Raw genomic sequence first — 72,089 nt, 5'->3', positions numbered from 1 at the left:
GTGCTGTTTTCCATTTGATTGTGAATTTTCTTCCCTGCCTAGTCAAATGTTGATTTCTTGTGATACACATTGCCATATCCTTTGGGAAATTCTCATACCATATTGTATGATCATGAAATTTCATATGTGATAACTAGACATCTTGAGCTTTGCATTGGTGTTAATCTCATTCATTTCTCATCTGTTTTCAATTTGTTATGATTTTTTGAAGTTGACTCATGATTGTTGACCTTCATTGTGCACATTTGAAATTGTGTTGACTTCATGATTTTCATTGACTGCCTTCCTCTCATCTAAATGCCATGAAATTTGACATGCTTACCATGTTAGATTTTAGGATTGAATGTGATTTATTTGATGATTTTTGAGATTTTTTGAGTTTGCTTTTAATTCAAGTCTTGCTGTTGACTTCTATGAGCTTCTGTTTGCTATACCTTGACCTAAATTGTTCATGAAATAATGATGATGATTGATATGAATGTGAAACCAATTGGGTTTGTTTCTTAAATGTTTGAACTTGATTTTGATTGGGCATTGCTTTCTGTTTTGACTTTTTCATTCATGTTTGACCCTAGGCTTGCCCTAGTGGTCCTGTTACTCACCTTTGAGCTTGTGTTTTCAGGTTGACCATCAAATGGCCATTGAGACCAATTCTTTTGATTGAGCTTGCTTAAATATCATTGTCTAACTTGTTTGTTTTGTAGGTGGCGTGGCTCACATGCCTTAAGCCTTGTGCCTTGCACATCCATGTGCCTCTAATTGACTGTTGGTGTCTGTTTCTGTTTGTTTTGTTTGAAGTTGCATACTAACATCTGCTTGACTGTTTCAGGTGCTTTTAGTTGCTTAGTTCCTTGTGAACTTTTTGCTTTGCTTTGCTTGTATAAGCAACTTGCTTGAGGTATAATCTCTTTTACTTCATGTAGTCTGGAGACCCGGTCTGTTACTTGGCCGGGCAAACTGTCTGAAGTCCTCCTTAAGAGGCAATGTTTGTGTATGTTTAATTTGTCCTTGTACAGAGTCGAAGACCTCCTAAGTGAAGAGGCAATTGGCAGAACCCAAGGGATAAGCAACCTATCCCCTGCTATTCAGTGTGTCTTCTGTTTTGCTCACACCACTGTGTTGATGCATTGCAGATAAAAACCCAAGATCTTGTACAATTGTACAGTTGAGTCAGTATCAAATGTGTAGAAGGGTTCCCACTTTCTGAACCCACACATTCTTGTCAAGTGCTCTCCCAGGCCAGGGATAGAAGCAATGAGGCACACCCCTCATCTCCTTTCATCTGCTTCACCTTAGCCCCTCAATGGCAAGGTTAAGAGCACATTCACCCAGTTCCAGAGGTTTGTTTGTTGAGGTTGATATGACCCCTCGACTAAAACCTAACCCTTGTTTGAGCCACTTGCTTGTGTATAGTGTGTGCTATCTGTGCTTGTAGGATTGTTTGACTTGCTTCCTGTGCAAGTTAGGATTGTTTGACTTGCTTCCTGTGCAAGTTAGGATTGTTTGACTTGCTTCCTATGCAAGTTAGGATTGTTTGACTTGCTTCCTGTGCAAGATAGGATTGTTTGACTTGCTTCCTGTGCAAGTTAGGTTTAGTTTAGACTTGCTTCCTGTGCAAGTTAAGTGTGTGCGTGGCTTGCTTCCTGTGTGAGCCATGCTTAGGATAGTCTGGCTCCCTGTGCCAGTTAGCTAGAAACCTTAACTTAGGGATGATTTGCATGATAACATCTAGGCTCGAGTCGTAGTCTCCCTAGTTGTGTCTCCCTCTGTTATCTGGTTAGGCTAGTCCTTCTTCCCTCTGTAGGGGAACTACATCGCCCTGATCTTCATACCAGATGAAGTATGTAGGCAGGAGATTGAGCTGATCTCTCCGGGCGCCCTTTTTCTTTTTTGTGTGTGTTGTCTGACAGTTGCTAGGCTCGAGTGCCTGACTCCTTAGCAACTTGTTGTCTGTTTGTTTGAGTGCGTGTTTGACAGTTATAGGCTCGAGTCCCCGACTCCCTATTAACTTGTTGTGTTGTTGTGTGCTTGGAAGCTGATGTAAGACCATCGAGTGGCATTTGGGTTCCAGTGTGCGTGTGCTTGGTTCGGATGCTGATGTAAGCCCAGTGATTGGCATTCAAGCTCCACGTTTGCCTGTGTGTGTCTTGTTTGTTTGTGTGCGTGTCAGCCGAGCTACGAATGCTCTGATTCTTCTTTCGTCCGAGAAGATACGTATGCATAAGGTGCGATACCTTAGCGAGCATGTGTCGTTTCCCCAGTCCGAACTACTTCGACTCTGATGTCTATGCCTGATAGACTAAGTAGGCCCAGGATGCGACATCCTGCCGAGTCAGTTTCGGTCAGTCTCTTTTGTCTCTTTCAGCCAGTGTGTGTGTTTGAGCAGTGTTTAGCAACCAATTTATCCTTCCTTTTGTGCGTGGATCCCGTAGAGTACTACGGATGCGTAGGGGTGCTAATACCTTCCCTTCGCATAACCGACTCCCGAACCCATTCTCTTTGGTCGCGAGACCATGTTCTTTCCTAGGTTTACTCTGAGCGTTTCCTTTCCCTCTTTTGGGATAAATAACGCACGGTGGCGGCTCTGTTGTTCTTTCTTTCCCGCCGGTTTTTCACGTGATGCGACACCTTCTACACTCAAGACTCTGACACAACTGTACAAAGTACAAGATCTTGGGTTTGTGTCCCAATGCATCAACACAGTGGTGTGAGCAGAGGGACGACTCAACAGAGTAGTGGGAGATAGATTGCATATCTCTATGATCCACCAATTGCCTTAATCAAGGTCTTTTACCTGCTTAGCACAAAAAATAAACAAGCACAAACATCGCCTCTTAAGGAGGACTTCAGACAGTTGCCTGGCCAAGTAACAGGCCAGGTCTTCCAGACTACATGGAGAATAGAAATTCTACCTCAATTGGTTTAAAAACCAAGCAACAGCAAGCAAGTTCTCAAGGAACTGTAAGCAACTTAATGTACATGAAATCAATCAAGTATCATTAGTACTCAGACAAATCAACAGTAAACAGCAAATGGTTAATCAGTTAATCTGTACAAGCAACACAAGTTAGTGCACACAAGTGCAAGCCATGAGCTCAAACTCAAGCTTCTAACCCTACAAAAGAAAATAATGTTAGTGGACAACATCAACCAAACTCAATTCAAATTGCCTTGAAGCAATCTCCTTAAGCATTGTGCATTTCATCCTGAAAATCCAAACCAAATGTGAGAAACAAGACCACTAGGCCAAGCCTAGGGTCCAAAGGGATAACAAAATTCTAAACAGCAAGTGAAATCTATCCCAAAATCACATTCAACCAAATTAAAAGCAAATGCAATTGATCCCATGCTCATATCAATCACCATTATCATTTCATGACCAAAACACCACAAACTAGGTCAAATACAACACCAAATGACCAAACAGAACTATCTCACTCAAAAGCATATCAAATCAATTCAATTAATTCCACAAATATTCACACCTAAACAGGACACATTCAATGTATAGCATGTCAATTTTCAGCTCAATTGGGCAAGAGAAAGTAGGTCAATGAAAATCAAGAAATCCAGACACAATTATACAAGCCAATTCAAGGCATTGATACAATCATTCACTTCAATAAATCATAAAACAGTGACAACATTTAAGAAATGAATGGGATCAAAACCATGATGTCCTACAATGTGTCTAGAATGCTCATGTCAAATTTCATCTTCATCCAATACAATATGAGAATTTCACAAGCAAAATGCCAACATGTGTCACACAAGGTTACAAAATGAGCATACAGGGAAGAAAATTATCAATCAAATAGAAAACTCCATCAAAAATTCCAGAAACATTCACATGTTATCTTGACATATCAATGATCATTCATGCAAAAAATTGGAGCAATTCAACATTTCTAGGCCAGGCAAATAAAATCAGAAAGTTGACCTAGCTTGGTGTGACACAAATTGTCACACCTCTATTCAAAAAATCATATCTAATCAACCAAGTATCCAAAAATCACAAACTCTACATGAAAATCACCATCCATATGTCCAGAATAAGCACAAAAATTTTCATCCATTTCTTTAAAGGTATGAGTATTTCATGAAGGTTTTGGCAAAACATGTACAAAATGCATACATGAACAAAATCAATAGGCCAATTAAATTTCCACACGTGCAAAAATTCCACAAAAATCACCATAAAATTCTACACATCCTCATGAGCATGGCACAAAAAATTTCACAAAAATTGGATGAAAAATGAAGCCTCTAGGAATTTTTGAAGTTCTTGTAACAAAATGAAAATGAAAAGAAAAAGAAATAAGAAATAATACATAATTAAATGATGCAATGGCATTTTTGTAAATTTTAAAGCGTCGGCCAAAACGACGTCGTATCAGCTAGCGGCCAGGAAATGTTTTCATTGGCTGAAACTGGCGCTAAACAACATTCAAACGAGGCAAAGGCATTTTAAAGATCTAACACGCGATTCATCATCGTTTTCTTCACAAAAAAATGCAGAAAATCTCCAGAAATCAAGAACAACAAATCTTCACTAAAATCAACAAATGGATAACCATTGGAACCGTCTTCTAACCAGGATCAAAGATATGTAACCTATTTAACCTAACTCCTACTGTGGCGAAGGGATCGAATGAAAATAGGAATGAACATCAAACTTAAAATCAATATATCTCTCTCCACAGTCAATCATTTCACAAACCAAGAGTTGCATCGTGATCTAGGATGAGTGAACTACCAAAAGCATATCACAATTCAAGAAATGGTTAGATTCGAGTTTTGGTACCTTGAATGAAGCAGTGCTCGAATTTGATGCTTTTTACTCCAATTGTCCAAAACAGATGAAGTTTGAGGTTGAGGAAGTTGAATAGAAATGCTATCCTAGCTCGAACACGATCCAGATACAAGAACTCTCAAATCACCATTGATATGCACACTTTGAGCAGTTGAGATTCAGCAAGGTTATGGCACCAATTCAATGAAACAGATGTAGATGATGATTTATGGAAGATGAATCAAAAAGAATCAAGCCAATTGATGGAGAATTCGTGGAGAAATCTTGAAAAGTAGTGATGAAGTTCTTGATGAATTTTGGAGAAAATGGAGGGAAAATTGGTTAGGTTCTTGAGAATTGTGATTGTGATTTGCAATTCAGTTATAATTAGGACTTTATACTCCAGCCTAATCACTTTCTTAATCACCAATTATCAATAAGAAATGTGATTAGCATAATGTCAAATTTTAATGAAAGCTCCAAAATGCCCTTGCCAAATATTGAACCATGACAGCTCATGACAGCTCAAACATCTTCTAAATGGCATTTGTGATGTGTTGCAAAAGACCTCATTCCAAAATTCCATGTATTTCTCTACTTGGACCATTTTGCCCTTGGATTTTAATTAGTACACTTGAAAATTGACCTTTTGCACTGACCATTTTTGATGAATTTTGATTATGCACCATGAAAGTACATGTGAAATGGAGTTTGCTCATAAAAAGATCACTCATTTTGGACACTCCATGTGAAAGTTATGCCACTTTAATTATAGGTCTTTTTGGAAATTGAATGGACCATAACTTGTCAACCATACATGGGAATTTCAAGTTCTTGGACTTTTTGGAAAGGTGAGACCAAGATCTACAACTTTCATGTTGAACAAATTTTCATTTGAAGCTTTTTTGGACATGTAATTTTATGGTGAAAAACTTTCCATTTTTGGAAACTTCCATTACAAGTCACTTTCTATTTTTGGCAATTTTTGTCCTGACTTTATTTTCTTCATTCTTGAGCTTTGACATGTCAAATGAAACTTGTTTCAACATGAATGAAGTGTATCCAACTCTCTCCCACCTCCAAATCCATAAAATCAAGCACAGTTGACCACAGTTGACTTTTTCAGCTGATAGATGAATTTGGCAATGCACTGATCAATCTGAGCCCCAATCCTCTGATGAAATGGCTCAAGGATGAAACCCTAGCTTCAATAAGCTCAATAAAATCATGGAATGATCCTCATATCCATCATAGACCCCATCTCCTAGCCATGCCCTGATTGGCCCAATGCAACTGATTAGGGTTGACCAGTGGTCAAAACCCTAATCTCAAGGAATGTGCTTCAACACTTGATGATGACAAACCATGATGATGATGATGAATCATTCCCACCAAGATGAAGACCAATCTCCTTTGAGAATCACAAAACCCTAATTTGGACCTCCACATCCTCAGATGATTAATGACCAGTCCAATGAAACCCTAGCTTGCACATGACCTCCTATCTTCTGATCAAGACTTGGGAGAATGGCTTGCACAATGTAACCACATGATATGCAATATGCAATGCCTAATGACCTAAAAATGATATGTAATATGTTATGCTAGTCCCAAGAGAGGAGGGCAAATTTTGAGGTGTTACACATTTCTGATAACATTAGTAATTTGTCAAGTGGTGCTGGAAGATAGAATATCAATTGGGATATTTTATATTACTACTTGATATCATATATATTATATATATATTTTATGTGGTGGGGGTTGAAAGAAGAAGAAAAGGATAAGAAGAAGTAGGTAAGAGAGAGTGAGAGATATCCAAAAGGAATAAGAAAAGAAAGAGAAGAAAGAAGAAGAGAAAAAGAGGAAAGAAGAGCTTGGAGGAAAAGAAGAAAAAAAACCATGGAGAATCATCATCTTCACCACCATCATCATTTCATCTTCCCTCTCACCTTCACCAAACTTCATCTTCTTCTTCTACAAGGTGAGTTCTTAGATAGATTTAGAATTTGGGGGGAAATGGCCTATATTTGGGGGGTTAGGAAGATCTTGGTCATCTCCTTTTCCTCTAAAGGAGGGGTAATCTGAGCAGCGAGATCTCTCCATCTCTGCGTATACTCCTTGAATATCTCCTTGTCCTTCTGAGACAACGATCTCAATTGATCCCTATCTAGATCCATATCAACATTATATTTATATTGCTTCACAAATGCTTCGCCCAAATCGTTGAACGTGCGGATGCTCGCACTATCCAACCCCACGTACCACCTCAGAGCGACACCAGTCATACTGTCTTGAAAATAATGGATCAACAATTGATCATTATCGGTTTGAGTAGACATCTTTCTAGCATACATCACCAAATGGCTGAGTGGACATGTATTCCCTTTGTATTTTTCAAATTCATGCACTTTAAATTTCACCAGAATCTTTACATTTGGAACCAAACACAGTTCTGCAGCACTCTTCCCAAATAAGTCCTTACCCCTCAAAGTTTTCAATTCCTTACGCAACTCAAGAAATTGTTCCTTCATCTCATCCATCTTCTCATACACATTCGGGCCCTCAGACGGCCCGGAATGATAGATGGTGTCTTCTACACGAGGCAGGGTATGCACGACAGGCGGCGGCACAGACATGATCGGGCAAGATGTCGGCATAGAAGAAAATGTAGGCGCAAAACCTTCGGGCACAAATTTTGGCGGCATTCCCCATGGGAATCTAGCTGGCATGTTGGGTGCAAAGTGAGCAGCAGTTGCAGGAATGGTAGAGATAGCCACCTCTGAAATAGTGGTCCTCTGAGGAGGAGGAGGAGTTGCAAGCGTTGGAGAAGATTGTCTCTGAGCAGCTAATACTGACTCCATCATGGCAGTCAGGAAGGCGATCTCCTCTTTCAAGTCTTTATTCTCTTGCTCAAGATGTTCCATGATTCTGGAGTGATTTGCGTGAGTATTGTATCGATGAGTCAGCTTGGCTGAAGCACAGAAGAAATACCAATAAGACATCTGGCGAAAGAGAGGCCTGCTTATGCAAATGATGTATGAAATGCAATGTTTGATTATTTTTATTTTCAAGGAACTTACTATATTATTTGCAAATATATACATTTTAACAATAATTGCAATAATTTGATATGACCATAAAAATCTCTTTTATTTATATAATTGGAAGGATTACACTGAGTACAACTTCAGAAACCAAATGAAAAATACAAGAGAAAAGGAGATTAGTCATCCTAAGGATCCCTAACAACAACGTCAGAAGATCTGGCTGAAGGCGCGTACTTCCTTCGGATGTGTCGGATCTCTGTCTTGAAAGAAGCCCTCATCTGAGTCTTCTCGAGGACAAGCTGATCAACAATCTTCCTCCAAGCAACAGAAGGCTGAGGCACACTAGAGGAAGATGAAACCTCCGGCTCTCTCTGTCTCTTTGTCACTCGGTCTTCAAGTAGCTCAATAAGTGTATCTTTGTCCTTAGACTCAAGTTAAAACTCCTCATGCTTTTGGCTCAAAGCATGGAAATGCTCTTCCCACATATCCTTCTCTTGTTTCATCTTGGCGAGCGCGTCTTGATCTGGAAAATAGCAAGTGTACTATTTTGCCTTTTATAGTAATAATGAGGAAATTCCCCGAATGTCGATCTCAAGGACTGCAAGTTAACATTGAGTTTAAATTACCATCCAATTAAACAAAAAGTATTAATTTGGTTTTTAGGTGTAAAAATATAATAATAAAAGTAAAGGTAAAGAAGGATGAAAATAAGGGTTTATAGAGAAAAAGGAATAATGCCAGGGAAGGTGTATGATTTATCCCTGTAACAACTCTGAGTCACTATTGCATCAATAAATATCAATTACTACCAGTTCTTAAGGGTATTTTCTCCCAAGTCCTTGGTGAGAAAACCTTTAATCAATCTACCCTAATTTCCATGTCCATAGCCAATTAGGGTGAAGTTAAGCTGTATAATATCAAGAATACTCTGGTTCATACAGGGTATCCCTAGTCGTAGGTGATATCTACTATAGAGTAACCTTATGAAAACCTTATCAATGGCGGTCCAGCCTAATTGATAACCACAAATCAATCTCGATTGGTCCGAAAGAGAAAGCAATAAACACATCAAAAGGTTACTTTGATCTTCAATCGCTCCCGCTCATGAAAACCTTCAGCTCTCTGAATGCCTTGATCTCTGTAATACTTGATTGCTTCACAATACTGTATTTTGCCGTATTCCAAGATGATTTTTCCTTTGGTAGAAGACCCTCTTTTATAGTGAAGATTCCAAGCAGCAGTTGGACAGGTCCAAAAACATCTCTAAAAAGCCCGACGAACAAAAGCCCGAGAAAAACTGAATTTTTTGGGCTTGGGCTGACACGGCTCGTGTCAGCTAACACGGCCCATGTCAGCTGACACGGGTGGCCGTGTCAGCCTACTGTTCTAGCTGACACGCCCCTGGCAGGGGGTGACACGGTTGCTTGAGGTGCCTGACACGGCCCGTGTCAGCTGACACGGGTGGCCGTGGCAGGCTACTGCTTTCTTCAACATGTCCTCCCTTGCCTGACACGGGTGGCCATGTCAGGCCTCCTATACCGGGGTTTTCTGCTCCTCTGCTTGCCGGAATCTCGCAATGTCTCGTTCTGAGTTCCCTAGTTCTTCTACCTGGACCTGTCGGACAAAAACACAGCTATCCCACGCATATATCATTAGAATATAAGTAAAACATAACAATGATTAAAATTATTTAATTAAAATGACGGAAGTAAAAGTAACTCGAAACGTATCATAAATGCTTGCACAGTGTGTCAAAAGCCTCTGTTTCGTGTCGGATCAGTAACGAAAACTCAATGCAAATGGTGACTGATCACGTCTTCCAACTCCTCTATATCTTTGTTAGGGAGAGTTAATGGCTCAACCACAACCATAGACATAGGTCTCTCACAAGGATAAGGCATCTTTAACTCCAAAGCTCTCTTCTTCACCCAAAGAGTGTAAGCTTCCAAAGCTACACAATTGCGCGAACCAAGCTCGAATCTTCCTTTCCTTTGCACATTATGCCAAGCATGCATAATCTTCTGCTTCAAATGTTGAGGGTCTTTACCCTCTTGATAGAAAAGACCTTCTAACAAAGTGTTATTAGGTTTGTCTCTCAAGGGGAACCCAAGTTGACGTCGAGTCAAAGCAGGGTTGTAGTTAATTCCTTCTTGTGTACCAATGAGACGCACATTAGAGAATTCACCACAACAGTCAATAATCTCCAAACTGCTTAATAAAGGATCATACCAAACTATATCATCATTAGTGAGAGACATAAGTCTTTGAGACCACCGTAGACATTGTTTGTTCTCCATAAAAGTATGTGCCTGAGGCAAGTGCGAAATAAACCACTTATACAAAAGAGGAATGCAACAGACAATCGTTCCACCACCTTTAAAATTCCTTAGATACAAAGAGAAGTAAATATCACCTAACAGAGTAGGCATAGGATTCCCAATCAAAAAAATTCTAATGGCGTTAACATCAACAAAATTATCAATATTAGGGAACAAAGTTAATCCATAGATGAGAAACACAGAGATAGCTTCAAAAGCGTCCATACTACCGACTTGAGCAAAGGCAGTACCTTCCTTGATGAGGAAATCAGAAGGCAACCTGTAGCGGTAAATTCATGATCATCAAGCTATGGATAAGCTAGAGATCAAATAACAAGAAAGGGGAAAAAGTATGAACAAAACCCAAAATTAAGAAGTTTTCAAATCAAAACTAATAAAAAGTCAAAGATTACAGGTAAGGGGGTTGGTTACACAGAGGGAAGGTGTTAGCACCCAAAGTGTCCTAGGTACTCCTAGAGAGCCCTTTTTGTGTGCATATGTATTTGGTACAAAATGATGTTTACAAACAAATAGAATAGGGGGATGAGAAAAGAATTCATTAATTATATTTTTGTGTTTGGCAAGACCTTCAGTCTTGTGCCTACGTACCAACATAAAAATGAGAGATCAAAACCTCGTAGTTCGTGATACAAATTTCAAAGTGGATGCACTGCTTTTAACAAAAATTAAGTTTGAAATGCACAAAGGCCTAAAAATGGTTTGAATGAGTTAGTTCTTTTTTCGCTTTTTGAAAGTTTAAGTCAAGTATGGTTAAGTTTATTTACAAGTTTGATTTAAGAAAAGAAGTTTGAAAATACAATGGCATAAGGCCAAAGTTTCTATCTTTTTGCAAAGTGGTCAAAGTTTAGAACAAAATAAGTTCAATCAAAAAAGATTTTGAAAAGAGAGGGATAGATTTTGAAATTAAAGAAATGGGGAGAAGATGAAGGGACTAATCCTATGCACAAAATGAAAAGTTAAGAGTTGAAAAGATCTGACCAAATGGGTAGCAATCCAATAGACAAGAATGTCAATAGAAACCCAGAATTCCCTTGGACTTTTAAAATCAAGCAACACACAAATGAATAATTTTATTATCTTGAAGAGCAAAGGCATCAAATAAATATAGCCACATCCAAACTTTAGCCATTCCATGATCTTCTTCAATATTAGCCCATGTAACAAATGGATTCCACAAGTCACAGGTTCAGAATAATAGCTTCACAATGATCATGTTGCAGATGAACTCAGAGGGATCTTGAATGATGTATCAGATGAAGTTTCAAATTGCAAGCACTTGGTTTCTCAATAAGTTGGCATTGGCCAAGTCCTTTAGCATAGGAATGTTGCCTAAGTTCTAAGTCCATTTGTCCAAGATCAAGCCAACAGTCCACTCAAAAGTTTTTTAGGGTTTTTGTTGTTATTATGTACATTAATGGTCAAAGACCACACAAACAAGCAAAGTGTACACAAACAAGATATATCACACAATATGGTCCAAGTGGACAAAATGAAAATTGCATTAACATAAACAATTAGAATGATATGAATAATGGCAAATGAATAAGGCTAAGATTAAATGACATTAAAGTAAATGGCTTGAAATTAAAAGTTAGTTGTTAGTGAATTAGAAGTTAGTACTGTTTTGCTTTTGCTTTTGATATTAAGACATTCTTTGGAGAACACTCAACCCACTTATCACAAGCATGGATCCTTGAGCCAAGACATCTTTCAAAGGAAGGAAAAAAGGCCAAGTTTCCACACAATACCAGGAAAGAGGGGAGACTTACAATCTCACTAACTAGAATGTTATGCCTTTTGTGTCACAAATTTAGCGTTATGTTAAGTAATCGTAATTGGACTTATGTAGAAGTCACAACTATCTGAGATCGGGCAATAGAATTTTGGTGTTAATGCATGTTAGAGACATAGTATAATGGATTATGCTCATGAAACATACGACACACAAAAAGAATATGCAAAAGAGGTGGCCTAATCTCATCCATACTTATGTTGATTTTTCAATCAACTAGCCTTAGGACTTTGAGATATCATAGGCCAAATGAGATGGATGCATAAAGAAGGGGAATGAGATGAAGAGGGAGGGGAATGGATCAAAACTCAAATTGATCAAAGGAGGACTTTTACCAAATTAATATCATCCATTCATTTTGAGAGATGGAATGTACATTCCATCAATCCCCTAAATCCAATGATATTAACTTGACAAAGTCAAATCAACCTTGACCAAGGCCTAACAACAAGAGTCAAACTCAAACAAGTCATCACAATTGGTCAACAAAATTATTTGGCATTTATTGAAATTAAAAATATTAAAATAAGGCATTTAATTTAAATATGGTTTATCAAATTCCTAAAACCTCATCAAAACAAATGCAAAATCAATTAAATCATGAAAAATATTAATAATGATCCAAAAAATAATTTTAATTCAGAATATGAAAGAGGAAATTATTTGAAAACTTTTGGTGAAACTCTCATATTTTTTGGATCAATATTAAAATTAATATGAATTAATGAAAATAAAAGGAATAAAAGAAAATCAGAAAAATAACAAACAACGTGGACCACTTGATCTCCCTTATTAATTGAGGTGGCAGATCAAGTGGCCAGAAGCGTGCGTTCCATGGTGCATTGCAGTCAACGCGGCATAGGCTTGGTATTTAAAAGCAACGCACGAGATTAAAACAATTTGAACCAAATCAATGGCTATGAACACTTCCAGCGCATCGCCGACGTCCAAAGGTCGGTCATCTTCTCCGGTGACCCTGGCCGGACTGGTTCACGCATCACCATCAAGAAAATGAAAAAGGAGGACATGATCTAAAAGAAAAAATGGCGTAGAGCAAGAATCTGACCTCATCTTTAACTAACTCCACATATATAGAAAGATATGAGGAGTTGAATTTTGAGGTGTGTCAACTGAGTTGCTTCGATTTGACCTCCAAGCAACTCAATTTTCTTGCCTACATTGGTAGGACTTCAGACAACCAAAGATCCAAGAGAATTGAGTGGAATTGAGAGAGAATCGAAGAGATGAAACTTTCTGGAAAATACCTTCAATGTAGGTCTGGATTCACTTGTTCTTGCTTTGGCTCGTGCTTGATCTTGCTCAGTATGCTTGCAGAAGTAGATTAGAATGCACAAAAGGTCTTGGATCCCTGGAGTTTTGAATCTCAAAACAGTGAGATTCCAACTCAATTTCCAAAGGAAATTCTCAGGATTATCCTCTCAAATGGAAGGGTTTGATGTTTGGGATCAAAGTTGGCGCGAAGGGGTCCTTAATTCTGAGCATATGGAGCTCTATTTATAGCTGAATCATGTGATATTTGCACCTTCCAAATGAGTTTCCAAAATTGGCAATGAGTGATGCATGTGTGCATAGGCGTGTACAGGCCCATGAGATCATTCCATATCATCCAAAATTGAGTGTGAACAAGTTTGTATTCAAATTGAAGTGCTAGGCAATTGTACATGAAAGCTTGAAGTTTGATTTTTGCCAAATGATGATGCAATGTTCAAGCCATGTGCAGCCCAATCAAATGTTGTCCAAAATGGATGAAATTGGACATTTTAGAAGGTTTAGGTCAAGAGGGACAACTTTCATGTTCAACACTTTTCCATTTAAAGCTTGTATCATGATGAATTTTGAGGTGGAAGTTTGGAAATTTCAACATATCAAAACGTTTTCTAAGTGTCAAGCCATATATCTCAATATTCCACCTTGCTTAACTTTCTATGTGAGCTTCAAATGAGAAACGTGTTTTCATAAAACTTGTAAATATTTAAAATACCTTCAAAATGGTCACCAATTTCATGTCATTTGGATTTTGGATGATAGAGTTATGCATTTTTGAAGTTTGGAAAAATCATTTGTTCAATGGTATAGGTCAAAAGTGACCTATAATGTAACCTCATATCACATGTTCATAAAAGTTGAATTAGCTATCACTCCAAACATAAAATTTGAAGTAGACATCTTTAATTTGATTGTGAAACTTGGAAATCTTTCATATTATAAAAATTGAGCAAGTTATGGCCTTGGGAAGTTGACTTTCAAACTAGGGTTTAGACAAAATAACCTATAATGTTTCAACATAGAAAATGATTTTCCAAGAAAAACTAGCTCTAGGTCTCAACATGAAAGTTGTTTGGAATGTCATTTAGAGTAACTTTTCGTTTGGAATCATTTTCATATGGTGAAAAGTGTAGGAGATAGGGTCTAGGGAAACCCAGTTTTGATCAGATGAATTCATCTGACCAACCACCATCACCAACTTGCTAACCTTCAATTATCTTGACTTACTTGGCTCATGGTAGATCATATATGCATAAGATGATGAATTTTGGAGTGTCCCTTGAGAAATTTGATCAAATAGCAAGATAGATTGTTGGAGAAGTTACTCAAGATACCTAGTCAAACTAGGGTTTCCAAGGCAAACCGCCCTCAAACTCTTGAAGAAAACTTGATCAATATAACATTTAGGAATCAATGGAACTCATATATGATGCTCATAACCATTCTTGTGTCAATTCATGTTTGTGCTCTTTGTCATGAGAGTCCTAAACCCTAGATATGAACTTGATAGATCAATGGTGATCATGCCCTACCTACAAAAGAGTTAGGAAAATGCAAAGACATATTTTTGTATTTTGGTTAGTAAAATGATAATATACAAGTATGATATAATCACATAGTGCTTGGTGATCTCTCCCGAAAAAAACCCAGTGAAAGAGGGGTAAGGAGGATGCCAAGGTATGATCCCGATGCTAATGCTTATGATGAAATTGCATGAGAGATCTTAGGGTCAAAATTAGGGTCTTACAGCTGCCCCTATTTAAGGACATTCTAACAGAGGAGGTGAAGGTTAAAATCTCCATGTCGACTCAGTAGAATGGGCTTAAATAACAACACAAAAACAAATTTTGGTCCCTAAGAGACATCATGATGCAAATGATATGAATGCAAAAGTTAATGCTCTATGGGGAAAGATGGCCACAAAGGAAAAGAAATCAGAGAGACCGAAAGTCCGCAGGAGTATAATGCATTCCATAAGGAAAACTCACTAGGGAGACAGAGACTCTAGGGGATAAAGGAGTTACGCGCAGGCCAAGCTACGGCTTAAAACTACTAGGGGACTCGAGGAATTCCATACAAACATGGAAAGACTCAGTGGGGAAACAACAACATCTGCAGGGGATACGAGTAAGTCAGGATAAGATTGAAGTACTTGAATCATGCAGGGAAAAGCGATTTCACTAAGGAAATGTGCACTCAACTCAACTGGGGAAGCAATAAACTTCAACACAGGAGGAGAAAAAATCTATTATTTACCACCTGTTACTAGGTGAGGAGATAATAAAGATCTGACAGAGAGAACATCCGTCATCGATTAGGATAAACATATCAAGGATGACTCGCTGGGAAATGCCAGGAGGGAGTATTCATTATCGGTTACTGGATAAGAATAACCTTGTTGGGGAAAATAGGATTTACAACTACCAGTTATTGGGAAGAAGACCAAGGGTGAGAATATTCGTCATCGGTTAGGATGAACATATCAAGGATAAACTCAACAGGGAAGAAAATCTGTCATCGGTTAAGATGAAAATATCAAGGATAGACATTCCTGGGAAATGTCAAGAGGGAGTATTCATTACCAGTTACTGGGTAAGAATAACCTTGCTGGGGAAAACTGCAGAAAAATAGGATTTACAACCACCAGCTACTGGGCAGAAGACCAAGGGTGAGAATATCTGTCATCGGTTAGGATGAACATATCAAGGATAAACTCGACAAGGAAGAAAATCTATCATCAGTTAAGATGCACATATCAAGGATAAACTTTCCTGGGAATGTCGAGGAGGATACCCGTCATCGATTAAGATGAACATATCAAGGATAAACCAACTGAACAAAAAGTAGGAATTACATCTATTGAATGCTGGATAGAAGACCATCGAAGAGAAAATTTGTCACCGGTTAAGATGAACATATCAAGGATAGACTCTGAGAGGGGAGAAAATAGGAATTACATCTATCAGTTACTAGATAGAATACCATGAGAGAGAATCCGTCACTGGTTAAAGTGAACATATCAAGGATAAACTCTACGGAGGGAACAAAAGTAGGATTTACAACTACCGGTTACTGGGTAGAAGACCGCAAAGAGAAGGAAACCAGTCATCGGTTAGGATGAACATATCAAGGATTAACTCTCTGGGAAACAAGAATAGGGATTACAACTATCTTTTTACTGGGTACAATACCAAAGGTGAGAATATTCGTTATCGGTTAGGATGAACATATCAAGGATAAAACTCAGGCAGGGGAGAGAAAGATATTTGTCACCGGTTATGGTGAATATATCAAGGATATACTTCCTGGGGAATAGATCCACTGGGGACTCTACCGAGAAGAAAGACAGGGGTACTTTTGCTATTGGGCAAGAAGTAACAAACTGTAAACTAAGAAGAATATTACCAGTTACTGGGCAATAGGCTCTTAGGAGACTCAAAGCATCTATCTAGGTAAGGGCTAGAAAGAAACAGCCAATTAAGACTCAACCCAATGAGGATATAACTCAAGGGGAGTTATTCCATCCAGATAAACAACTGGAAAGGAAACTGAAGTAATAATCATCCACAAGGAACAACTCAATGGGGAAGAGGAGAAAGGTTAAAGTCTTTCTGCTTAAGGGGCTGACGCTCTACAACTGAGGGAGGACAGACACCGAAATTTGTATGGGGATAAAGTACCGCCATACAGAGAATGAGAATCTCAAATCGACATATCAAACAAATATGATGGTGCCAATATGCAATTATGAAATTATATGAATGTATATGTATATGATGATTATGCTGACAAAACGATCACAAAGGATACAAAGGTGTCGCAAAGAATTTGAATCATCGGTATAATCCCCGGTCAATCCATAAAAAGAGGGAGACAATTACTGGAGAACAGATAAATCACAAACCAAAGGCTCAAATCTAGCTGAGGGAGGAGATCTGCTGAGGAGAGGCGAAGTCATCGAGCTTGCAGGGAATTTTAGGTCAACACCATATTAAATAGGACACAACCATGCAAAAGATAAACATGAATAGCTGCTCAGAAACCAGGAGGAAACTCTGATTGAGAGCGAGTCGGATGGCGACTGGTGGGGAAACCAATGTGATCTACTGGGGAAAATATCTTACTCTACTGGAGATCCACCCTGTTGGGGAATACATAAACACTGTCAGGGAAATAGCACGCCGCAAGGTACTAAATCAACCAACTTAGTCGAGAAAAAGGATCAGAACTCCGCTAGGGAACTAACACTCCGCAGGGGGACCGGAACAACACAAGCAACTAGGGATACCCGAGGGATTAACTGCTTGGGGAACCTCAGATGTTTCGCACTTGAGGACTCGTTGCTCTTGAAGTGTTGTTGATACTTCCTTTTAATTTGCTTTGAAAATTTCTTGCTTTTATATGTTTTTAGAAAAAAAATGATTTTGATTAAAAAAAAAAAATTTCAAAATGATCATAATAAAATTTAAACTATTGCCTGAAGTAAATAAGAGTATTAACAATTGGATAAAAGCTCAACTTTATTTAATGGGATGGTAGTCTGTAAATGACAAGACTCCATGGATTTTTACAAAGTTGAAAATGGTAATTTACATGGAAAAGGGTTACATTGAATACAAATGACCACTAATCCTTCTACCAATCCTTTGATATCCACTGTACTCTTGACCGTTGTTGGGATGATGAATTGACGTCAACCCTTGTGCTCAAAGTTCTCCAAAATTTGAAGATCAGCAGATTGTAGTTACTTGCCATAATCCCTAATTTTTGTATAGGTTACCCCAAGGTGGGGTACTCAACTTATCGGGAAATTTTTCTGTTTTTATGTCTGTAATTTTTGCCTGGATTGACCTTTCGGGTTTTCAATCCACCGAGACGCTCCTTTTTTGCCTAAGTCGCCCTTTTGGGTTTTCAACTTAGCGAGTTGTTCTTTTCTTTTAGGCTAAGTATTTCTTGACTGCATCTGCGTTTACAGGACGAGTGAACTCTTCACCATCCATATTTGTAAGAATCAAAGCACCGCCTGAAAAGGCTCTCTTAACAACATATGGGCTTTCATAATTAGAAGTCCATTTTCCCCTAGAATCTGGTTTGAACGATAAAATATTCTTGAGCACAAGGTCACCTTCTCTGAACACACGAGGTTTGACCTTCTTATCAAAAGCTTTGTTCATCCTCTGCTGATATAATTGACCATGACACATGGTAGTCAATCTCTTCTCTTCAATCAAATTCAACTGGTCAAACCTGGTCTGAAACCATTCATCCTCAGTCAACTTGGCTTCCATGAGCACACGCAATGAAGGAATCTCAACCTCTGCGGGGAGTACTGCTTCCATACCATACACAAGAGAAAAAGGGGTTGCCCTTGTTGAAGTGCGGATGGATGTACGATACCTGTGCAAATAAAATGGGAGCATCCCATGCCAATTTTAATATGTTACAACCATCTTCTGAATAATCTTCTTGATGCTCTTATTCGCATCTTCAACAGCTCCATTCATCTTGGGTCTGTAGGGAGAAGAATTATGATGTGCAATCTTGAAGTCTTTGCAAAGAGTTTCCATCATGTTATTATTCAAGTTCGATCCATTATCAGTAATGATCTTACTTGGCACACCATAACAGCATATAATTTGATTCTTGATAAACCTTACAATAACTTGCTTGGTTACATTCGCATATGATGCCGCTTCAACCCATTTTGTGAAGTAATCAATTGCCACTAAAATGAAATGATGTCCATTCGACGCTTTGGGCTCAATCATGCCAATCATATCGATTCCCCACATGGAGAAGGGCCATGGGGAAGAAATATCATTCAATAGTGTCGGGGGAACATGAATCTTATCAGCATAAATTTGACACTTGTGGTATTTCTTCACAAATTTGCAACTGTCAGATTCCATTGTCAGCCAATAGTAACCTGCTCGCAACATCTTCTTTTCCATTGCATGTCCATTGGAATGAGTACCAAAGGGACCTTCATGCACTTCAGTCATCAACAAGTCTGCTTCGTGTCTATCCACGCATCTAAGCAAAACCATGTCGAAGTTTCTCTTGTACAGTATATCACCATTCAAGTAGAAATTACTAGCTAATCTTCTCAAAGTCTTCTTATCTCTCAAAGATGCCCCAAGCGGGTAAATCTGACTTTGGAGAAAACACTTGATGTCGTAATACCACGACTTCTCGTCTTTGATCTCTTCAACAGCAAACACATAAGCTGGCCTATCAAGACGCATCACAGACAAATTGGGAACTTCATTCCAATACTTCACTACAATCATAGACGCCAACATTGCAAGGGCATCTGCCATCCGGTTTTCATCTCGAGGGATATGATGAAACTCAACCTTTGTAAAGAAAGTTGAAATCCTCCTTGCATAATCTCTATATGGTATTAAACCGGGTTGATTTGTCTCCCATTCCCCTTTGATCTAATTCACAACCAAAGTTGGACCTCCAAAGACATCCAAATACTTGATTCTGAGATTCATGGCCTCTTCAAGCCCCATAATGCAAGTTTCATATTCTGTCATGTTGTTCGTGCACTTGAAAGTCAATCTAGCTGTAAATGGTAGATGCGTGTCTTGAGGAGTAATGATCACTGCCCCAATGTCGTTACCATACTGATTAACAGCTCCATCAAATACCATGCCCCAACGGGAACCAGGTTCTGGCCCTTCTTCAAGCAATGGTTCATCATAATCTTTCATTTTCAAGTACAAAATCTCTTCATCAGGAAAATCATACTGCACTGACTGATAATCTTCAATTGGTTGGTGAGCCAAATGGTCAGCCAAGATACTACCTTTGATCGCTTTCTGAGATCGGTATTCAATATTATACTCTGATAACAACATGTGCCAACATGCAATCCTCCCAGTTAAAGCAGGCTTCTCAAATATATACTTGATCGGATCCATTTTGGATATCAACCAAGTGGTATGATTCAACATATATTGACGCAAACGCTTAGCAGCCCAAGCCAATGCGCAACAAGTTTTCTCAAGCATAGAATACCGAGTCTCACAGTCGGTGAACTTCTTACTGAGGTAGTAGATTGCAAATTCTTTCTTTCTAGACTCATCTTGCTGACCAAGAACACAACCCATACTATCTTCAAGCACAGCCAAATACATGATCAACGGTCTTCCTTCAACAGGTGGAGACAAAATCGGAGGGTCAAGCAAATATTCCTTGATACTATCAAAAGCTTTGTGGCAGTCTTCGGTCCAATTACAAGACTGATCTTTCCGAAGAAGCTTGAATATAGGCGCACATGTGGCAGTCATATGGGAAATGAATCTGGAAATATAATTCAAGCGGCCGAGAAAACCTCTGACTTGCTTCTCAGTTTTGGGCGCATGCATCTCTTGTATTACTTTGACCTTGGCAGGATCAACTTCAATACCCTTCTCGCTGACAATATAGCCCAACAACTTACCAGAACGAACACCAAAAGTACACTTATTGGGATTCAAGCGGAGTTTATATTTCCTCAAATGTTGGAATAGCTTCAAAAAATGCTCAACATGTTCTTCTTTATCAATTGATTTAGCAATCATATCATCGACATATACTTCAATCTCTTTATGCATCATATCATGAAAAAGAGTAGTCATTGCTCTCTAGTAAGTTGCACCAACATTCTTTAGACCGAAAGGCATCACTCTATAACAGAATGTTCCCCAAGGTGTAATGAATGTGGTCTTCTCCATATCTTCGGGTGCCATCTTGATCTGATTATATCCAGAAAATCCATCCATAAATGAAAAGACTTTGAATTTAGCAATATTGTCTACCAACATATCAATGTGTAGTAGAGGGAAATCATCTTTTGGATTGGCTTTATTCAAATCTCTATAGTCAACACGCATGCGGACTTTTCCATCTTTCTTCGGCACAGGCACAATATTGGCCACCCATTGCGGATACTCAGCGGTTACAAGGAAACCGACATCAATCTGCTTCTGCACTTCCTCTTTGATCTTTACAGCCATATCAGGATGTGTTCTTCTCAACTTCTTCTTGACTGGTGGGCATTCTGGCTTCAACGGTAATCTCTGCTCCACAATCTCATAATTCAAACCAGGCATGTCTTGATAGGACCAAGAAAACACATCTGAATACTCTCGAAGAAGATCAATCAACCCCTTCTTGATATCTGGACACAGTCGAGACCCAATCTTGACTTCCTTTACATCATCCTCGGAACCCAAGTTAACTAACTCAATATGCTCTTCGAACGGATGAATAGTCTTTTCATCTTGCTCAAGAAGAGGAGATAATTCATCACTCACTTCTTCATCACTTTCCTCCTCGGCCACAAACACAGGGAATTCAAATTTTGGAGAAGGAGAAGGATCATTGTATTCAATGGGGTTAGAAATCAACCTGCATAATGATTTGATATTTTGATTTTAGAGAAGTGAATTTTTGACCAAATATTATGCAGATGGACAATTATATTGTTTATTTATGTTTTTTGTGATTACCATTTTCAGAATAAAGAAAAAAGTAAAAACAAAACATCATAGATGTCGATGAATAGAATTAATTTTATTAATGATCAATTTGGAAATGCCCAAACAATGTTCACTTCTCCCTTAGGCATAGGAGAAGGATTTTAAAAACATATAAAAGCAATTACTTAGATCGATGCAAAATAACCGGAATATCAACAGCAGTCCAATTGTCGCAAGCCTTTCCATGCGTCACAAAATTGGTGCAGTCTTCCTCTTCGTCATCCTCTAGCACATCAGCTAAGTGTTATTCATTGCCATGAATGAACCCTCCGCTATGGAAGCTAAGTTGCATATCTTCAGACCTTGTAGTTGATGAACCTTTCTAGAACCCCAAGCCGGTTCTGCCTTTTTTGTCGGAGACCTCTACCATGCGCCCCCACTGATCAACATTGCCTTCTTCCACAATCTTCTTGGCATCTTTCAATTAGGACATAGGTGCCCCAACTCTCTTTTCAGCAGCAACAGATAAGGCTTAGAACGAATTTCAAACCTCATCCTCAGCTTCAACGTAAGAGAAAGATGACAAATGGCTAACCAACAGCTCTTTCTCTCCACCGTCAATCACAAGTTTTCCATTCTTCACATATTTAAGTTTCTGGTGCAAAGTGGAGGTAACAGCTCCTGCGCCATGGATCCATGGCCTTCCTAACAAGAAACTGTAGGCCGGGTGGATATCCATTACTTGGAAAGTAATTTGTAAATCACTCGGACCTATCTTAACTGGAAGGTCCACTTCACCAATAACTGTTTTGCGCGAACCATCAAAAGCTTTGACGATTACACCTCTATACCTCATATGCGCTCCTTGGTATGATATATTTGACAGAGTTGACTTCGGAAGCAAATTCAGTGACGACCCGGTGTCAACAAGCACATTTGACAAAGCATCCTCTTTGCAATTCATAGAAATGTGCAAAGCCAGATTATGATTTCTTCCCTCCTCAAGGAGTTCTTCATCACAGAAGCTAAGATTATTTCAAGAAGTGATATTAGCCACGATATGATCGAATTGATCCACTGTAACATCATGTTCTACAAAAACTTGTTCCAGAACTCTCTGCAGTGCTTCTCTGTGCGCTTCAGAATTCATGAGCAGAGACAACACTGAGATTTTTGAGGGGGTTTGGAGCAGCTGCTCTACCATATTGAACTCACTCCTTTTAATTAACCGAAGTACCTCATCATCATCATTGGCCTTCACATCGCTGGATTCACCAGACTTACCCTTTGAAGCACCAACTGGATCTACAATAGCCACTTCCACCTTCTTTCCAATAACTGATTCCTCCTTATCTTTTGGGAACACCGGCCCAAACACACGACCACTGCGGGTCACTTTGGTAACATCAACAATGCTCACCACTGAACTAGTTGTAGGTAACGGGACCTCTTGACCACCTTTTATCATTGTAGCATTATACTGATACGGTACAGCTTTATCATATGAATACGGAATGGGACCCGCTAACCATATTACCAACGGTGATACTGATCTATTGCTAACACTGTTACTATTGCTGTTGTCATACTGGATTACCAATCTCTCTGGCTGCTTAAAAATGGGCACTATGACATTCACATCGTCATCTACATGACGGGATTGAACAATCTGAATCATGCTTTCATCCATCAGTAGTTGGATGTCCCTTTTCACAACTTCACAACCCCTTGGGTTAACACTACAAACAGCACAACCATCATGGTCGTGCTCACAATCACTTACCAAATAAAAATCCTTATGCATTTGCACCAAGGATCTTCGGATAAACCGCACATCAAAAACTTTAAACTCTCCAGGACAACCACCCACCATATTCACAAAAGAGTTCCCATGAGCGGGAAAAGGATTTGCTTTCACATTCGGCGAACGGTCCTTGAAGGACACCATTCCACTCTTCATCAACTTCTGAACCTCATACTTGAGCGGATAACAATTCTCAATATCATGTCCGGGTGCTCCTTGATGAAAAGCACAAGGAGCTCAGGCTTGTACCACCATGGAAGTGGTTCTGGAATCTGTGGCGGGTTTCTTGGTTGGATCAGGTTCTTAAGAACCAAGGACGGATATAATTCTGCATAAGACATGGGAATTAGGTCGAAAGAGACTTTTTCCTCTCAAAGTTTTGTTGATGATGGTTGTTGTTGGTATTTTTGTTGTTGTAGGTGTTTGTTCGTTGTTGCGGATGTTGTTGTTGACTTTGTGGTTGTTGAACTGGTGTTGACTGTTGATTAGAAAATACCGGGATAATGGAAGATACTTGATGATAATGATGTCAGGATGATTGATTCCTTCTGGTCTGAGGCCTTCTCTGCCTCCCATTTCTTATTGCATTCGCTTCATTGTCCTTCTTCTTGCTGAAATTGCAGCCATATCTCTTGCTCGTCGATGCCTCATCCTTCGACAAACGTCCCTCTCGAACTCCTTCCTCAAGCCTAATCCCCATGTTTACCATTTCGGTAAAGTCACTAGGGGCACTAGCAATCATTCGTTCATAATAAAATGAACTCAGAGTTTTCAAAAAGATCTCTGTCATCTCTTTTTCCTCCAAAGGAGAAGTGATCTGGGAAGCCAATTCCCTCCATCTCTTTGCATACTCTTTGAATGTCTCCTTATCTTTATGAGACATAGACCTCAGCTGGTCTCTATCAGGCGCCATGTCCACGTTGTACTTATACTGTTTGACAAAAGCCTCTCCCAGGTCATTGAAAGTATGAATGTTGGCACTATCCAACCCCATATACCAACGGAGCGCAACACCGGTCAGACTGTCCTGGAAATAATGAATCAACAATTGATCATTATCGGTCTGAGTAGACATCTTACGAGCATACATCACTAGATGACTGAGCGGACAAGTATTCCCTTTATACTTTTCAAAGTCAGACACTTTGAACTTCACCGGGATCTTGATGTTAGGCACTAAACACAACTCAGCAGCACTCTTTCCAAACAAATCCTTACCTCTTAGCGTCTTCAATTCCTTGTGCAGCTCAAGAAACTGATCCTTCATTTCATCCATTTTCTCGTAGACATCCGGACCCTCAGACGACTCGGAGTGATAAATGGTATCCTCTACACGAGGTAAGGTGTGCACAACGGGAGGTGGCACGGACATGACCGGGCTAGATGTCGGCATGGAAGCAAAAGTAGGCACAAAGCCTTCAGGCATGAAGCTGGACGGCATTCCCCACAGGAATTCGGCAGGCATAGTAGGCGCAAAATGGGCAGTAGCAGCAGGCATGGTAGACGTAGCCACCTCTGAAATAACTGCCCTCGTAGGAAGAGTTGCAGACGTTGGAGAAGATTGACTCTGAGCAGCAAGAACTGACTCCATCATGGCAGTCAGGAAGGAGATCTCGTCCTTCAGCTTTCTGTTCTCTTGCTCTAGATGCTCCATAATTCTGAGATGATTAGCGCGGGTGTTGTGGGATGAGTCATCTTGGCTAAAGCACAGAAGAAACACCAATGAGACATCTGGCGAAAGAGAAACCTGCTTATGGAAATGATGCATAAAATGCAATGCTTGTTTATTTATTTTTGTTTTCAAGGAACTTACTATATCATTTGCAAACATATATATCAATAATTGCAATAATTTTTATATGACCAAAAATCTCTTTTCATTTATATAATTGGAAGGATTACACTGAGAACAATTTCAGAAACCAAATGAAAAATACAAGAGAAAAGGAAACTAGTCATCCTAAGTATCCCTAACAACAATATCAGAAGCCCAAGCTAAAGGCGCGTACTTCCTTCGAATGCGACGGATCTCGGTCTCAAAAGAAGCCTTCATCTGAATCTTCTCAAGGACAAGTTGATCTACAATCTTCTTCCAAGCAATGGAAGGCTAAGGCATGCTAGAAGATGAAACCTCTGGCTCTCTCTGTCTCTTCATCACTCGATCTTCAAGTAGCTCAATGAGTGCATCTTTGTCCTTAGACTCCAACTGCAACTCTTCATGCTTTTTGATCAAAGCACAGAAACGCTCTTCCCACATGTCCTTCTCTTGCTTCATCTTGGCGAGCGCGTATTCCAACTCCTCTACATCTTGGTTAGGGAGATTTAATGGATCAACCACAACCATAGACATAGGTCTTTCACAAGGATAAGGCATCTTCAACTCCAAAGCTCTCTTTTTCACCCAAAGAGTGTAAGCTTCTAAAGCTACACCATTGCACGGACCAAGCTCGGATCTTCCTTTCCTATGCACATTATGCCAAGCATGCACAATCTTCTGCTTCAAATGTTGGGGATCTTTACCCTCTTGATAGAAAAGACCTTCTAACGAAGTGTTATTAGGTTTGTCTCTCAAGGGGAACCCAAGTTGACGACGAGCCAAAGCAGGGTTGTAGTTAATTACTCCTTGTGTACCAATGAGAGGCATATTAGAGAATTCACCACAACTATCAATAATCTCCAAACTGCTTAAAGACAGATCATACCAAACTATATCATCATTAGTGAGAGACATAAGTCTCTGAGACCACCTGAGACATCGTTTGTTCTCGACAAAAGCAGGCGTCTGAGGCAGGTGCGAAATAAACCACTTGTACAGAAGAGGAATGCAACAGACAATAGTTCCGCCACCCTTAGAATTCCTTAGATGCAAAGAGAAATACATACCATCCAACAGAGTAGGCACGGGATTCCCAAACAGAAAAAGTCTAATGGCGTTAACATCAACAAAACCGTCAATGTTAGGGAACAAAGTTAATCCATAGATGAGCAACACAAAGATAGCTTCAAAAGCATCCACGCTACCGGCTTGAGCAAAGGCAGTAGCTTCCTTGATGAGGAAATCAGATGGCAACCTAAACAATCCTCCTTTCTTCACCCAATGAGCCTCTATCTCAGACTTCTTCAAGTGAAGAGCTTCACCAATAATACTATATTGGGGAATCTCCTCCAATCCATTAAAAGGCACTCTACTAGAAATAGGTATCCCCAAAAGATGAAAATACTTCTCCAAGGTAGGCACAAGCTGAAAATCTGGGAAAGTGAAACAACGGTAGAGAGGATCATAGAACTGCACCAATACACTCAAGAGTCCTTCAACCACATCAACAGACAAGATAGACAAAAGCTTCCCATGGCGTTGTTTGAAATTCGAGGGATCTAATACAAAAGATGCTAGCTTTCTTAGCTCTTTCAAGTCGGGACATCTGAAACTGTACTTCTTAGTGTTCCTTCGTCCATAATCCATGGTCTGAAAATATTTGCAAATAATACCTCAGTTCCTTGAAATTTTCGTGTGATGAATGTTATGATGTGCATGAATGCATGAATGCAATAATCACAAATAAGGGATCACACACAAGGCAAACAAAGGTCAAGGGATGAATCAAGTCATTGTCAAGATCAATCATCCATTTTGGTGGATTATGGTTTACACCTTATCAACACCCAAGTTCCATTGATATTGACAAGACTTGATTGGATCAACCAAGAATCAAGGGTTTGTTGCAAGTCACGAGCATGGATCTGGGTAAGAACCATCCCAAAGGAGTGAACTAAGGATAAAAACCTATAGATCATGTTCTAAAAAGTTCCCAGAGTCTTAATTCCATCTATCGGATATTACAGGTTAAGATGATTGACTCATCGACCCATAATATTCTCAAGAAAAACTCGTCTGAGTGTAGTATCGCGTAACAACTATTATCAAGTCTACACTTGAACAGTTTCCGCACTACGTCCTAAATAGGCCAAGAGGGGGTAAATGTTCTACGGTCCTCGGCTTCTCAGACCCAAATTAGAGATAGTAATGCCTAGCCACAAATACTTGTGTGACATTTCCAAATCCAAAAGAGTCTCCACTAAGCAAATGGATCTCAAGCCAACTTGTTAAGGACTACTCCACATAAGTCAAACATGACTACACCATCCTCATATCTTAATTGCACACAAGTTCGGGTTAGAACTTATCTCACCACTCAGAGATCACCAAGCACAACAAGCAGATTATATCACACATACATATATACAAACATCACATATATACAAATATATACACACAAAAAGTAGGCTAAACCCACTGGAGACTACTCCCCAGCAGAGTTGCCACTTAATTTCTGTAGCGGTAAATTCATGATTATAAAGCTATGGATAAGCTAGAGATCAAATAACAAGAGTCGCCACCGCGCTTTTATTGTTTCCAAGGGAAAGGGGAAAAAGTACGAACAAAACCCAAAAGTAAGAAGTTTTCAAATCAAAACTAATAAAATGTCAAAGATTACAGGTAAGGGGGTTAGTTACACAGAGGGAAGGTGTTAACACTCAAAGTGTCCTTGGTACTTCTACGGAGCCCTTTTGTGTGCATATGTATTTGGTACAAAATGATGTTTACAAACAAATAGAATGGGGGGATGAGAAAAGAATTCATTAATTATATTTTTGTGTTTGGCAAGACCTTCGGTCTTGTGCCTACGTACCAACATAAAAATGAGGGATCAAAACCTCGTAGTTCGTGATACAAATTTCAAAGTGGATGCTTGCTTTTAACAAAAATTAAGTTTGAAATGCACAAAGGCCTAAAAATGGTTTGAATGAGTTAGTTCTTTTTTCGCTTTTTGAAAGTTTAAGTCAAGTATGGTTAAGTTTATTTACAAGTTTGATTTAAGAAAAGAAGTTTGAAAATACAATGGCATAAGGCCAAAGTTTCTATCTTTTTGCAAAGTGGTCAAAGTTTAGAACAAAATAAGTTCAATCAAAGAAGATTTTGAAAAGAGAGGGAGAGATTTTGAAATTAAAGAAATGGGGAGAAGATGAAAGGACTAATCATATGCACAAAATGAAAAGTTGAGAGTTGAAAAGATCTGACCAAATGGGTAGCAATCCAATAGACAAGAATGTCAATAGAAACCCAGAATTCCCTTGGACTTTTAAAATCAAGCAACACACAAATGCACAATTCTATTATCTTGAAGAGCAAAGGCATCAAATAAAGATAGCCACATCCAAGCTTTAGCCATTCCATGATCTTCTTCAAGATTAGCCCATGTAACAGATGGATTCCACAAGTCACAGGTTTGGAATAATAGCTTCACAATGATCATGTTGCAGATGAACTCAGAGGGATCTTGAATGATGTATCAGATGAAGTTTCAAATTGCAAGCACTTGGTTTCTCAATAAGTTAGCATTGGACAAGTCCTTTAGCATAGGAATGTCACCTAAGTTCTAAGTCCATTTGTCCAAGATCAAGCCAGCAGTCCACTCAAAAGTTTTTTAGGGTTTTTGTTGTTATTATGTACATTAATGGTCAAAGACCACACAAACAAGCAAAGGATACACAAACAAGATATATCACACAATATGGTCCAAGTGGACAAAATGAAAATTGCATTAACATAAACAATTAGAATGGTATGAATAATGGAAAATGAATAAGGCTAAGATTAAATGACATTAAAGTAAATGGCTTGAAATTAAAAGTTAGTTGTTAGTGAATTAGAAGTTAGTATTGTTTTACTTTTGCTTTTGATATTAAGACATTCTTTGGAGAACACTCAACCCACTTATCACAAGCATGGATCCTTGAGCCAAGACATCTTCCAAAGGAAAGAAAAAAAGCCAAGTTTCCACACAATACCATGAAAGAGGGGAGACTTACAATCTCACTAACTAGAATGATATGCCTTTTGTGTCACAAATTTAGGGCCATGTTAAGCAATCGTAATTGGACTTATGTAGAAGTCACAACTATCTGAGGTCGGGCAATAGAATTTTGGTGTTAATGCATGTTAGAGACATAGTATAATGGACTATGCTCATGAAACATACCACACACAAAAAGAATATGCAAAAGAGGTGGCCTAATCTCATCCATACTTATGTTGATTTTTCAATCAACAAGCCTTAGGACTTTGAGATATCATAGGCCAAATGAGATGGATGCATAAAGAAGGGGGGTGAGATGAAGAGGGAGGGGAATGGATCAAAACTCAAATTGATCAAAGGAGGATTTTTACCAAATTAATATCATTCATTCATTTTGGGAGATGGAATGTACATTGTTAGACGGTGTGGCTAGTGATCGAGAGGGGGGGTGAATAGATCACCTCTTTGAAATTTAACGGATTTGAAATTTTATCAGAGTTTTCAAAGTTGGCGGAAAAATCAGTCCCGAATCGACTTCCGTCTATTCTGAACCGCTACTAGAAAGCCGGACACACAAGTTTAATTGCTGGATTTTTAATGAGAATGACAGAAACAATTCACACCAGAATTTTTAACTAATTGAATGCACTTATCATTAAAGTCTATTTCCAATGAATAAAATCTAGCTAACCGTTTTATCAAACAGTTGATGTGTATGTGATTGATGATAAACCGCAATGGAGTTTGATTAAAAGTTTTCTTGCCACTGCTGTCTTGCAACAGTAACAATCACCACACATTAACTGAAATTGCGAAAACAGTTTTAAAACGTAAAGAGGAGTAAGGTAAGAATACGATACGCAGAGATTTGGTAAGGAAGTTCCCCACGTCGTCCTCGCGTGTGGGTACGTCTCCCTCTCAATTTCAAATGAAATTGAGAACTTTGATTATCAATTTTTGCCGAATCCGTTGATACAAGGTTATGATACAAAGACAGAATTCTAAACTCTAAGAACTTCTTCTTGTATAAACCTTCACTTGATCTGAGCACGATCAAGATTTTCCTGCACGAAATTGCAAACAATTCACCGGTTACACGACCTGCTTGCGAAATCCCCCGATCTGCAAACGCAACGCTGCGGCTGAATATGTTCTGCAAACGTGACTCCCAAACCCTCAAGAACACTCCAGTTCTTGAAGGACAAACCAGTAGGTTTTTCCTAGAAACCCCCTTCAATCTTCAACTCAGCTAGATCCTCGATCGTTCCACTGCAAACCACAGCTAGATCCTTGATCGTACCACTGAACGTTATCTCGATGCTTCTTTAATCCAAAGAACAAGAATGGTTATGTATAAATGTTCTTGAAGAAAAGTGATTGAGAAGATGAAGAAGATGAAGTCTCTTTCAGGTTTCTAATTGCTCTCAAACAATTGCTCCAACACTGCTTTTGATCTTGTGTTCAATTGTTTTCCCTCAATGAATTCGTTACCTTTTCACTGCTGTTATAACCTGTCTTATATATGCTGCAAAAGCAGTTGCTGTTATAACACAAAACAGCTTTATGTATTGATACATAATAGTGTGCATCGATGCATACTGTAGGCTATGTGAATTTTTGATGAAATTAATTATTCATGTATCGATGCAAAAGTCGTGTGTATCGATGCATGTGATTATTACACTAGTATGTATCGATGCCTGATGCGTATGTGTTGATACATAGGTTGTTTCAATTAGTCATGTATCGATGCAGGGATCGTGTGGATCGATGCATAGAGTCTTTTGCCTTTCATGTATTGATGCATGACTCGTATGCATCGATGCATACTGAACAAAAATGTTTTGTGATTTATCACATGCTGTGTGTATCGATGCAGAGGCTTATGTATTGATACATACTGACATAAAATGCATTTTAATTGTTATTTCAAAGGAAGTATCAACGTAGGTTTATATGTACAGTTATGCAACAAATAGAATGGGATGGAAAACATAATAAAACACAAATGTATCATGTAATGCAATGCACAACCAACATTTGGATGATGATCACACAATTTGCTATCATTAAAAATTAATTCAAGGTAAAGAATTCTCTCACAAACTCCCCCTTTTTGATGATGGCAAATTCTTGGCAAGATGTGTGATACTCCCCCTGAGTTTGTGCATATCTGCATCTGCATTTTCTCCCCCTTTGTCAACATCAAAAAGAGGAAGAACCAAATTTATCAAGGTAGCATAGTGTAGCAGGACATGGCAAAAAAAATTGATTACAGGCTATCAATCACAAAGAATGTAGCTTCAAAGTAAAGAATCATTCACAAAGAATGAAGAATAAGGGCAATAACAATAGAGATAAACAGAATTGGAAAAGCATTTTAAAGATACGAACGAGTTTAAGAGTTACATAAGCTAAACCAGATATTGTGCAGCAAAATGAAACTTGAGCAATATGAAATGAAATGCAGTGAGATGAAAAGATGGTTGGTTAATTTGGATTGTTGCCACCACAGAACTCCTCATCATGTCTGTCAGGATCTTTGTAGCTTGGCGGAGGCGGAGGAGGAGGCATTGTGTCTGGGTTTTGGCCCATGAAGGAGTATTGCCTAAATCGGTTCTGAACTTCAATGCTTCTAAAGCTGTCCATAATACCAGGATTTGCACGGCAGTCGTCCATAAAGCCGGACATTTCGTTGTAGAAAACCTGATGCCATTTAACTAAGTCTTGGTGCCAAGCATGTTGATTGTGATACATCCGTGTATGCTCATCATGCCAGTCCCGATGCTCGTAGTGCCATTCAGATTGTTGAACATGCCAGTACCGTGCTTCTTCATGGCGTTCTTTGTTGACAATTTCCATCTGTTGAAGCATATGAGTGATGTCCGCATTTGGTGTTGAGGCTGAAGTACCACTGGAGAATGGAGGGGCTGTAGGTTCAGGTACGTAGTTGGTAGGAGACCACCTTCGTGGCACCCACTCACCCCAACCAGTATTGGCCTCAGCATGTGGTGCATCTGTTTCAGCCGCATCCTGCATTTCTTCATCAGGCTGATCTTCAGCAACATGGATGCGTTCCGAGGGCACGTCAAAGTTGTAAATTCTGGTTTTGGATTTTCTTTCGAAGAAATAGAAGCATTTGCGGTCCTTGTCCCACCGATATCCCATATGCGATAGAGTGGTAGAGTCAAACTCTTGGGCAGCAGATGGAGATAGGAGAGGAATAATAGGTATTGCAACTTTCCAAAACTTAAGAATTTTCATTATTTGAGAGGCATAACCTAGAGCCACATTCTTGGAGCTGTCTCGCACAAAGAATAGACGTTTTACAAAGTAGTTCGCCCAATTTAGGAGAACCTTATTTTGCAGAATGTAGAGAAGATGTATGCTAGGCCTATCCAACCGAGAGTGTCCGCTGTTTGTTGGACGCAGAATATGTGTGATAATCCAGTGAAGAATACGCGGAGTTTGCTTGATCATACCTGACGTGACGTGTTCATCCTCACTCAACGGTCTATCAATCTTTAGGATAGAAGTTGTAAAGTCCTTCATGTCAAATTCAGGATCAAAATGCAGGTCATGCCAGCACTTGAAAACCATCGACGGAGACGGCATTTGAGATACCGTTTCCCAATCAAAGGCTTCAAAGGTATATGTTCTGACTCCGATAGAACACCGGAACATATAGCCTCTACCCGTTTGTAACCCAGCATAAAAGATTCGAATGAAATCCTCATGATAATCATCCTTTGTGGAGAGAAACGACCCAAGTCTTTGTGCTTGTAAGAGTTCAACCACTTCATTTAGGTGTAGGTGAATAGCATCTGTTTTATCAAAGACGTGAGGTTTCATGACTAACCTTGTCTTGAAGGACTCTTCAAATTCAGCAGCAACAGCAGGATGAAGTAGCTCTAAGGCATTTGAAGGAACTTCTGGTGGTTGCTGAGATGTACCGGTTGTATCCTTTCCCTTTCCTTTTCCTTTGGCTCTGGCTGGAATAGTGCGTGGAGGCATGGTGATGTGAGATTTAGGGTTTTAGAGAGAGAGTGAAGATGAGGAGGATTAGGGTTAGCCACTGGTTTTGGGGTTTTTGAGGGCAGATGATATGAAGTAATGAGATAGGAAGTGATATGATTGGCTGATGTGTCGATGCATGAGAGAGAAAGAAATGCATTTAATTCAGATAGCATCAGTATGTATCGATGCAGGAGGTCATGCGTCGATGCCAAATATTCACAATGGGCATGTGTATCGATACATGCGATGGATGCATCGATGCATCCTGAAGCAGTTTTGAAAAAATTGAATTTCAGAATGTATGGATCGATGCTTGCTTCGTTTGTGTCGATGCATACTGATGCTGAACTGGCTTTTAGTGAATTTTAATGCAGTATGAATATGCATTATGCACTATGTCATGATGATTATGCTCAAGAGAGATTCAGAAGTCAGATTGTTAATGTGCACACAATATAGACAAGGAATATATGCAATCAAATTTTATGTCAATTAGAGTGAGAACATTTGTTTTAACATACACAATCACTTAGCAATAAGAAAATTGTAGAAAGGATTGATATTACCTCTGTTGGAGAACTCTTGTGATGGATAATTGACATCTAAAACAGCTCTTATCAACCATAGTGAGGCATAATATAATTAAGAGGTAACATGCTTATGACATCAATTGAGAGAGATCTAGGATTCCCAATTCGCGATGAATGTTGAAGAAAGGTTCCGTTGCCAATGGTTTAGTGAAAATATCAGCAAGCTGATTTTTGGAATCAACGTGCTCAAAGACAACGTCTTCTTTTTCAACATGATCACGAAGGAAATGATGTCTTATCTCTATGTGTTTAGTGCGTGAGTGTAAAACAGGGTTTTTAGTAAGGTTTATGGCACTAGTGTTGTCACATTTGATAGGAATACGTTTGAGTTGAATGTTGAAGTCTTGTAGTTGCTGTTTCAGCCATAAAATCTGAGCGCAACAACTACCGGCTGCAACGTATTCTGCTTCTGCAGTTGACAAAGCTACAGAAACTTGCTTTTTGCTATGCCAACTGACTAAGGAGTTTGAAAACAGGTGACATGTACCACTTGTGCTTTTCCTATCTGATTTGCAGCCAGCAAAATCAGAATCGGAGTACCCTACTAAGCTACAATCACTTCCTTTGGAATACCAAAGCCCATATTTAGGTGTTCCGTGAAGATATCTAAATATGCGCTTCACCGCTTTTAGGTGTGATTCCTTAGGATTTGATTGATAGCGTGCACACATACAAACACTAAACATGATGTCAGGTCTAGAAGCAGAAAGATACAAGAGAGATCCAATCATACCTCTGAACCTTTTGACATCTACACACTTACCGCACTCATCCTTATCTAGATTTCCGTTGGTAGGCATTGGGGTGTCGATTGATTTTGAGTCATTCATTCCAAAGCGCTTGAGTAGTTCTCTGCAGTATTTTGTTTGACATACTGTTGTACCCTCATCAAGTTGCTTTATTTGCAGTCCTAGGAAGTAGTTCAGCTCCCCCATTAGACTCATCTCAAATTCACCCTGCATAACCTTAGAAAATTCTTCGACCAAGTGTATGTTAGTTGAACCAAATATGATATCGTCGACATAGACTTGAACTAAAAGAATGTGCTTCCCTTTGTGTTTAATAAAGAGAGTATTGTCCACTTTACCTCTTGAATATCCATGATCAATTAGGAATTTGCTAAGCCTTTCATACCAAACCCGAGGGGCTTGTTTAAGACCATACAAAGCTCGTTTTAATTTGTAAACATGATCAGGATTTTCAGCATTTTCAAAACCGGGAGGTTGTGAAACATATACTTCTTCATTTATGACACCATTAAGAAAGGCACTCTTTACGTCCATTTGGTAAAGCTTAAAATCCTTAGAACACGCATAGGCAAGCAAAAGACGTATAGCTTCAAGGCGAGCAACTGGAGCATAAGTTTCCTCATAGTCTATGCCCTCCTCTTGGTTATACCCTTGTGCTACTAAACGTGCCTTGTTCCTAGTAATCACTCCGTTTTCATCAAGCTTGTTCCTAAAAACCCACTTAGTGCCTATGATATGATGATCTCGCGGACGAGGGACAAGTTCCCAAACGTCATTTCTTTTAAATTGATTAAGCTCTTCTTGCATGGCCATTAGCCAAAATTCATCAATCAAGGCCTCTTTGGCATTCTTAGGTTCTACTTGTGAAACAAACGCGAAGTGAGAACAAAAATTACTTATCTTAGAACGAGTCATTACTCCCTTTGAAATGTCTCCCAAGATGTTGTCAATGGGATGGTCTTTTGAGGATCTCCAAGCTGTTGGAAGATCATTCACTTCAGCTGTCTTTTCTTCCTCAATTTCTTCATGACTAGTATCTTCCTCCTTCTCATGGGCAGCTGTTTTGGACTGATCAGTTTCCTCAACAGCTTCCTTGAGTATGTCTTCTGTAGATACACCTGCGTCATCAAAAGAAATACCTTTTCCGACATTTTTCGAATAAGACTTATCAAAAGAAACATGAACAGATTCTTCAACAGTAAGTAAACGCTTGTTATACACTCTATATGCTTTACTTGACAGTGAGTAACCAAGAAAGATACCTTCATCCGCTTTTGCATCAAATTTCCCAATGTTTTCCTTACCGTTATTCAAAACAAAACATTTACAACCGAATACGTGAAGATGTGACAAGTTTGGTTTTCTTCCTTTCAAAAGTTCATAAGGAGTTTTGTTTAAAATAGGGCGAATTGAGATTCTGTTTAGAACATAACAGGCCGTGCTGACAGCATCAGCCCAAAAGTATTTTGGTAATCCACCCTCATTGAGCATTGTTCTTGCCAACTCCTCTAAAACATACGCTCCACAACGCCATTTTGTTGTGGAGTGTGAGGGGCTGAAAAGTTATGCTCAATACCATACTTGTCACAAAACTTCTCAAAGTGGTAATTTTGAAACTCACCACCATGATCGCTACGAATTGTAACTATTTTGGAATTCATTTTGTTTTGGGACAGATTTGCAAAAATTTTAAAAGCAGAAAAAGTTTCATCTTTGCTATGAAGGAATATAGTCCAAGTGAATCTAGAGTAGTCATCAACTATTACAAAGCCATAGTAATTTCCACCTAGGCTCTTTGTCCTAGAAGGTCCAAAGAGGTCCATATGGAGAAGCTCAAGGGGTCGTGAAGTTGAAATTACATTTTTAGATTTAAAGGACACCCTTGTTTGCTTTCCCATTTGGCACGCGTCGCATAGGTGGTCTTTTGAAAATTGTATTTTTGGTAGACCGACTACTAGATCCTTAGATACAACCTTATTTAGCAAATCGAAGTTAACATGCGCTAAACGTCTATGCCAAAGCCAAGAGTCATCATTCAAGGTGACTAGACATTTAGTATTTGTTAAAGGTACATCAAACAAGTCAAGCATATAGATGTTGTTTACTCTTACACCCTTAAACACAATGTTTTGTTCAACATGTTCAATTATGCAACAAGTTTTCGTAAACGACACTTTATAGCCCATGTCGCATAGTTGACTTATGCTTAACAAATTGTGTTTAAGTCCCTCAACTAAATGGACATTTGAAATAGTAGTGGTGGAGGGATTACCTACACTACCTTTGCCGAGTATAGCTCCTTTGTTGTTGTCTCCATAAGTGACATATCCCTTCTTCTTTGCCTTGAAGTCTATAAAGAGCGATATGTCACCGGTCATGTGCCTCGAGCAGCCGCTGTCAAGAAACCACCTTCTATCTGCGGAGGCAAGGCACTCATCCTTTTTGTCATTGTTTTTCTTCTTGTGGTAGGACAGATTTTTTGTGTGAGCCATAAGGCACAGATTTGCAGCTTCATCATCATCACTTGAGCTTTGTGTGCTTGATGAATCACTATCACTTTCCCATGCAATATACGTTCTTCTTTGTTTGCTGTACCCTTTTGGCGAATCTTTTCTTTGATCCTTATACTTCATAGGGCAGTCCGTTTTATAGTGTCCGGATTTACCACAATTAAAACAGGATCCTCTTCCTCTACTCTTCTTGTTCTCTTCTTGTTTCGAATTTGTAGATTGTTTTCGAAACTTCATGAGATTTTTGTCGGAATGCTTGACTCCATTCTTTCGAATGAATCTATTGTATCTCCTTACAAACAGTCCCATTTCCTCATCATCCGAGTCTTTGTCACTACTTGAATCATTGTCGCTTTGCTCTTTTCGTGAGGACTTAGAGCTAGAGGCCACAAGAGCTATTGGCTTCTTCTCTCCCTCTTTGTCTCTTTTCTTCTCCTTTTCCTTCTTACTTTTATTCTCATATTTTTCAAGACTTTCCAAAGCTTGCTGATGTTCTTCCAGCTTTCCAAACAGGGTTGTAATCGTAAGTCTTGTAAGATCGTTGGCTTCCTTGATTGCTGTAACTTTAGGTTGCCACTCCCTGCTAAGACACCTGAGAATTTTATTAGTAGCAATTTCATTGGAAATAGGTTTTCCAAGAGCATTCAATCGGTTAGTTAGATGAGTGAATCTCTTTTGCATGTCGGAGATGGATTCTCCTTGTTTCATGCGAAAGAGCTCAAACTCTTGATTGAGTGTGTTAATGCGGGACTGTTTTACTTCAGTAGTACCCTCATGGGCAACTTCTAAAGCGTCCCACATTTCTTTAGCTGTCGTGTGTAGCACCTCAAATTTGCACCCTACCATTTTGTACATTCATTTCATATTAGGTCATAACATAACATGTCCACTACATAACATTGCATTGTCCATTTGCCCAAGTGCAAGCTCAATTGATGGATTGGGTCAGACTGATCAGGAGAATCAGTCAATCAAGCAAGCATGTGCTATTTTCATTGAGACAAAGCCCTAGGGTTGATTTTTCAAGCTCATGTGGTCCAAGGATCATTTTGAAGTGGTTTGGCCAAAGATTGGATGCTCAGAAGTCACCAGTCATTGTTCAGTCAACCGGAAACACTAGAAAGTCAACTGTGGTCAATTGTGGTCAACTGTGCCTAATTTTATGGATTGGAAGGTGGGAAATGGTTTGAAAGGCCTCATTCATGTCCATATAAGTCTCATTTGACATGCCAAAGACCAAGGTTGAAGATTTGGAGGTCAGACAGAAAGTTTCCAAAAATAGCAGGTGACCTGTAATTTCAGCTGCCCAAAATGGAAACTTTTTCTCCTCAAAATAACTTCATCATACAAGCTTCAAATGGAATTTTGTCCAACATGAAAGTTGAAGATCTTGTTCTCACCTTTCCAAAAAGTCCAAGAACTCAAAATTCCCATGTGTGGTTTGCAAGATATGGTCAAATGAATTTCAAAAAGGACCCGTAATCAGGAGGCCATAACTACCACATGGTTGGTCCAAATTGCAAGTTCTTTATATGCACAAACTCCATTTAATATGTACTTTCATGGTGCATCATTGGATTTTCCCAAAAGTGGCCAATGCAAAAAGTCACTTTTCAACTGGACTGTTAAACTGGATCAGGGGCAAAATTGTCCAAATGTCAAAATATTTGGAATTTTGAGATGGGACTTTTTGCAACACCTCAGGAATGGCATTTGGAATGTGTTTGAATCATCATTTCATGGCTAGGCCTCATAATTGGAGTTTTGGCTTGAAGAATGAAAGTGCATAATTGGACATTTTTCTACCATATGGTGAAATTGCAAAATACATGGCCAATGGAAATGAGAATTGTTTCTACACATCATATGTGGTATTTTGGACTTGCTTGAACCAAAATTGATCTGATACATGGACTGTTTTGAAGGAAGGGTGTTTTGGCCATTTTGAGTGAAAAATGCAATTTGCTTAAAACACCAATTTGGTTAATCACTTGTTTAATCATGGATTAGTGGCGTGGTATATAAGCTTAATCATTCCATAAACATAACAGAATTTTCATTTCACCAAAAATTCAGATCAAAATCATCAATATTCTCTCAAAATCTTCAAGAATCCACAAAAACCAAAATCCTCAAAACTCTATCAAACGGTGATCAATTTGCAATTTTCTTTTTGCAGCGATCTCACATTGGCCATTGCTCCATCTGTTATGCACGAGAACCTCCATTGCCGCGCCGTTCCCAACTGTACATCCAAGCTTCTTCAATGGTGATTGTTGATTTTGAACAATTGGAGCAAAGTTGATCAAACCTGAGCATCACATACTGCTGCCACGAGCTTGCACTGCTTCTGTTTCATCCAAACGCGCGCCAATTCCACCGATTATACCACTGCCATAGCAGGTTCGTCCAAAATTCGAATCGCATGCTTCGTTGAATGATTGTGTGCGTGTGGTAGAATAGGTTACGTAGATCATCATGCTACTTTTAGAATTGAAAATGATCAACTGTAGCGCAAGAAATCGCGACTCGAAGTTTGAATCTAAAACCCTAGATCGATCGATTTGCATGATTTAGTGATTGTTAGGTTAATTGGAGTTGATATTTGTAATCTACATGTTGTAACGGTTCCAACGACTATAAGATTGCTCATTTTGGTGACGATCTGGAAAATCCATGTTCTTGAGCCATTGTTGCGTTTCTGGAAAAGTTGAGTTGAAAATGATGAAGATGGAGTCGTTTGATCCAAATTTCTGGTTTGAAAATTTGAAAAACAAGTTTACCGCCCCCGCCCTTGCATATTACCAAAATGCCACTGATTTTAATTTATTTATTTCAATTAATTCTAAAAAATTGTAAAAAACACATGTGACCTTAAAAAATTCATAGAAAAATGTAGAAAAATCAGAAAAATGTGAGAGTTGTTGTGTTGACTTCCTTGACTTGTGTAGAATTTTTTTGACCTATTGGTCAAAGTTGTGCATGGTATATTTTTGGATTGGCCTAGGCTTATTTCACATGTGCTTATTTTTGACACCTTAGACTAATTTGATCATGAAATTCTCATATTGTAAAATAAATGTCTGGAAATTTTTGTGATGATTGTTGACTGGAGGATGCTTATTTCCATGTATATTTCTTGAATTTTTGATACCTGGTCTTTGAGTTACAATTTTTTGAACTTAGGTGTGACAATTTGTGTCACACCTCATGATGCCAATTTGTTGGAATTTTTTGCATGACCTATACTTGTTAGAATTGATTGAAATTTGGCATGGATGCTCATTAACATGTTAGGATCCTTTGTGAATTTTTGTGGAATTGTTCATTGTGTTTTCTAATTGATCATGATTTTTCATTTCTGATGATTGAATTTGCAAGCTTGTATGATACATGTTGGTAGATTGGTTGGGAAATTCTCATGTGGTACTGTATGATCATGAAATTTGATATGCCTGTAGAAGACACATGTTAGGACCTCCCTGTTTTGGTCTTATCCATTTCTTTTTTGTTTTCATTGAGTTATGAATTTTTGAAGTGGAAGCATGTGTTGATGTTGTGATTTGGAGCCTATAATTGTGTCTGTTTTTGTTGATTTTCATTGACATGGTTCCATTTGCCCAATTGAGCTCAAATTTGACATGGTAGACCTTGAATATCCCCTGTTTAGGTGTAAATTATTTGAGAATTTTTGGGATTGTGTTGATGTGGATTTGAATGCAATAATTCTGTTTGTAGGCTTAGTGCTTCCTTTGAACTAGTTTGCCTTATTTTGTGCATAGAATGAGCATGATGAATGATATGACCATGAAATTTGGTAGAATAGTTCCTGACATGCGTAGCTTTCATTTGGCTTTGGTCCTACTAATTTCCCATTAAATGTCACTGTTTACCATTGGATTGAAATTGATGTATATTTTGTAACCTCATTTGATTGTGTTTTTGCATGCTTAGACATGTTGAATTAATTCCCATTGTTCCACTAGTCCAAATTGCTTGAAAATTGACATGTAGCTTGTTGAATGTCCTCTGTTTAGGATATAATTTTTGTGGAATTTTCTATGCTGTTTTGATATTTTTTGTGATGTGATCTTGCTGGTTGCTCATATGTGGTTCACCATTGCTCACTTTGCCTTACATGTTGCATAGATTGAAATAGGTGCATAGTTTGGATATGGGACCAATTGGGATCCCTTTGTTATTGAAATATCTTGACTTTGATCGTGAATTGGTTGCTGTTTTAGGATTTTTCCTTCTTTCGGACCCTAGGCTAGTCCTAGTGGTCTTGTCACTTACATTTGAACTTGTTTTTGGCTTTTCAGGTTAAGAAGTTAATGATTAAGGGAATTGTTTCACATTTGGGATATTTTACTTGACTTGTAAACTAATGTGGCTGTTTTGTAGGACGTTGGTTCACATTGAGCTTTGTGCTATGCACATTATTGTTTGGTTATGATTGTACATTGTTGATTCTTTGTATTGTTGTTTGATTATGAATGGGATGCTGATTCTGTTTGACTGTTTCCAGGTACCCTTAGTTGCTCAGTTCTCTTAAGAACTTGCATTGCTTTGCTTATAAGCAATTGGCATTGAGGTATAGAACCTTCTTCTTCATGTAGTCTGGAGACCCGGCTGTTACCGGGCCGGGCACATTGTCTGAAGTCCTCCTTAAGAGGCAATGCTTGTGTATGTTTATATTTGTCCCAAGCAGGAAAAGTCCTCATCTGAGGCAATTGGTGGAAGGTAGGGATAAGCAATCTATCCCCCACTATTCTGTGAGTCTTCTCCTTGCTCCCATTACATGGTTGTAGCATTGAGATCCAAGCCCAAGATCTTGTACATTGTACAGTCGAGTCAGAGTCTTGAGCGTAGAAGGGTCCCCTCATTCTGGACCCACGCTCCTTTGTCTGATGCTCTCTCTGACCAGAGATAGAAGCAATGAGGCACACCCCTCATCACCCTTCATCAGCTTCACCTTAGCCCCTCAATGGCAAGGTTAAGAGCTAACCTGACCCCGATACAGAGGCTTGTTTGTTGAGGTTGATATGACCCCTCGACTAAAGCCTAGCCCTGATGTTTGAGCCCCTTGTTGGTGTGTTTATTTCATGTTGTATATGTTTGTGTGGTGTGATTGTATCCCCTAGGTTTGCTAGACTCCGCGTAGTCTCGTTTGCATGACAATTAAGGTAGCACGGTTCCTTCGTATAGGACTTCCTTTCTTGCTTGAGCTTTCCTAAAACACAAACAAACATTATCCCTTCTTAAGGATACGTCAACTCCTTCTACTACAGGTGAGTAAGTCTCCAAAGGTCGAGCATCAGGTAGATTGCGTAGTGACGTTGTCCACTTAAAAAACACAAACCAACAGGAATAGTTTAGCCGAACTACGGCAACTCTGATTCTCATGTTCAGATGAGATACGTAGGCACGAGATGCGATGTCTTGTCGAGTTTGACTAACAACTAACACTAATTCTTTTCTCTCGCCCTCGTTGCGACTGAGACCTCCCCTTTCTCTTGCCCTAGTTGCAATCGAGACCCTTCTTCTTCCTGTGTCTTGTTGTGTGCTTGGAAGCTGATGTAAGTCCATCGAGTGGCATTCGGGTTCCAGTGTGCGTGTGTTTTGGTTCGGATGCTGATGTAAGTCCAGTGATTGGCATTCAGGCTCCATGTTAGCCTTCTTGTGTGTGTTTTGGTTCGGATGCTGATGTAAGTCCAGTGATTGGCATTCAGGCTCCACGTTTGCCTTTGCCTGCGTTTGTTTGTATGCGTGTCAGCCGAGCTACGAATGCTCTGATTCTCCTTCGTCCAAAGGAGATACGTATGCATAGGATGCGACATCCTAGCGAGCATGTGTCGTTTCCCCAGTCCGAACTACTTTGACTCTGATGTCTATGCCTGATAGACTAAGTAGGCCCAGGATGCGATATCCTGCCGAGTCAGTCTTGTTTGTTTCCTGTGTCTCTTTCAGCCGATGTTTGTGTGTGTGAGCAGTATTTTTAGCAACCATTTTCCTTCCTATTGTGCGTGGATCCCGTCGAGTACGACGGATGCGTAGGGGTGCTAATACCTTCCCTTCGCATAACCGACTCCCGATCCCATTCTCTTTGGTCGCGAGACCACGTCTTTTCCAGGTTTACTCTGAGCGTTTCCTTTCCCTCTTTTGGGATAAATAACGCACGGTGGCGGCTCTGTTGTTCTTGTTTTCCCGCCGGTTTTTCGCGTAATGCGACAGCTGGCGACTCTGCTGGGGACCTAGAGAAGTTGACCTGTGTTGGTCCTTCTTCCCTAAGCGAGTCTCTCCTAGCGCTCTCTAGGATTAGGATGTTGGTTGCTATATGCTGCTTTATTTATTGCATTCATGTCGTTTACTGTTTGCTTTCAATGTGTGCATTAATGTTTGCATTCATTCATCTTATCTGCTGTGCTGGCTGTGTTTCTCTGTTTGGGGTGGGAGTTACTCGAGGTAAAAGGCCCAATACCCAGGCTATGAGTGCAATCTAGGAAACTTAGGAATAGAGTGATTCATGGGAAGCGGGTGGTATGGCGCCACTTAGCGGAACATTGATATCACGAGCAGTTCAGACCCTGGTGGGATACTGTCGTTACATACTTCGGGTGTGTATATGATAGTATTTCTGCGAAAGGTTATTTATGCTGCGTTTCTCTCAGCTTTACCCTGGCCTAGACTACACCCGTGAGTGGGGAAGGGTTATTTCATTACAGGTACCGTTGGTGACTCGGTTCTGTTGGTGACTCTTGGTACTGATGGTGACTTTGGTTCAGCCGAATTTATGGACATTTATTTCTGGGACGCCGGAGTTCTGTCCGGGGTTTATCAGCGGGTTCCGTTTATTTCGGATCCCCGGGTTGAATTTGAGAGTACCGGTTCAGAGGATCTGGCTGTCATCCGTTCAGTGGATGTTCCTGTGATAGTAATGTAATCTCCGGTTCCGTTTATTTCGGAACTCCCCAAGTCGGATTTATGGTGACTTAGTCCCGATGACTGTGACTGGTCCAGAGATTTGATGGGTCCTCAGATGACTTGGTGGCACAGTGACCTGCATTCATGCATTTGCATCGGTCTCATTTCGCATTCATCTGCATTCAACCCATGTCTGTCCGTATTCAGGGTCCATTTTTGATTAAGATTCTGGTTGAGAGATATCCAGATGTCAGAATGTTGTTGATGAAAAATTATTTGTCTCAGTGATGCTGGAATCAAAGGACAGAATATTCCTAGTACGGACAGACATTGCATGTGTGAGTCATACTAACCTGTATGCTGTTTTGTAGGTTTCAGTATTCAACCGGTGCGCATAGCTCGTCTATTCAGATAACCTGCTGAGGTCAACAAATCCAAGTTGATGGATCTCCCCAACGCCGACATCCTTGAGCTGAAAGAGATGGTGAGGGACTTGTTCAGTGTGGTACAAGGGCTTGCCTTGGGGCAGAAAGCCATGGCCGAGAGATTGGAAAGGATTGAGAAGCGGCTGATAGTGGAGAAAGTTAAGGGGAAATCTCTGTCATCCGAAGTGAACAAACCCACTGGTACTACAACAAAGAAACTCTCTGACAGTGGTCCTTTCAAGAAAGAGGTTGAGTCAGTTGGTATGCCGGTAAAAAGGGAACACAGTCAGAATCGCTATCATCCTTATGCGGCCACTGTAACCATTCCTGTTGGTAATCCACCTGCTCAACAGCAACAACCACCACCTCAACAGAAGGCGCCGAGAGCTAGGGGCCAGATGAAGAAGAAGAAAGAGGATCGTCAGTTTGAGAAGCCACCAGTGACTTATGCCCTCCTGTTCCAGAGGTTGATGGATCTTGGTTTAATCCGGCCAAGGATATTGATTCCCATAGAACGGCAGAACAGGCCTCCAAACTATGACGAGAACGCCAGGTGCGAGTTCCATTCTGAGGCACCCGGACATAGCATTGAGGGCTGTAGAGCTTTTAAGCATGCCGTCCAGGACATGGTGGACTCCAAGACCATTAACTTGGCCCAGATAATGAAGGGAGATGTCAACCCTGTGCCCAGGCGGGGTCCTGTGAAAGTCAAGATGGTGAAGAAGGCCAAGAGAGGAATAGAGATGACTGAGGAGGATCAGCTAAAAGCTCCAATGGCTGTGGTCTCAAAGCCCCTGATGCAGGATGGAGCTTTCCCGGTTGTTGATAATACTTGTGCAACCGTTGCCACAGAGGGATGTATGCTGACAAGGGATACCACCCAGAGGATCAAGGAAGAAGAAATGGATAGTGAAAAAGTTGAAGCACCCAATCAAGCAATCGAAACCGTCAAGGTGGAGAGCGCTCTTGTTGTTGAGAAAGAGAAGAAGCTGTCCATTTCTTCTTATAAACAAGCTCTGGAAGTGGTGAAAAACCAAGAGGCCCGAGGCTGGGGAAGGATCATTGATATAGTGGTAAAGGCAAACATGTTTGGGATTGGTTATCCAGATCAAGAGTCGTCTAGACCAAACAGAGGACGTCGTCCGCCGTACATCTTCGTCAGTGCAGGAATGCTGAATTCTGATCATGCTTGTTCAGTGAGTGAAGAGATCGACCGCGACCGTGAGCTAGAGTTGTGGATAAAGTCGTGCGTACCAGGCAACTGGAAGGCCTCCAAAAGCATCACTGTCGCTCATCCGGAAGTGTAGTATTTCTGTGTTTTGATTTTGTTTGCATGAAAGCCATACGTTTTGCCCGAAACGTAATGGTCCATTGTAAGGGCCATCTCATGTGTTTCATTATGCAACATTTTGCATCAGTAATAAATGGATGTTTTTGTGATTAAAAGCGGTGTTCCCTGTTTTTCACTTATTTTTGCAGTTTTAAAAAAAAATAATAATAAAAATGGCAATGTTTTTATTCTCTTTCTTTTTGATTCATTTGGTTCCAACCACAAAAGTGATTATCCTCCTGATCTCATCGATAACAATTTGGTTACACCTCTATATGACTTCGACAATCCAAGCTATCATGCCGAAGAAAAAGGCGAAGAAGATTGTGATCTGCTGGAATTAGCCAGGGTGTTGAAACAAGAGGAGAAGGTGATTCAACTGCACGAGGAGCGAGTCAAGATTGTCATCCCAAGTACCGCCGAGGTCAGAGAGGAAACGAAAGTTGAGGCCGCTTCAGAGGCAAGTCAAAAACAGAATGGTAGCCCTGTCGAAAGAGCAGGTTGATATCTTCACCTGGTTGCATCAAGGTACACCAGGGTGGAATACCCATGTTGTGGGGCACGAGCTACCACGAGAGAAGACTATCCTCTAGTGAAGAAGAAAATCGGCGCCACGGATCAAGGGGCTACGGTGACTTTGTTTCATGGTATGACTCATCGTGAAAGCGAATGCCATGTTGATGACATGATGACAAAGTCCCAAGCAGAAAAGGGGCATCCGGTGGATCCGGGGCAAATTGTTTGACCAAATCGAAACTACTCAGACTGAGGTTGAGTCTAAATCAGTGCACTTATGGAGTGCTGTTCGATGAGCTGCCGAGGCTTGTTGTGAACGAAAGAGGAGTCGAGGTCGATCCTGCTAAAAAAAAAAAAGAAAAAAAAAAGAAAAAAAACAATACTAGAAACGCCTGAACCGAAAAAAAAGAAAACAAAAGAAATCAAATGGTCAGGTGGAATGATGACTGCCAAGGGGCATGGAAAGGAAAATGAGTAGCAGGAACCTCTGATTATGATACCTTCCTTGGAAGAAACAACTGTTAATCTGGTACTTGACAGCCCTCAAGGGGTCTATGAGGTGTATTGGGTCAGCATGACTAGTCTTGTCGAAAAGAGCATGCAATTTACCTAAGCAAAAAGTTTATCGACTGTGAAACAATACACTCACTGCTCGAGAAAACTTGATGTACTTTGGCATAGGCTGCTCGCCGATTGAGACAGTGTATGCTGATTCATACCACCTTGTGGATGTCCAAAATGGATCTGATCAAGTATGTGCTTGAGAAGTCAGCAATGGACCGGACGAGTTGCGAGAGGGCAAATGATGTCGACTGAATACGATATTCGGTATACCTCCCAGAAAGCAATCAAGAGGAGGTATTGTATGGTTATCTCGCCCAACAACCCATCGATGATTCTCAACCAAGGAAGTTTGAAGTCCCTGATGAGGACATCTCGAGGTACTCAAATCGAAAGATTGAGAGTGACCGATCCCTGAGGAGGGGCCTGACCCTGAATCCGAATGAATTCTGATGTCTGATGGGGAAAGTTTAAAGTGAATGAGCTAGTGCTTCCCCGATAACATTTGAAAGCACCAACGATGGTGGCTGAGTACGAAGTTGGTATCCTGAGTGTTGTACTTCGGTATGTGCATCTACGGGGGCAACGCCTTCCTCATTCAGTATGGGATGGAAGTGATATTGCCTGCTGGAGGCTAGATCTCATTGTGAAGAGTTCAGATGGATGAGAAGTTAGAAAAGGGCGAGTGGATGAGGACTCGGTATGACGCGTTGAGCCTGACTGAGGAAGAGGGTTGACAGTTGCTTGTCATGGGGCAGTTGTACCCAATAAATGAAGCGTGTTGTTAACCGAGAAGTGGGACCTCGTGGGTAGCATGGAAGAGATGTGATGTTGAAAAGGATCCTTCCTCCTCAAGACGATCGTGGGACAAAGTGGATAAACAAATTATGAAGGTTCGTTCGTGGTCAAAAAAGTCTCCTCTGACAGAGCTTTGTTATTGATGACCACGAATGATGAAGATTTTCCATTCCCTGTGAATGCGGACGCAGTTAGAAAATACTTCGTGAAAGAGACCCGCTGGACAAAAAGAATAAAGAGTCCAGGAAAAAAAGGGCATCCCGGCGAACCGAAAAAAAAAAGAGAAGGTTCGGGCAAAAGTTAGGGATAATAAAAGAAAAGAACTGTACACCCGGCAAGTCGAAAACCCCACAAGGGCGACTTGGGCAAAAAAGGGTATCCCGGTGGACTGAAACCCGAAAGGGCGGTCCAGGCAAAAGAGGGATTGAAACGAACAACTGCGTCCAGCATGATCGTTTGTGCTTGAGATATGACTTGGATAATCTCCGACAGAGATCGATCGGAAGCGTCTGGATCAGAAGGCCGAAAGTGCGGAAAGTCTTGAGGACATATGGGGTGTAACCGAGTTGGAACCCGATGAGATCACGGTTTCACATTGCCATTAGGATAGATTTTTTCCTTTTGTGCGCAATCACCTCTTTCCAGGGTTTGCCTCCTGTGGGTTGCTCAATTCTGAGCCATTTTTTTTGTTTCAGTCAATAAAGTGTGTGTTCAGTCAAATAGTTTTGTTTTTGTTTTCATTACCGCTTTGATTACGAAAACATCCGTTCGTTTTGATAAGAATATTTGCATTTTGAAACATAGGGGTCCCTTCCGATGCATGCTTATAAGATTGAAATCTGGAAATCTTATTCGGAAGTTTGAGTGACCTAGATGTTGAAGTGTTGGCACGCCTGGGGCACGCTTTTATCTAACAATCTCTTGTGCAGGTGCTGTTAAATATCTTCATTCGCTGACAGGTGGTGATATGAAGCCTTTTGAAAAAAAAAGATCCCCACAGAGTCCAACCAGGGGCAAGGGATAGACGAACGGTGAAAGGACGACGAAAGAAGGACGACGATCCTGGAAGGTTTAATCAAGAAGACTCTTCAAAGTCTGAGGACTGGGAAGTTTGTATGAATCCCAGGAGTTCGATCCCCGTGAAGTACGGAGGATTCGGGAATACAAGGGGATGAATCAGAACAGTCCAAGATGAGCCTGGGAGTTCTCAAAAGTGGAAAGTCAACACTGTGGTAGGATGATGAACACCAGTGTTCGACGAATCGAAGGGCGGCCCGTGTCCGATATGCCGTATTTCCCCAATGGGTTTGAGAGTGTCATTTCCCTAGCAGATTCGCGATCGGTGCCTCCTCAGCAAGCCTGAAGGTTACCATATCCCCAGCGGAGTTGTGATTGTTTTCCAAGTCTGAAGCTGTCTTCCCAGCAGAGTTTGTGTCGATGGGTTTCCCTCAGCGAGGTCCCCAAGCGGATCAGATTCGGCGGGGTTATCCCCAGTAGAGACAAGGATTGGTTGCCTCCCCTAGCAGGGTAATCGCCAAGCAGTTCGGGTTCGATGGAGTTCATCCCCAGCCAAGGTTGTCTTTCCCCAGTAGGATGGAAATGGACGTGGTAATAAAAGCTTCAGCGAAGTTCTTGGAGCTCCCCGGTGTTGTCTCTGGAGGAGACGTGTTTTTATGCATTCATCATGTAGATAAGCATAACATATTGCATCATTAGTGTGTAGCATTCCCATGATCATGGGCATTACGCTAAAAAAAAAACTCATGCATCTGCATTGCAAGCATATCCATTAGCCTGAGGCCGTGGTGAATTGACCAAGAATGGGTTGTTGGAAAGAGTTTAGCATCGCTTGGATCGATTTCAGAGTTGGGTTCCCCAGCAGGGTTGAGAGAGGTGTTTCCCCAACAAGCGACTCTTTAGTGAGTGGGTATCCCCAGCATTGTTACTCCCCAATTGGCAGCATCTTGCCAGCTCAGATCTTTTCCCCTAGCAGATGTGGGTGTGTCTGATCTCTCCATGTAGAGTCTACCCCTTAAGCAGAAAGTGTCCATCCTTTCCTGCCATTTCCCCACTGAGATACATCCTCGTGGATGACGGTTGCTTCCGTTCCCTCCCTCACGGGACGGGTTTCCCTATTGAGCTCTTTCCTCATTAGGTTGAGTCTTGTTTCAGTCTGCCTTTCGGGATTGACCCTAAATTGGCTCCCCGTTGACTGTTTGTTGGCTTCTACCTACAAACTGGTAGTTGTAAGTCCTATTGGTGTGGTTTTCTACCTACTACTGGTAGTTGTAAAATCCCACTTTCATCCCCTAGCAGAGGTAACCTTTGTGGTTCATTCTGATTGTTGGCGGATTTTGCGGTCTTCTACCTACAACCCGGTAGTTGTAAGTCCGATCTTTGTGGTTTTCTACCTACTAATCGGTAGTTGTAAAATCCCACTTTCATCCCCTTGGTGGAGTTAACCCTGTGTGCTCATCTTATCGATGACTGGTTACTTTTCCGTGGTTTTCTGCCTACTAACCGGTAGATGTAATCCCCTCTTTGTAGTTATCAGTGCCCGGTTTGCGGTATTGATAGTCTTGTTCCCTCTGGATACTTGCCTTGATCAAGCAGTATTGTCCCCAGTGGGTCTCCCCTTTCTTTTGGGTATTTGCTCCGAGTCAGCAATTTTATCCTCTTTTGATTGGTCATCTTTGCATACCCAGTCTGGTACCCCGATGCCTTTCTTTTCGGTCGATCTATCCATTTAACAACCAACCCGGTTATGGATAATCTGCCATGCGAGTGTGTTATCTACGTTTTGACGGCTATAGATAATATATCTCATGCACTCTCTGGTCAGTCTTTTGATTGTTTTCTCCAGCAGAGTAAGATTCGTATTCCTTGTGGAATCGAATTTCCATCCTTTAACAAGTTTGCTTTCGCTCTCTTCAGGATGATTTCGGTCGTTTTATCCATCTAACAACCTACAACCCGGTTATGGATAATCTGCCATGCGAGTCTATTATCCACGTTTTGACGGCTATAGATAATATGTCTCATGCACTCTCTGGTCAGTCCTTTGATTGTTTTCTCCAGCGGAGTAAGGTTCGTATTCCTTTGTTCGGAATCGAATGTCCATCCTTTAACAAGTTTGCCTTTGCTCTCTTCAGGATGATGTCGGTTGATTTATCCATTTAACAACCAACCCGGTTATGGATAATCTTCCACGCGAGTCTATTATCTACGTTTTGACGGCTATAGATAATATGTCTCATGCGCTCTTGGGTCGAAGTCGTCCTCCCCAGTTGAGTAAGATTCGTATTCCCTGTGGAATCGGATGTCCATCCTTTAACAAGACTGCTTTTCTAGCCCTCTTCAGGATGATGAGTGTTTTGGAGCACAAACCAATTCACGCCTTGGTCGGTCACCGGTTTTCATGCCTACCACCCGGTATTCTTGGTACTCCTTCCTGTTTGCTCGCTGTTGTGACCTTGCTCCCCAGTGAGACCCCAGCAAGTGTGTAGCCTTGCCTTGACATGTGTAGATGTCGTCCTGTCAGCACCCACGTGTGTTGTTTCTTTGGTGTCGGTAAACACCATCTTTCGGTGATTTCCAGTCATGCGTAAGTGTCTGGTCTTCTTTGGTGTCGGTAAACACCATCTTTCGGTGATTTCCCAGTCATGCGTAGTGTCTGGTCTTCTTTGGTGTCGGTAAACACCATCTTTCGGTGCTTTCCCAGTCATGCGTAGTGTCTGGTCTTCTTCGATGTCGGTAAACATCCTCTTTCGATGTTCATAACGTCGCTATCCCTTCCCTAGTGAAGATTTCTCCTCTCCGTTGGTGTCGATAAACGTCGAGTTTTTCCCGATCATCCGTTGATGATTTGGTTGTGTTCATTCTCCCCAGAAGAGATTCCTCCTCTCCGTTGGTGTCGATAAACGTCGAGTTTTTCCTATGCGTCCGTTGGCGTATAGTTGATATCTTTCCCCACAGGGTCTTCCCCAGTTGAGCCTCCTCTCCGTTGGTGTCGATAAACGTCGAGTTTTTCCTAGTCGTCCGATGATGTCTAGTTGCTTATCCCCCGCAGATCATTTGGTAATACCAGATGACTCCCCTCAGAATATTCCTCCTCTCCATTGGTGTCGATAAACGTCGAGTTTTTCCTATTCGTCCTATGGCGTATAGTTGTACCCTTCCCCAAGTGGATTTACCTCTCCGTTGGTTTCGATAAACGTTGTGTTTTTCTCATTCGTCCATGAACGTCTGATTGTATACCTCATTCCCAGTCATTCATTAATGTCTGGTTGACTTCCCAACCAGAATTCCCAGTAGACGTCCTATTCGGTTTCCGGTTGTGGTGCCTTTCCCTCGTGAAGTGGCTTTCTCCTTCTCCCTTTCGTCCTATGACGTCTGGCTGAGTTTTCTCCTCCTCCGTTGGTGTCGATAAACGTTGAGTCTCCCTTTCGTCCTATGACGTCTTGGCTGAGTTTCCTCCTTCTCCGTTGGTGTCGATAAACGTTGAGTCTCCCTTTCGTCCTATGACGTCTTGGCTGAGTTTCCTCCTTCTCCGTTGGTGTCGATAAACGTTGAGTCTCCCTTTCGTCCTATGACGTCTTGGCTGAGTTTCCTCCTTCTCCGTTGGTGTCGATAAACGTTGAGTCTCCCTTTCGTCCTATGACGTCTTGGCTGAGTTTTCTCCTTCTCCGTTGGTGTCGATAAACGTCGAGCTTCTCCCTTTCGTCCTATGACGTCTGGTCGAGTCTTCCCATTCATCCTATGATGTCTGGTTACCTCTCCGTTGGTCTTGGTAAACGTTGAGTTTTTCCCCATTACGTCCGCTGACGTATGGTTGTATCACTATCCCCGTCATTCATCCTATGATGTTTGGTTACCTCTCCGTTGGTTTCGGTAAACGTTGAGTTTTTCCCATTTCGTCCGCTGACGTATGGTTGTATCTCTCTTCCCATTCATCCAATGATGTCTGGTTACCTCTCCGTTGGTCTTGGTAAACGTTGAGTTTTTCCCCATTACGTCCGCTGACGTATGGTTGTATCTCTCTTTCCATTCATCCTATGATGTCTGGTTACCTCTCCGTTGGTCTTGGTAAACGTTGAGTTTTTCCCCATTACGTCCGCTGACGTATGGTTGTATCACTATCCTTCCAGTCATTCATCCTATGATGTCTGGTTACCTCTCCGTTGGTCTTGGTAAACGTTGAGTTTTTCCCCATTACGTCCGCTGACGTATGGTTGTATCCTTTCCTGGTTATCCCCAGTAGAGTTGATTTACCTCTCCGTTGGTCTTGGTAAACGTTGAGTGTTTCCTAGTTGTCCGTTGGCATCTAGTTGAGATGATTTCTGTTCCCATGCATCGTGTGTCGGGGTTTGGATGTGGTTGTACCTCAAAAACAAGGAAACGGAAAATTTCCCAGCAGTGTGCAAATTTCTACGGTTCTTGGTATTCAATCCCTGTTTACCCTGAAAGTCTGACAGCCGTTGCTCTCATCCATTCGGGTTCCCAGTTGATTGAATAGGGGCAGCTGTAGCACCTCAAATTTGCACCCTACCATTTTGTACATTCATTTCATATTAGGTCATAACATAACATGTCCACTGCATAACATTGCATTGTCCATTTGCCCAAGTGCAAGCTCAATTGATGGATTGGGTCAGACTGATCAGGAGAATCAGTCAATCAAGCAAGCATGTGCTATTTTCATTGAGACAAAGCCCTAGGGTTGATTTTTCAAGCTCATGTGGTCCAAGTATCATTTTGAAGTGGTTTGGCCAAAGATTGGATGCTCAGAAGTCACCAGTCATTGTTCAGTCAACCGGAAACACTAGAAAGTCAACTGTGGTCAACTGTGCCTAATTTTATGGATTGGAAGGTGGGAAATGGTTTGAAAGGCCTCATTCATGTCCATATAAGTCTCATTTGACATGCCAAAGACCAAGGTTGAAGATTTGGAGGTCAGACAGAAAGTTTCCAAAAATAGCAGGTGACCTGTAATTTCAGCTGCCCAAAATGGAAACTTTTTCTCCTCAAAATAACTTCATCATACAAGCTTCAAATGGAATTTTGTCCAACATGAAAGTTGAAGATCTTGTTCTCACCTTTCCAAAAAGTCCAAGAACTCAAAAATCCCATGTGTGGTTTGCAAGATATGGTCAGATGAATTTCAAAAAGGACCCGTAATCAGGAGGCCATAACTACCACATGGTTGGTCCAAATTGCAAGTTCTTTATATGCACAAACTCCATTTAATATGTACTTTCATGGTGCATCATTGGATTTTCCCAAAAGTGGCCAATGCAAAAAGTCACTTTTCAACTGGACTGTTAAACTGGATCAGGGGCAAAATTGTCCAAATGTCAAAATATTTGGAATTTTGAGATGGGACTTTTTGCAACACCTCAGGAATGGCATTTGGAATGTGTTTGAATCATCATTTCATGGCTAGGCCTCATAATTGGAGTTTTGGCTTGAAGAATGAAAGTGCATAATTGGACATTTTTCTACCATATGGTGAAATTGCAAAATACATGGCCAATGGAAATGAGAATTGTTTCTACACATCATATGTGGTATTTTGGACTTGCTTGAACCAAAATTGAGCTGATACATGGACTGTTTTGAAGGAAGGGTGTTTTGGCCATTTTGAGTGAAAAATGCAATTTGCTTAAAACACCAATTTGGTTAATCACTTGTTTAATCATGGATTAGTGGCGTGGTATATAAGCTTAATCATTCCATAAACATAACAGAATTTTCATTTCACCAAAAATTCAGATCAAAATCATCAATATTCTCTCAAAATCTTCAAGAATCCACAAAAACCAAAATCCTCAAAACTCTATCAAACGGTGATCAATTTGCAATTTTCTTTTTGCAGCGATCTCACATTGGCCATTGCTCCATCTGTTATGCACGAGAACCTCCATTGCCGCGCCGTTCCCAACTGTACATCCAAGCTTCTTCAATGGTGATTGTTGATTTTGAACAATTGGAGCAAAGTTGATCAAACCTGAGCATCACATACTGCTGCCACGAGCTTGCACTGCTTCTGTTTCATCCAAACGCGCGCCAATTCCACCGATTATACCACTGCCATAGCAGGTTCGTCCAAAATTCGAATCGCATGCTTCGTTGAATGATTGTGTGCGTGTGGTAGAATAGGTTACGTAGATCATCATGCTACTTTTAGAATTGAAAATGATCAACTGTAGCGCAAGAAATCGCGACTCGAAGTTTGAATCTAAAACCCTAGATCGATCGATTTGCATGATTTAGTGATTGTTAGGTTAATTGGAGTTGATATTTGTAATCTACATGTTGTAACGGTTCCAACGACTATAAGATTGCTCATTTTGGTGACGATCTGGAAAATCCATGTTCTTGAGCCATTGTTGCGTTTCTGGAAAAGTTGAGTTGAAAATGATGAAGATGGAGTCGTTTGATCCAAATTTCTGGTTTGAAAATTTGAAAAACAAGTTTACCGCCCCCGCCCTTGCATATTACCAAAATGCCACTGATTTTAATTTATTTATTTCAATTAATTCTAAAAAATTGTAAAAAACACATGTGACCTTAAAAAATTCATAGAAAAATGTAGAAAAATCAGAAAAATGTGAGAGTTGTTGTGTTGACTTCCTTGACTTGTGTAGAATTTTTTTGACCTATTGGTCAAAGTTGTGCATGGTATATTTTTGGATTGGCCTAGGCTTATTTCACATGTGCTTATTTTTGACACCTTAGACTAATTTGATCATGAAATTCTCATATTGTAAAATAAATGTCTGGAAATTTTTGTGATGATTGTTGACTGGAGGATGCTTATTTCCATGTAAATTTCTTGAATTTTTGATACCTGGTCTTTGAGTTACAATTTTTTGAACTTAGGTGTGACAATTTGTGTCACACCTCATGATGCCAATTTGTTGGAATTTTTTGCATGACCTATACTTGTTAGAATTGATTGAAATTTGGCATGGATGCTCATTAACATGTTAGGATCCTTTGTGAATTTTTGTGGAATTGTTCATTGTGTTTTCTAATTGATCATGATTTTTCATTTCTGATGATTGAATTTGCAAGCTTGTATGATACATGTTGGTAGATTGGTTGGGAAATTCTCATGTGGTACTGTATGATCATGAAATTTGATATGCCTGTAGAAGACACATGTTAGGACCTCCCTGTTTTGGTCTTATCCATTTCTTTTTTGTTTTCATTGAGTTATGAATTTTTGAAGTGGAAGCATGTGTTGATGTTGTGATTTGGAGCCTATAATTGTGTCTGTTTTTGTTGATTTTCATTGACATGGTTCCATTTGCCCAATTGAGCTCAAATTTGACATGGTAGACCTTGAATATCCCCTGTTTAGGTGTAAATTATTTGAGAATTTTTGGGATTGTGTTGATGTGGATTTGAATGCAATAATTCTGTTTGTAGGCTTAGTGCTTCCTTTGAACTAGTTTGCCTTATTTTGTGCATAGAATGAGCATGATGAATGATATGACCATGAAATTTGGTAGAATAGTTCCTGACATGCGTAGCTTTCATTTGGCTTTGGTCCTACTAATTTCCCATTAAATGTCACTGTTTACCATTGGATTGAAATTGATGTATATTTTGTAACCTCATTTGATTGTGTTTTTGCATGCTTAGACATGTTGAATTAATTCCCATTGTTCCACTAGTCCAAATTGCTTGAAAATTGACATGTAGCTTGTTGAATGTCCTCTGTTTAGGATATAATTTTTGTGGAATTTTCTATGCTGTTTTGATATTTTTTGTGATGTGATCTTGCTGGTTGCTCATATGTGGTTCACCATTGCTCACTTTGCCTTACATGTTGCATAGATTGAAATAGGTGCATAGTTTGGATATGGGACCAATTGGGATCCCTTTGTTATTGAAATATCTTGACTTTGATCATGAATTGGTTGCTGTTTTAGGATTTTTCCTTCTTTCGGACCCTAGGCTAGTCCTAGTGGTCTTGTCACTTACATTTGAACTTGTTTTTGGCTTTTCAGGTTAAGAAGTTAATGATTAAGGGAATTGTTTCACATTTGGGATATTTTACTTGACTTGTAAACTAATGTGGCTGTTTCGTAGGACGTTGGTTCACATTGAGCTTTGTGCTATGCACATTATTGTTTGGTTATGATTGTACATTGTTGATTCTTTGTATTGTTGTTTGATTATGAATGGGATGCTGATTCTGTTTGACTGTTTCCAGGTACCCTTAGTTGCTCAGTTCTCTTAAGAACTTGCATTGCTTTGCTTATAAGCAATTGGCATTGAGGTATAGAACCTTCTTCTTCATGTAGTCTGGAGACCCGGCTGTTACCGGGCCGGGCACATTGTCTGAAGTCCTCCTTAAGAGGCAATGCTTGTGTATGTTTATATTTGTCCCAAGCAGGAAAAGTCCTCATCTGAGGCAATTGGTGGAAGGTAGGGATAAGCAATCTATCCCCCACTATTCTGTGAGTCTTCTCCTTGCTCCCATTACATGGTTGTAGCATTGAGATCCAAGCCCAAGATCTTGTACATTGTACAGTCGAGTCAGAGTCTTGAGCGTAGAAGGGTCCCCTCATTCTGGACCCACGCTCCTTTGTCTGATGCTCTCTCTGACCAGAGATAGAAGCAATGAGGCACACCCCTCATCACCCTTCATCAGCTTCACCTTAGCCCCTCAATGGCAAGGTTAAGAGCTAACCTGACCCCGATACAGAGGCTTGTTTGTTGAGGTTGATATGACCCCTCGACTAAAGCCTAGCCCTGATGTTTGAGCCCCTTGTTGGTGTGTTTATTTCATGCTGTATATGTTTGTGTGGTGTGATTGTATCCCCTAGGTTTGCTAGACTCCGCGTAGTCTCGTTTGCATGACAATTAAGGTAGCACGGTTCCTTCGTATAGGACTTCCTTTCTTGCTTGAGCTTTCCTAAAACACAAACAAACATTATCCCTTCTTAAGGATACGTCAACTCCTTCTACTACAGGTGAGTAAGTCTCCAAAGGTCGAGCATCAGGTAGATTGCGTAGTGACGTTGTCCACTTAAAAAACACAAACCAACAGGAATAGTTTAGCCGAACTACGGCAACTCTGATTCTCATGTTCAGATGAGATACGTAGGCACGAGATGCGATGTCTTGTCGAGTTTGACTAACAACTAACACTAATTCTTTTCTCTCGCCCTCGTTGCGATTGAGACCTCCCCTTTCTCTTGCCCTAGTTGCAATCGAGACCCTTCTTCTTCCTGTGTCTTGTTGTGTGCTTGGAAGCTGATGTAAGTCCATCGAGTGGCATTCGGGTTCCAGTGTGCGTGTGTTTTGGTTCGGATGTTGATGTAAGTCCAGTGATTGGCATTCAGGCTCCATGTTAGCCTTCTTGTGTGTGTTTTGGTTCGGATGCTGATGTAAGTCCAGTGATTGGCATTCAGGCTCCACGTTTGCCTTTGCCTGCGTTTGTTTGTATGCGTGTCAGCCGAGCTACGAATGCTCTGATTCTCCTTCGTCCAAAGGAGATACGTATGCATAGGATGCGACATCCTAGCGAGCATGTGTCGTTTCCCCAGTCCGAACTACTTTGACTCTGATGTCTATGCCTGATAGACTAAGTAGGCCCAGGATGCGATATCCTGTCGAGTCAGTCTTGTTTGTTTCCTGTGTCTCTTTCAGCCGATGTTTGTGTGTGTGAGCAGTATTTTTAGCAACCATTTTCCTTCCTATTGTGCGTGGATCCCGTCGAGTACGACGGATGCGTAGGGGTGCTAATACCTTCCCTTCGCATAACCGACTCCCGATCCCATTCTCTTTGGTCGCGAGACCACGTCTTTTCCAGGTTTACTCTGAGCGTTTCCTTTCCCTCTTTTGGGATAAATAACGCACGGTGGCGGCTCTGTTGTTCTTGTTTTCCCGCCGGTTTTTCGCGTAATGCGACATCGTGCAATGGGATACTCGATAATACTCATCAACACCAAATGCTGAAATTAACATGTTTCGAGCTCTCCAATCACACGACCACTTTTTCTCATCTTTCTCATTCCAATCATCTTCTGGTTTAGGTACTATGGCGCCAGCCGCATTTGTCATAGTGATTTGAAACGGACCGTTTTCAATGGCAGCCCATACTAACCTATCCACAGAATTTATATGAACTCGCATGCAGTCTTTCCAGTAGCCATAATTTTCACCGTTGAAAATAGGCGCTCTATTATACGCCCCGTTTGGTTCAGAATCCATATTGTTACAGGCAGCCACAGAGCACCAGCGAACCGGCGCTCTGATACCACTTGTTAGACGGTGTGGCTAGTGATCGAGAGGGGGGGTGAATAGATCACCTCTTTGTAATTTAACGGATTTGAAATTTTATCAGAGTTTTCAAAGTTGGCGGAAAAATCAGTCCCGAATCGACTTCCGTCTATTCTGAACCGCTACTAGAAAGCCGGACACACAAGTTTAATTGCTGGATTTTTAATGAGAATGACAGAAACAATTCACACCAGAATTTTTAACTAATTGAATGCACTTATCATTAAAGTCTATTTCCAATGAATAAAATCTAGCTAACCGTTTTATCAAACAGTTGGTGTGTATGTGATTGATGATAAACAGCAATGGAGTTTGATTAAAAGTTTTCTTGCCACTGCTGTCTTGCAACAGTAACAATCACCACACATTAACTGAAATTGCGAAAACAGTTTTAAAACGTAAAGAGGAGTAAGGTAAGAATACGATACGCAGAGATTTGGTAAGGAAGTTCCCCACGTCGTCCTCGCGTGTGGGTACGTCTCCCTCTCAATTTCAAATGAAATTGAGAACTTTGATTATCAATTTTTGCCGAATCCGTTGATACAAGGTTATGATACAAAGACAGAATTCTCAACTCTAAGAACTTCTTCTTGTATAAACCTTCACTTGATCTGAGCACGATCAAGATTTTCCTGCACGAAATTGCAAACAATTCACCGGTTCCACGACCTGCTTGCGAAATCCCCCGATCTGCAAACGCAACGCTGCGGCTGAATATGTTCTGCAAACGTGACTCCCAAACCCTCAAGAACACTCCAGTTCTTGAAGGACAAACCAGTAGGTTTTTCCTAGAAACCCCCTTCAATCTTCAACTCAGCTAGATCCTCGATCGTTCCACTGCAAACCACAGCTAGATCCTTGATCGTACCACTGAACGTTATCTCGATGCTTCTTTAATCCAAAGAACAAGAATGGTTATGTATAAATGTTCTTGAAGAAAAGTGATTGAGAAGATGAAGAAGATGAAGTCTCTTTCAGGTTTCTAATTGCTCTCAAACAATTGCTCCAACACTGCTTTTGATCTTGTGTTCAATTGTTTTCCCTCAATGAATTCGTTACCTTTTCACTGCTGTTATAACCTGTCTTATATATGCTGCAAAAGCAGTTGCTGTTATAACACAAAACAGCTTTATGTATTGATACATAATAGTGTGCATCGATGCATACTGTAGGCTATGTGAATTTTTGATGAAATTAATTATTCATGTATCGATGCAAAAGTCGTGTGTATCGATGCATGTGATTATTACACTAGTATGTATCGATGCCTGATGCGTATGTGTTGATACACAGGTTGTTTCAATTAGTCATGTATCGATGCAGGGATCGTGTGGATCGATGCATAGAGTCTTTTGCCTTTCATGTATTGATGCATGACTCGTATGCATCGATGCATACTGAACAAAAATGTTTTGTGATTTATCACATGCTGTGTGTATCGATGCAGAGGCTTATGTATTGATACATACTGACATAAAATGCATTTTAATTGTTATTTCAAAGGAAGTATCAATGTAGGTTTATATGTACAGTTATGCAACAAATAGAATGGGATGGAAAACATAATAAAACACAAATGTATCATGTAATGCAATGCACAACCAACATTTGGATGATGATCACACAATTTGCTATCATTAAAAATTAATTCAAGGTAAAGAATTCTCTCACATACATTCCATCAATCCCCTAAATCCAATGATATTAACTTGACAAAGTCAAATCAACCTTGACCAAGGCCCAACAACAAGAGTCAAACTCAAACAAGTCATCACAATTGGTCAACAAAATTATTTGGCATTTATTCAAATTAAAAATATTAAAATAAGGCATTTAAATTAAGTATGGTTTATCAAATTCCTAAAACCTCATCTAAACACCAAAGAAATAGCCATGAGATTTATCATAGGTCAAACAAGGTCAAAGGACCTTGGAGAAAAAATTTCAGAATTTTTAAAGACTTAAAAGTATTTTTAAACAATTAAAAACAAAGGCAAAATCAATTAAATCATGAAAAATATTAATAATGATCCAAAAAATAATTTTAATTCAGAATATGGAAGAGGAAATTATTTGAAAATTTTTGGTGAAACTCTCATATTTTTTGGATCAATATTAAAATTAATATGAATTAATGAAAATAAAAGGAATAAAAGAAAATCATAAAAATAACAAAAAACGTGGACCACTTGATCTCCCTCATTAATTGAGGTGGCAGATCAGGTGGCCAGAAGCGCGCGTTCCATGGTGCACTACAGTCAACGCGGCATAGGCTTGGTATATAAAAGCAACGCACGAGATTAAAACAATTTGAACCAGATCAATGGCTCTGACCCCTTCCAGCGCATCGCCGGCGTCCAAAGGTCGGTCATCTTCTTCGGTGACCCTGGCCGGACTGGTTCACTCATCACCATCAAAAAAATGAAAAAGGAGGACATGATCTGAAAGAAAAAATGGCATAGAGCACGATTCTGACTTCAATTTTAACTAACTCCACATATATAGAAAGATATGAGGAGTTGAATTTTGAGGTGTGTCAACTGAGTTGCTTCGATTTAACCTCTAAGCAAGTCAATCTTCTTTCCTACATTGGTAGGACTTCAGACAACCAAAGATCCAAGAGAATTGAGTGGAATTGAGAGAGAATCGAAGAGATGAAATTTTCTAGAAAATTCCTTCAATGCAGGTCTGAATTCACTTATTCTTGCTTTGGCCTGTGCTTGATCTTGCTCAGTATGCTTGCTGAAGTAGATTAGAATGCACAAAAGGTCTTGGATCCCTAGAGTTTTAAATCTCAAAATAATGAGATTTCAACTCAATTTCCAAAGGAAATTCTCATGATTATCCTTGCAAATGGAAGGGTTTGGTGTTTGGGATCAAAGTTGGCACGAAGGGGTCCTTAATTTTGAGCATATGGAGCTCTATTTATAGCTGAATCATGTGATATTTGCACCTTCCAAATGATTTTCCAAAATTGGCAATGAGTGATGCATGTGTGCATGGGCGTGTACAGGCCCATGAGTTCATTCCGTTTGACCCAAAATTAAGTGTGAACAAGTCTGAATTCAAATTGGAGTGCTAGGCAATTGTACATGGAAGCTTGAAGTTTGATTTTTGCCAAATGATGATGCAATGTTCAAGCCATGCACAGCCCATTCAAACCTTGTCCAAAATGGATGAAATTGGACTTTCTGGAAAGGTTAGATCAAGAGGAACAACTTTCATGTTCAACACTTCTCCATTAGAAGCTTGTATCATGATAAATTTTGAGGTGGAAGTTTGGAAATTTCAAGATATCAAAAAAAATTCTAAGTGTCAAGCCATATATCTCAATATTCCACCTTGCTTAACTTTTTATGTGAGCTTCAAATGAGAAAAGTGTCTTCATAAAACTTCTATCTCTTTCAAAGACATTCACAATGGTCACCAATTTCATGTCATTTGGATTTGGGATGATAGAGTTATTTATTTTTGAAGTTTGGAAAAATCATTTGTTCAATGGTATAGGTCAAAAGTAACCTATAATGTAACCTCATATCACATGTTCATAAAAGTTGAATTAGCTCTTACTCCAAACATCAAAGTTTAAGTAGACATCTTGAATTTGATTGTTCAACTTGGAAATCTTTCATCTTATAAAAATTGAGCAAGTTATGGCCTTGGGAAGTTGACTTTCAAATTAGGGTTTAGAGAAAATGACCTATAATGTTTCAACATAGAAAATGATTTTCGAAGCAAAAATAGCTCTAGGTCTCAACATGAAAGTTGTTTGGAATGTCATTTAGAGTAAATTTTCTCTTGGAATCATTTTCATATGGTGAAAATTGTAGGATATAGGGTCTAGGGAGACCCAGTTTTGATCAGATGAATTCATATGGCCAACCACCATCGACCAACTTGCTAACCTTCAATTCTCTTGACTTTCTTGGCTCATGGTAGATCATATCTGCATAAGATGATGAATTTTGGAGTGTCCCTTGAGAAATTTGATCAAATGGAAAGATAGCTTGTTGGAGAAGTTACTCAAGATACCTAGTCAAACTAGGTTTTCCAAGGCAAATCACCCTTAAACTCTTGAAGAAAACTTGATCAATATAACATGTAGGAATCAATGAAACTCATATATGATGCTCATAACCATTCTTGGATCAATTCATGTTTGTTCTCTTTGTCATGAGGGTCTTAAACCCTAGATATGAACTTGATAGATCAATAGTGATCATGCCCTACCTACAAAAGAGTTAGGCAAATGCAAAGACATATTTTTGTATTTTGGTTAGTAAAATGATAATATACAAGTATGATACAATCACATAGTGCTTGGTGATCTCTCCCAAAATAAACCCAATGAAAGAGGGGTAAGGAGGATGCCAAGGTATGATCCCAATGCTAATGCTTATGATGAAATTGCATGAGGGATCTTAGGGTCAAAATTGGGGTCTTACATAACCCAAACAATCCTCCATTCTTCACCCAATGAGCCTATATCTTAGACTTCTTCAAGTGAAGAGCTTCGGCAATAAGATGAGATCTAGGAATCTCTTCCAATCCACTAAATGGCACTTTGTTAGAAACAGGTATTCCCAAAAGATGGGCATACTCCTCCAACGTAGGCACAAGCTGATAATCCAGAAAAGTGAAGCAACGATAGAGAGGATCATAGAGTTGCACTAATACACTTACCACATCAACAAACAAGATAGATAGAAGCTTCCCATGACGTTGTTTGAAGTCCAAGGAATCTAATACAAAAGATGCTAGCTTCCTTAACTTTTTCAAATCGGGACATCTGAAACTGTACTTCTTAGTGTTCCTTCGTCCATAATCCATGGTCTGAAAATATTTGCAAATAATACCTCAGTTCCTTGAAATTTTCATGTGATGAATATTATGATGCACATGAATGCATGAATGCAACAATCACAAATACGGGATCACACACAAGGCAAACAAACAAAGGTCAAGGGATGAATCAAGTCATTGTCAAGATCAATCATCCATTTTGATGGATTATGCTTTACACCTTATCAACACCTAAGCTCTATTAATATTGACAAGACTTGATTAGATCAACCAAGAATCAAGGGTTTGTTGTAATTCACGAGCATGGAGTCTGGGTAAGAACCACCCCAAAGGAGTGAACTAAGGATAAAAACCTGTAGATCATGTTCTAAAAAGTTCCCAGAGTCTTAATTCCATCTATCGGATGTTACAGGTTAGGATGACTGACTCATCAACCCATAATATCCTCAAGAGAAACTCATCTGAGTCTAGTATCGCGTAACAACTGTTATCAAGTCTACACTTGAACAGTCTCCGCACTACGTCCTAAATAGGTCAAGAGGGGTTAAATGTTCTACGGTCCTCAGCTTCTAGGACCTCAAATTAGACATAGTAATGCCTAACCACAAATACTTGTGTGACATTCCCAAATCCAAAAGGGTCTCCACTGAGTAGATGGGTCTCAAGCCAACTTGTTAAGGACTACTCCACACAAGTCGAACATGACTATACCATCTGTCATACCCCGATTTTGATCCTGATATTCATATTAATTATTTCATTCATTATTTGCTCCTCATGATTTTGTTCCGCTACTATGGTACTCCTTTTTCATGAGCATCAAGTGGTCTCCTTTTCTGTTATAGGTGCACCTTGCTGTGTTGTGCGGATTCAAGGCGAGGTTCTACCGTTAACATATTTGGATACGTAGGCGTATTCCGCGTCGGTGGTAATCAAGGAATTCAAGGATTATTGTGTTTGGATTAGAGTATGTGGTCAAAAATATTGGTCATGAAAAGCTTTGATGAACATTATTTGATTCAAGGAGATTCCAGTGGTTTACCATGTTTTAAGGGAGAGTTATTATCACGTGAGTTTAATTCAAGAGAGAACAGCCTAACAACATATACCAAATGCTTGGTGATCAAACTGGTGTGCTGGGAGTATTGTCTGATTGTAATGTAGGGAGTTTCCAGTCAAAAGAATTAGTAGAAATCGGCAGTCAAACAAAAACCAGATGAAATGAATCATGTTAAGGTAAATGAAACAGGGAGATTTGAGCATACAGAAGCATATGAATGCTCATCACAATCAGAGTCATCGCATGCTGAAAACATGCATGTAAAAAATGTCTCCAAGTATGTTCTCAGTGCTGCAAGAAAACCCAGAGTTTGCTCCTAAACTGCACACTATTCTTTTAGAAAGTGGTGCATCACCTCCTTCTGATCTTTTTTCAAATATGAATTCCCGGGATAGGGGTTTAGATACTGTTCAAGCTGATTCAAATAGGCTGTTATTATTAAGTTATGATAAGTCTCTCATACTCCCTCAAGGAGTGGGCTCTTCTAGTAATACTAGGTTATGTCAATCAGCTGACCAATTAGCCGAACAGCCAAAGGAATTCCGCACAGATGCCAATGAATTTTATGATTCTTCTCAGATTAGTAGTTCAAGGAATCCTTTTGCAACTGTTTCCGGTAAAGATGGTGATATACAACAATCTAATCCATTAATTGTTGACTTTGTTTCTCTTAATACATGTAACACGTGTAAAGAAAAGTGTCCCGAGTCTTCCTTGTCCAAGGCAGTCTTTTCTTGCAAAAGGCACAATGGTGTTGAATGTTTTTGTGATAATGATGAAAGTGGTCCTAGAAATGAGGCTGGAGCTTCTTTGAATAACATTGAACTTGGGACTGATCCAGTCATTCAAATAAACGAGACAGTTGATGGAGATTGTATACTACATGATGATGGGAAAAGCAAACAAATAAATTCCTACAACCTGCAAAACAACAGCACCCCACACACACAGAAGCAAACCGCAACAGTAACTAACATGTCGGAGAATTCAGTACAGAGTTTATTTCATAACTTTGAGAAAGTTGAAAATTTTGTTCAACATCATGTATCTAATTTCATAGGCCATCATATCCAGTCATCAGGAACCACTGGTATAGGCTCTGTCAATGCCTCCATCAAAGCTCCATCCGCGAACTGTAGTGCATAACTGGTTGGGCTCCGGTGTCTGCCCGCAGGTTGTAGCAAAAGGCATGAGGAGTTTCTTTTGGACCCTGAAGTGGACATCATCACCAAGCCTCATTTGAGCCAAAACCTGCAGTGGAAACGTGTTACAAAGGTATAACCAACCATACAACCAGTTTCACAGAAGAGCATAAAAAAATTTCAAAACAGTTACCCCTTAAATTTTCTCCATGGACTGGTCAGGCAAGCCAAATGTGTAAGGGAAGATGTAATATCCGATGACCAGTTGGAGGATCCCTGTCAAAAGCAGAAACTAATAATTTCTAGAAGGAAAAACAAAGGCATTGATAGAAAATTTAAAAGTGAAGTGTCCGATGACCAACGAGAGGATCACTTTCAGCAGCAGCCACTCCGATTGTACTTTTAACTAATGGAGCATCTGACCATGTCCATGCTGGGGAAGAAGCCAAGCTTACTCCTCATGCGTCTGACAGTTTGAAAACAGAAATGCTAGGAAAATCATCAAGAAAGAGAGGTAAATCATGTGATGACCAAACCGTTCACAAAGGATAACAATTGGAGAAAGCTGAAGCTGAAAATATTAGTGATGATAAATCAAGCCAAAGCTTACCAATTTCACTGATGCCGACTTCAAGCCTGCAAAAAGGGCCAAATACACGACCCAATATAGTTGCAGTTCAATTCATTATCAATTTGCATACATTTAGTATCCACCGCTTTGTTCCTGGATCAAGAGGCTTATTTTATGATGATGGAAATTACTCTAGTTCGACAAATGTGTAGGAAAATATCAGCAGGCAGTTTTCTCATGTAGACGGATGTTACTTCTTCATGGCCAAATCTGTAGCCATCCACACAAACCAAAACCAACTTCCAGAAACTAAACCGAAAAAGCCTCAACCATAATCCTTAACAGAGCCTCTTTTCTACACCCTGTAAAACAAAAACTCCTACTGCTCACAATCCTCAAACAACTTTCAATAACAGATTGAATAAAGTCTAACCAACCTCCAACCGACATCCTTAACCAATTTCATAACCTCCCCAACTGACCATAATAGAAATCATCTTCAGAAATTGAACTCTCTTCTTCAACCTCATCAATTCAACAAACCACCCCAAAACCAAACTTGTTCCAAGCCTGTACCTTTTGCTTCCTCATTAACCAAACAACTCACAAAACAATCTTAACTGAATCCCCAGCCTCCAGGTTACCCGAAGTTTCACTGTAGTAAAAGGGTACAGGTAAAATTAGCAAAAGCAGTGAAATTCAGAAGATTACCCAAAACAGAATTAAGACAAAAAACAAAGAGAAAGCATGAGCGCAGTTTACCGGTTCTGATTTAGCATCGAGTATGGCCCATCCCGACTGAGCACATCAAAAGGGATTTTGCAGAGACCTCTTTTGATCTCCAAACCCTAAAATGCGTGGAGGATAAATAGAGAGAAAGAGAAATCAGGAATTAACAACGAAAATCGGAGGCGGATTTGAAAGCTGGAAAACAGAAAAACCCTAACCTTAAAATCAAAGAAAACCTGGTTGAAGAGCGGGAGGAGTTTGAAGCTTCATCATCAACGTCATCACCGCCGAAGGTGAGCTCTTTTTTATCCTATCCACGAGTTCTTGCATGTCCTGTTTTGGTGAGAATGAGAGAGAGCGATTGGGGGGGGACCGTGCAAATAAGAGAGATTGTTGAGAGGTGATCGAATGAGAGGTTGTGAGGGATTGTGAGGGATGAGCGAAGGTTGACGGTGAAGGTTGGGGACGCGAGAGCAGAGGGAGTTTTTTCTTTGAGTTCGAGTGAGAGAGGGTCCGCTGGTGAGCAATATTGAGAGAGAACTTTGGATTGAGATGGAGAGAACTCAGAGGCAACGAATGGTTACTGTTCCCGTTTTTCTTTTTTTTTGTTGTTGAACTTTCTTACTTGTTTCTTTATATTTTGCTAGCATAATAGACTTTGGGAAAACATTAAAAAACACGTTTAAAATTCCTAAGTAGTTAATAAATATTTCCTTTTTCCGATTCATATTCCCTTGAAAAACCCAACAGCCAGGCGGCTGGGTTTAACTACCGGTAGTCCAACAGACTCTTTTTTTTATTTTAGTTTTTATTCTAATGTTTAATCTATTTTGGTTCATATATTTAAAATAGCATTAAGATGATAACTAGTGATAAATGGCCTAGTGGAGAGAAGTTAGTTTTATAATATTAAGTGGAGAGGGTTCAATACTCATGTGTAGTACTTTTTGTTTCTTATTTTATTTTTTATCTTCTTTTAACATTTTTTATTTTAGTATTTTGTTAATATCTTTTTTTGTTATGTTTATGCTTCATTATTTTTCATAGTTTCATTATCACAGATTTGTTGTCTATTAAGTTCATCATGCATGCAAAACCATTTTTAAACTTATAAAAAAATCATACTTTTCTCGATTTAATATCGAGCCCCTTTTTTCCACACCCTCGTAAGTCGATCGCTTTTTAAGCATCGTCGTCGACCTCACATAGCTTACTCTTGGGCTTTCTTACAATGAGTCGGTTCCTTTGCACTTACACTCATACATTGTTTAATGCTTTATTATTTCATTCTTTGATTATTTGATTCGATTATATACTTGTTTATATCTTAACTGTTTGATTAACTGTGGCCTATTTGTATGATGTATGAGGCATTTATTCTTATTTGTTTGATTGCCATGAACAACCCCCATTCATAACAAATGTATCCCTCTCCCATGAATGTATAATATTTATTCTTTCATTCTTTATCCATCTGTTAATACAAGAATTAAAATGAACATTCGATAACCATTTCAAAACAAGATCAAAACCTCGATCCAACGTCGAGTAATCATTTTTCAAAACCTAACAGAACCAGCACGTATTCATCCACCCTCCTTGTAAGTCGATTGCTTTATGCATCGCCATCAACCTTGTAAGTCGATTGCTTCATGCATCGCCATCAACCTTGTAAGTCGATTGCTTCATGCATCGCCGTCTACCTTTATCCCTAACACCTCTCCTTGCTCCATTCATCGATTCTTGTTCCGTTTAGCTAGCACCTATTAGGTAGAACCCTTTGTATGATAACATAGGTAGAATTCCCATATTCTTCGCATGCTAACATTAGGTAGATATTCCCATTTGTAAATCCTAAACACTTAAGTATATATTGCATGACAACTCTAGGGCAGAGCTTCCCCATTTCTTCTAGACCTTTCCGAGCGTCTCCGATCCTGTGGCATGTAGTCCGTTCTATTGCAAAGAGGTAACTGCCTAAGACTCGATTCAGCGAGCTGCGACACCTACTGCTAGGATGTGAACACATTGCCCACTCTCTTTTGACACAACTGGTGTCCTCCTTTTCTAAGTCCATATTCAGATGGCAACCCCTATGGAGGGGAACTACATCGCCCTGATCCTTGTTCCAGACGAGGTATGTAGGCAGGTGGTCGTGCGAGACCACTCCGGGCACCTTTCTTTTTCTTTTTGTGTGTGTTTCGGTTCGGATGCTGATGTAAGTCCAGTGATTGGCAGTCAGGCTCCACGTTTGCCCTTTTGTGTGTGTTTTGGTTCGGATGCTGATGTAAGTCCAGTGATTGGTAGTCGGGCTCCATGTTTGCCACCTTTTTGTGTGTAGGTGTCTTGTTTTGTTTGGCGTGCGTGAGCCGAACTACGGCAACTCTGATTCTCATGTTCCGATGAGATACGTAGGCACAAGATGCGATGTCTTGCCGAGTTTGACTAACAACTAACAACTAATTCTTGTTTGCTTTCGCCCTTGTTGCGATCCTTTCTCTCGCCCTCGTTGCGATCGAGACTATCCCTTTCTCTTGCCCTCGTTGCAATCGAGACCCTTATTCCCGTAGTTAGTTGAACTACGTTTTGCTCTGATTCTCATTCCCGATGAGATACGTAGGCATAAGACGCGATGTCTTAGCGAGCACACTTATCCTTAACCCATAGGTAGCCGAGCTACGAAGACTCTGATTCTCATATTCAGATGAGATACGTATGCAGTGGATGCGACATCCGTGCGAGTCATTTTCTTTGACCCTTTCTTTTAGTAAATAGTACATTAGATAAACATACACCCTTTAGACAAGAACTACAAGAGTGGATCCCGTAGAGTACTACGGATGCGTAGGGGTGCTAATACCTTCCCTTCGCATAATCGACTCCCGAACCCAAGATTTGGTTGCGAGACCTTGTCTTTTCCTTTCCTTCCTCCAGGTTTACTTCGAGCGTTTCCTTTCCCTCCTTTGGGATAAATAACGCACGGTGGCGACTCTTCTGTCATCTTTTTCTTCGCCGGTTGTTTTTTCGCATACCGTGTATTTTTCGGGTTGCGACAGCTGGCGACTCTGCTGGGGATATGGTTTCCCTAAGCGAGTCCCTCCTAGCTTTTGTAGGTTTCTTGTTTTTTGCGTGTTTATTCTTTTGTACAGTTATTTATTTTCAGCATTTACCTGCTTTACCTTATTGCATTCATGTACATATGTTTGTTGTATCTGCTGCCGTTTATCTGTTTGTTGGGGTGGGGTGTTCTATGAGAGGTAAGCCCATTACCCAGGCTTGAGTGTACACACAGATTTTAGAGTGGATGTTCATGAGGCTTGCGTGGCATGTTGCTACGTTAAGTCGTTCGTGAAGAACCACACCCAGACGAGGTTTCTCTTGGATATATTTTGTCCTATGGGTGTTCCATAACGACAGATATTCCTTTAGAAATCGTCGACTCTGGTGACCATTTCCCGAGAACTCAGTCGAGGCCTCTCCTCCGAGACGTGATTATGTTAGCTCTGGTGGGCGCATTCTCGCTGCTCAATCCGAGGACCCCGAGACTGGGAACTTGCTTTAGGATATCCTGTTGAGGGGAGTCAGCAGAGGTCTTTTATCCCGTAATAATGCCAAACCTTCAGTGGTAAACGTATTATTCTCGACCGAAGGGCTGAAGCTGACAAACTTCTGTTCTTAGAACCTACCTGTGAGGGGAGGGTTTGATCTCTACAGATACGGTTTCTGCTAGTGGTGCTGTGATGGTGACTTTGGTTCAGCCAAATTTATGGACGTTTATTTCTGGGACGCCGGAATTATGTCCGTGGTTTATCAGCGGGTTCCGTTTATTTCGGATCCCTGGGCTGAATCTGTGGGTGCTCACTCAGATGGTGACTCAGTTCTCCAGACATGGGTTCAGATGCCAGTTGATCAGATTGACTTTGGGTTTCAGATGGTTGTGATCAGAGTTCAAGCCGAAGCTTCGGATCCTGTGTGCCGAGATGCACAGCCTGCCAGTCTTGGCTCCATCATTTGCATCATAGCATGTTTATTTTCCAAAAAATAATAATGCATGAAAAAAGTTAACTCGCATGTGCATATCCTTTTCAGGATCATTCATGATAAAATAGCATCCGCATCATATGCATATCATGCACATATCATCCTTGCATTGCAGACATGCTTGGGAGAGACTTCTCACTCTGGGTTTTGACTGAGACTGGATTGTTGATCATCGTCCGCACCGCAACCAGATTGAATCATCAGAGGAGTATGGATCAAGTCCAAGCTGAGTTGGCTGAGATGAGGGCAAACATGGCCCAGTTCATGACCATGATGCAAGGAGTTGTTCATGGGCAAGAGGAGCTGCGTGCCTTAGCCCAGAGACAGGAAGCTGTGATTCTGCCGCCCAGTCGTGCTTCACCAGAGGGGGTCCTTGTGTAAGACCCCAATTTTGGCCCTAAGATCCCTCATGGCCCATATCATATCATATCATGGCCTCAAGGATCATTGCATGCCTTAGCTTCCCTCCTAGTGGGTAGGTTGCCTTGTGGGTTGTTTCTTGATCACCAAGCATACTGTGCATTTGTATATCTTTGCTTTTCATATGTTTATTAACCAAAAAGTACAAAAATATTGTCAGTCTAACCTTGTTGCTTGCAGTTGAAGCGATCATCAGCAATTAGGTCAAAGACAGT

The sequence above is a fragment of the Lathyrus oleraceus genome, chromosome 7 (genome assembly GCF_024323335.1).
Source record: "Lathyrus oleraceus cultivar Zhongwan6 chromosome 7, CAAS_Psat_ZW6_1.0, whole genome shotgun sequence".
In the NCBI taxonomy this organism is placed as follows: Eukaryota; Viridiplantae; Streptophyta; class Magnoliopsida; order Fabales; family Fabaceae; genus Lathyrus; species Lathyrus oleraceus.
Note: the sequence above shows the minus strand (reverse complement) of the source record.